Below are 68,940 nucleotides of genomic sequence, written 5' to 3'. Positions count from 1 at the left end.
TTGGGTGATTTGTTAAATTCAAGGAGCGCTTTGGACACACAGAGCCTCTCCCTGCGTTTTAGAGACACAAACCAGTGTCTGACCACAACCAAAACCTCCAGTTCTGCCTCCTCCTCCTCCTCCTCCTCGTCCCCAGGCACACCAGGACCATCCCCTTGGTTCTGCTGTTTATGGATCATGGATCTACTGGATCAGGACTGAGTCCTCAGCTCCTCAGATCTCCTCTTTATCCACATTTGCTCCAGCACAGGCTTGGCCCATAAACCTCCAACCTCAAATTCCACCCAGAAATTCCAGCCACAGACAGCACAAATCCAAGCTCCAGGTGATGTTCCATGCAGGGGGAAAAATAAATCCCCCAAAGTGCTGAATTTATATTCCTGTGAGTGTTCCCGAGTGCGGAACCCAGGCTCCTGCTCGCAAACCTTGTCAGATTGAGCAACTAAAAAAAGCCACGGCTCCGGGAGTGGGAAGTGCTGGGAGCAACAGGAGAGAGGGAAAAGCTGGGGGGTGTTTTGAGGATAAATCCCCCCACCAGGATCAGGAATCCCAACCCCTGAGTGACCAGCACGTTAATGTTGCCCAGATAATTAAATAGAAAAAAAAAACCAACAAAACATTAAAATCAAAATGGAGAAAGAGCAGATATAAATGGAACTCTGGGAATGTTTCCTTGCTTCCCAAAAAAGACACATTTTGATTTCTTCGGAGGTTTCAGTGTTTACTGTCGGCTTCAGCAGCTTCTCCTTTTAAATGGGGCGATTGAAGGCAAAATCACCACAAAAAACTGGTCAAAGCCAGTGCCCTGCCCCACTCCAGCTGGGAAAATTTGGGTTGTTTTCAAGGAAATGGCTGAGGATTTCAGGGATTGGGGAAGAAAGAGAGGGAGAGGGTTCACGGAGAGGGTTCAGTGATAAAAACACTGAAAATGTGCCCAAAAGATGAGTTAAATTCATAAAACCAGAGCACAGCGATACAGGAGCTGTTTGGTTCAGGTCAGCACATCCTGGAGAGAGTTTTGGGCCTCAGGTTTGAGATCCAGAGCTGTCAGTAATTTGGGATTTTCCTAATGCCAGGAATAAATAAATAAAATAAATAAATTCCGTGCCTCAGTTTCCCAGCTGATAAACGAAGACGATGAGGGCGGAGCAAGGCTGGAACGTTTGGGCGTCATCAATAAAATTATTAAAGGGAAAAAAAATTTAAAAAATTAAAAACTAACAAAATAATTAACTGAAAATGCCATGAATTGGAGCATCTTCATTAGCAGTGACCTTCCAGGTGGCCACAGGAGATCTCCCTTCCCGAGCATTCCCACTGCTCCTCCTTCACCTGGAGCATCCTCCTGCTTCCCGAGCCACATTCCCACTGCTCCTTCCTCCACCTGGAGCATCCTCCTGCTTCCCGAGCCACATTCCCACTGCTCCTCCTCCACCTGGAGCATCCTCCTGCTTCCCGAGCCACATTCCCACTGCTCCTCCTTCACCTGGAGCATCCTCCTGCTTCCCGAGCCACATTCCCACTGCTCCTGCCTCCACCTGGAGCATCCTCCTGCTTCCCGAGCCACATTCCCACTGCTCCTCCTCCACCTGGAGCATCCTCCTGCTTCCCGAGCCACATTCCCACTGCTCCTCCTCCACCTGGAGCATCCTCCTGCTTCCTGAGCCACATTCCCACTGCTCCTCCTTCACCTGGAGCATCCTCCTGCTTCCCGAGCCACATTCCCACTGCTCCTGCCTCCACCTGGAGCATCCTCCTGCTTCCCGAGCCACATTCCCACTGCTCCTGCCTCCACCTGGAGCATCCTCCTGCTTCCCGAGCCACATTCCCACTGCTCCTGCCTCCACCTGGAGCATCCTCCCTTCCCGAGCCACATTCCCACTGCTCCTCCTTCACCTGGAGCATCCTCCTGCTTCCCGAGCCACATTCCCACTGCTCCTCCTCCACCTGCTCCGAGCTCCAACAAGAGCCCAGCGGGAAAGAACTCCCGGATTTCCAGCAGGGATTGCCCAGAGGGAAGGAAGAGATGAGGGCGATTCCCGGTGGGGAACGCGGCTGTGAAAATCCAGCTGTGGCTGCTGGGAGCTCATCCCTAAAAACAGCCGGGAGAGCCGGAGGGGAGGGAACGCGGGGCTGGAATGAGCTGGGGCAGGGAGGGAGGCGAAGGATGAGCAGACAGATGAGAGGGGGCGGCAGCACAGATAATATTAATAATATTAATAATAATAATAATGGTAATAATGATAATGATGGTGATGATGATAATAATAATAATAATAGTGATTATGATACTGATAATAATGATAATAATGATAATAATGATAATAATGATAATGATAATGATAATGATAATGATAATGATAATAAAAATAATAAAAATAATAATATTAATAATGGTAATTATGATAATAATGATAATAATTCTATTATAATAATGATAATAATGACAATAATAATATTAAAAATTAAAATAAATTATAATGATGATGATGATGATGATGATGATGATGATGATGATAATAATAATAATAATAATAATAATAATAATAATAATAATAATAATAATAATAATAGTCCCCCAGCAGCCAGAGCAGAGACAGGAGCCAGAGACTGGGAGAGACAGAGCAAACAAGCAGCGGATGAGCAGCCCTGGCTGAGGGCAGAACGCTGCCTCGGAGAGAGCCCTGGGCTGCGGGTCGGGAGAGGGAGGAGAGGGCAAAAGATGCTGGACTGATTACAGAGCTGCTCTGCAAAGTTAATTGTTCACCAGATTGGGATCTGGGCCACATCCATCAACATTCTGCTTCCTGCCGTCAGCTTTCCCTGGATAAACAGAGGAGCCCGTGGCTTTAGGGGAGAGCAGAGGCAGCAGGGCAAAGCTCTGCCTGGCCAGGGTTCACCTCCAGCCCCGGGCCCTGCTCCAACAGAGCCCGCTCATCGCTCTCCTGCCTGCACACAGCAAGCCCGGCCCAGCTGAGCTGAGCTTTGGGCTGTCACACAGCGATTACGCAGAGCAGAACTCGCTCCAGCCTTGGGATGGCCTCTGAGCTGAGCCAAGCCCCCCGCTCCTGCTGCCTGAAGAAGCTGCTTCAATTTCCCTGAGGATGGCAGGAGGATCTGGGAGGCTCCCACTGAACCCTTTTGGAAACTCTTACTCTTCTTGGACATGGCTCCAAACACACAGATCCCGGCTTCTCTGGAGATTCTCGGCCCAAACCTCAGCTCCGTGGAAGCCAGAGGAATGTCCCAGGGTTTACAGGGATTGACCAAACATTCACTTCTCTCCAGCAGGCCGGGCCAAGGGGCCGATGTTCTCAGTAGAAACTGAGATGTGGATATTTTAATGCAGGTGTGAGGGGACACCCAGGGCTCTGCCTGAGCCGGGACAGGGAGAACAGAGGGATCCTCGTGGATCTGGGGGATTAAAGCTCAGCTCTGCTCCCTGTAACACCCTGAGCCGTTTTGCCTCTGCATTTTACCCTGTGCAAAATGCCCTCATCTGCCTGCTCTGGGTCCAGTGCCAGCGAGGGAAGGCAAACCCTGTCCCCTGCAGCAGCCTCTGTGCCCCAGCCTGTCCCCAGGGTACGAGTGACGCTGGCAAGGAATGCACAGAGAGGCGGCAGCTCCAGACTTAAAGCAGCTCGTCTGGAAGGCAATAAAAAGCAGCCAACTGCACTCGAGCCACCTGTGACCAGGAACGTGTGACACCATCACTTCCCTCTGTCCCTGTGTCCCCAGCGCAGCCTCTCTGAAGGGCCCATTCAGGGCTCCACAAAGAGCTGCTTCAGTGACAGGGCCACGGAGATGAGGATTCCAGTGCTTCCCATCCCTGCCAGCATCCCCAGAGCTCTGCAGAGCTCAGGCAGCAAAGCCCTGAGAACAAAGCAAGGTCAGGAGTTAACAGATGGGGGAACTCAGACGTGGGGACACGGCGGTGACGTGGCCAAGGCCAGGCAGAATCCGTGGCAAGGCCATGGACAGGGGGAGATCTCCAGAGCCCTGATTAGTTGTAATTTTTTTCTCTCTTTCTCTCCATCCCAGCAGGATGAGAGAGGAGGAACTCCCAGGATTGCTGGCGAGGTTGTTCCACTACTCATTTATTAACTGCTCCCATTTGGATGTGGTACCAGTATTTTCCAGAGTGAGTAAGCCTGGGAACCTGGGAACAAATCTGCAAGCCCTGCCTGGAGCACGGACACCAAAGCTTGCTCAGAAATCTTCTGGTGAGGCACAGAAGATCAGAAAATCAGCAAACCCTGAGCTGGGTGCCTCACACACGCTGAGGAAATTCCATGGATGGGGTGAGCCAGGTGCTCTCCCATTCCTGCCTATTCCTTCTGGGACTCTTGGGCATCACCTCCCACCTTTTCCTGGGGAGGGAAGGATGCTCCACACCACACTGAGATCTCACCCCACGTCCATTACCTGACGGCCAGATTCCTGCAGGGAATCTCTTCGGGATCATGGGAACTGCTTTTCCCGACCTCTCCCCTGACCCACAGGTGCTGGCAGGGCCTGGAAAGCAGGACTCTGCTTGCATCCACCGCATCTCAGCCCCGTGTGTTGGCACATCCCACATCCCCGCCCCAAACCCGCCCCACACCGCCGGGGAGGGAATTAATTAATCCCGATTCCTTGCAAGGCCCTGTCTGACGGCTCCTGCCCTTTCACAGACCTCACCCAGAGGCTCCAACTTTCTGCCTGATGCTTGTTCAAAGCTTTTCCCCCTTCAGGCACCTTCTCCGGGGCCGGCACACGCATCACACATCACATTGCGCCTCTCGTTTCCTTGATGCGCTGCACAAAACCCAGCGCCGGCAGCCCCAGGCCTGACCCTGATTCTCTCCTCCTCTCACAGCCGATGCCACCATTGTGCCAGCAACGCTCTGCCCGGGCTGTTTTCAGGGAGAAACGAGGCTGTTGAAGCTTTTCGGGCTCTCAAGGGGCTGTCTGGGGACGAGGAGGGGGGCACATTTTGGGGCACACCCCCGGGAACTTGTCACAGCAACAGGCAGCGCTGGAGAGATGCGGCTGATGGTGACAGGCACCAAAAACTGCAGCGCCAGGGGAATGCCGGGCTCCCCCCTCCCCCGAGGCACCGGACACAGCCCGGCTGTCACCTCCGGGCGTTTCCACACTGGAAGGGACCCCTCGGGCCCCTCACGGCAGGACCCACCCGGGGGTGCCCCTTAAAGCCCGGTACTGGGCTTGATCCGGACTCCCTGAAACAGGTTTAGGGCCAAACACGCGCAGGAATCTCCCGCACCGGGGAGCACCAAGGTACAAACGGAGCTGAGCCCTCCCCGTACCTCCAACTTCAGCCCTCCCCTCGCACTTTGTGCCCCGCCGGTCCCAAAGGCGGCGGCCGGGGGGGCTGGGGCGGCGGGCAGGGTCCCCGGGGCCCGGCGGGGTCACCCCGGCACTCACCGGTACCGAGCAGGTCTCCGGTCCTTGTGCCGTGTCCCTTCCTCCTTCCTGCGGGGCACAGCAGGGGCGGCGCTGCGGGAGCCGCTCCGGGAGCGGGGCCGGGACCGGAGCGGGGCTGGAACGGGGCCGGTACCGGAGCGGGGCTGGAACGGGACCGGTACCGGAGCGGGGCTGGAGCACGGGAGAGCTGGAGCGGTGCCGGTGCCGGTGCTGGAGCAGGAAAAGGGTTGGAGTGGTGCCGGTGCCGGGGGAATTGTAGCGGAGCCGGAGCCGGTACCGGAGCAGAGCAGTCGGAGCGGTGCCGGTGCCGGTACCGGGTGAATTGGAGCGCCGGGTGAATTGGAGAGCCGGTACCGGAGCAGAGCAGTCGGAGCGGTGCCGGTGCCGGTACCGGGTGAATTGGAGCGCAGCCGGTGCCGGTACCGGAGCAGAGCGGTCCGAGCGGTGCCGGTACCGGAGCAGAGCGGTCGGAGCGGTGCCGGTACCGGAGCAGTGGCGGTACCGGAGCAGAGCGGTCCGAGCGGTGCCGGTACCGGAGCAGAGCGGTCCGAGCCCAGCCGCGGGCGCTGCGGGAGCGCTGCCGCCGCTCGGTTCCGTGCGGCGCTGGCTCCTCCCCGCCGCAGCCCCGGGATAAGGAGCCCGCTCGGCCCCGCCGGCCCGGGCAGGAGCCGCGCACGGAGAGAGCACAAACACACAAACAACCACGCAGCGATCCCGGCCGCGCACACGAGCCAGGGCAGCTCCCTCCTGCGGCTCCTCCTGCTCCTCCTCGAGGCTCCTGGAGGATGCCTGAGAGCCGGGACCGCCCGGCACCCGCAGCCCTGGGGCTTTCAACCCCTCCGGGTCGTGGATTTAGCAGAGGCTCCACCACCCATTCCGGCTCCTTGTTGTCTTATATTTAGTCAAACATTCTGGGTTGGCCAAAAATAGAGCAGCCGTGGAAATAAATCAGGCTGACTGGAGGTGCCAACGTTGTCTGCCTGAAAGTAATTAATTTCTTATATCCTCGGCTATATTAATCCTTGCCTTCCCTCCACACAGCGCCCTGTCTGCCAGCAGAGTTTTTGTAATTGGTGCCGAAATCTGGGGGATGTGAGGGAGGTTTAAGGTGGTGGGGAAGGGCAGGGGGAAACCTGGTTCTGTGGGGGAAAATCATCCTGCAGGAAACATTTAGGGTCTTCTTTCCAGACGTGGATATTCCACAAAGAATCTACCCAAGAGACCCGAATCTGGGTTTCCTCGGTTCTGCTGCTGCCAGAACTCCTTTTTCCCTTTTTCTTTTCCTTGCTGACTGTCATTTCTTATCTCAGAACCACCAGGCTGGCTGGGAGACGCCTCGAGGAGTGGGGAAACGCTTCCGCAGGAGCGTCAAATCCGAGTCCCCGTGGAAGGAAGGGATGTTCTAGAAGGATCCATCTCCTCTGGTCATTTTAACCCGTCCAAGGACAACCCCCCTGGGGCCCTCAGCGATGTTTGAGTGCCCTGGGAGAGGGGTAAAACCTTTAACAGGGGCTCTTCGGGGAGAGCAGGAGCTGAACCAGCGGGCTCTGAGCTGGGGCTGCCCCTCCAGGAGCGGGTGGGGGGTTCAAGACAGAGGCACAGAGACACAGAGGGGACAGGGTGGCTCTGCAGGACGGTGCCACCCTTGGTGACAAGGGGTGACAAGCTGGTTTGTCACCTCGTTTGTCACCTGCATCTGAGGGGGATTTAAATCCTCGGATCTGCAGGGCTCAGGAGGAGAAGAAAAGGGAGAACAGAGGTGCTGTGATGTGCAGGGGGTGACACCAAGGGCTGTGTGTGACACCCAGGGCTGTGTGTGACATCCAAGGCTGTGTGTGACACTCAGGTGTGTGTGTGATGTGCAGGGGGTGACACCCAGGGCTGTGTGTGACACCCAGGTGTGTGTGTGTAACATCCAGGTGTGTGTGTGACACCCAGGGCTGTGTGTGACACCCAGGGCTGTGTGTGACACCCAGATCTGTGTGTGACACCCAGGGCTGTGTGTGACACCCAGGGCTGTGTGTGACACCCAGATCTGTGTGTGATGTGCAGGGGGTGACACCTGGGCTGTGTGTGACACCCAGGTGTGTGTGTGTGACACCCAGGTGTGTGTGTGACACCCATGTGTGTGTGTGACACCCAGGGCTGTGTGTGATGTGCAGGGGGTGACACCCAGGTGTGTGTGTGACACCCAGATCTGTGTGTGATGTGCAGGGGGTGACACCAGGGCTCTGTGTGACACCCAGGCTGTGTGTGATGTGCAGGGGGTGACACCTGGGCTGTGTGTGACACCCAGGTGTGTGTGTGACACCCAGGTGTGTGTGTGACACCCAGGGCTGTGTGTGACACCCAGGGCTGTGTGTGATGTGCAGGAGGTGACACCCAGGTGTGTGTGACACCCAGGGCTGTGTGTGACACCCAGGTGTGTGTGATGTGTAGGAGGTGACACCCAGGGCTGTGTGTGACACCCAGGTGTGTGTGATGTGTAGGAGGTGACACCCAGGGCTGTGTGTGATGTGCAGGGGGTGACACCCAGGGCTGTGTGTGATGAGCAGGGTGTGACACGAGGTCTGTGTGTGACACCCAGGTCTGTGACACCCCGGCTGGCTCCTGGCTGCTGTGGCCCTGCTCTCCCCTCACCCCTGCTCACCCAGTCCCTGCTCATGTGGGCTCCACCCTCAGCTCCCTGTGAGCGCCCATCGCCCTCCCGCTGCTGCTGCCTGCAGAAATGGGACATTTTGGTGTTCTTTCCCCAAATCCCAGGTTCTGGCGTGGCTCTGACTTCCACAGTCACCCATCTCCAGTGCTGAGAGGGCAGATGTCACCCTCAAGCATTCCTGTGTCATTCCCAGATCAGCGCTGCTGCCACTCCTCCCCTGCCACAGCTCCCAGAGCACGTGGCGCTCTGAATCCAACATGAAACTGAAAGGAAAAGAGATTCCCTCAAAAACTTCCATCAAATGAAGGTGAAAGCCCCAAACTGGAGCTAAAGAGAAGCCGCGAGGAGAAGGCAGCAAGGGCAGGGAGGTTCCAGCAATGGGGGGCCGTGAGCTGGGCGCTTGTGTCACAGCAGCTGCTCGCTGGTGCAGAACATTCCTCACAAACACAAATTACAGCCAGCAGCGTGCCAGGGATTGCTGCGAGAGCCTGACAGCGGCGGAGGAGGATGTGGAGAGGGAAAGCACCCGGCAGGAGCTGTATCCTGAAATGGGATGCACAGGACCCTGCTGGAGCTGTATCCTGAAATGGGATGCACAGGACCCGGCTGGAGCTGTATCCCAGAATGGGATGTACAGGACCCGGCTGGAGCTGTATCCCAGCAGGAATGGGATGCACAGGACCCTGCTGGAGCTGTATCCCAGCAGGAATGGGATGCACAGGACCCTGCTGGAGCTGTATCCCAGCAGGAATGGGATGCAAAGGACCCGGCTGGAGCTGTATCCCGGAATGGGATGCAAAGGACCCGGCTGGAGCTGTGTCCCGGCAGGAATGGGATGCACAGGACCCGGCTGGAGCTGTGTCCCGGCAGGAATGGGATGCACAGGACCCGGCTGGAGCTGTATCCCAAAATAGGATGCACAGGACCCGGCTGGAGCTGTATCCTGAAATGGGATGCACAGGACCCGGCTGGAGCTGTATCCCGGCAGGAATGGGATGTACAGGACCCGGCTGGAGCTGTATCCCAGCAGGAATGGGATACACAGGACCCGGCTGGAGCTGTATCCCTGCAGGAATGGGATGCACAGGACCCGGCTGGAGCTGTGTCCCGGCAGGAATGGGATGCACAGGACCCGGCTGGAGCTGTATCCCAGCAGGAATGGGATGCAAAGGACCCGGCTGGAGCTGTATCCCGGAATGGGATGCAAAGGACCCGGCTGGAGCTGTGTCCCGGCAGGAATGGGATGCACAGGACCCGGCTGGAGCTGTGTCCCGGCAGGAATGGGATGCACAGGACCCGGCTGGAGCTGTATCCCAAAATAGGATGCACAGGACCCGGCTGGAGCTGTATCCTGAAATGGGATGCACAGGACCCGGCTGGAGCTGTATCCCGGCAGGAATGGGATGTACAGGACCTGGCTGGAGCTGTATCCTGAAATGGGATGTACAGGACCCTGCTGGAGCTGTATCCCGGAATGGGATGTACAGGACCCGGCTGGAGCTGTGTCCCAGCAGGAATGGGATGCACAGGACCCGGCAGGAGCTGTGTCCCGGCAGGAATGGGATGCACAGGACCCTGAGTGCCAGCTCCGGGCATTCCCTGCCATTCCCTCCTGGCAGGAGCAATCCCATTTCTTCTCCACAGCCAAAAATCACCCCCGACACCCTGCAGGAGCCGCTCCTTCCCAAGTCCAGGGAAAAGCGGCTCCCGCGCTCCGCAGGCTGCGGGCAGGAGAAGCCGCCAGGAGCACCAGGGAACGCTGCAGCATCCTGAGCAGCATTCCAGTCACAGCCCTGAGCTTTCTCCTCTCCAGAACCTTCCCTGCCAGCACTGCGGGGACACGAGAGGGACGAAGGGAAGGTGAGGACCCAGCCCCGGCCTGGCATCCCTGTGTTCCCCTCATCCCAAGGAACGGGATTTGGGAATTGCGAGCGGGATGGAGCTGGAGCCCGGCGCTCTGCCCGCCCCAGACTCGCTCCAGGCACATCAAATCCTCCCGCGAGAGGCCCCGCTGGGGACACTGCAGCCACCGCCGGGGACACTGCTGCCACCGCCGGGGACACTGCAGCCACCGCCGGGGACACTGCAGCCACCGCCGGGTGCTGGCTTTGGGACAGAGGGGACAGAGCCCGGAGCAGCCCGGGGAGCAGGGACAGCCTTAGGAGCAGAGCGGAGCAGCTCAGGCTGAGCGGAGGTGACAGCGGTGTCCAAATGTGTCACAGCAGCCCTGCCAGGGGTCCTTTGCTGCGAAAACACCCAATTTCTGGTGTAAGAACACCCAATTTTGGCTGTCAGCTGCTGGCCCCCCTGGAAAAGGCACACACAGAGGGGCAGGAGCTCAGCCAGGCTGCGGGGAAGATCAAACCCACCCAGAGCTGACACACCAGGCCCGGTAAGAACCGCTCGAGAAAGATCCGAGCTGTACCCAGCGGGCACCCCGCTGTCCCCGGGGAGAACTCCAGAGCTCCCACAGCCCAGAAAAACCCTGGCAATTTCCAGGAAATGCAGAAAGTCGATTAAACCTGACAGCTCAGAGCGAAGCTGCAGAGAAACAGCAGCAGGAACGTGCTTGACTCCTTCAGGTCAGCTCCGGGGGGGTTCCCATTCACCTGTTTTCCTGTTTCTCTCTCATCTCTGAGGATGCAGAGCCCTCAGCAGCTCCCGTTTCTCCCCAGAGCTCAGCTCACATGGCCTCGCATGTGTGCGGCTCCCGAGGAGAGCCGGCGGCTCTGGGGCTCCGCAGGGAACATTTCACAGTCACTGCGTCCCTTCCCCGCTGCCCTGCCACTCGATAGGAGCGTGGGCAGCGAGTCATGGAAAGGAAAATGTGTTCAATGCCTCCTCCTGCTGCTGCTGCTGGCCTGGCCGCTGCCCCCGACGCGCAGGCAGGCATGTGGAAATCATTGCCTGGAGAGCAGAGCTGCGGTTCAGCAGCGATGCCAGGGCTGGGGTGAAAACTGGCTGCTAAATCCAGGGAAACTGGGAATGTTCCAGTGCCCAGCCTGCCACAGCTCGCTGGAGAAGGGGAATGAGCCGCGTGTGGAACCCCAGCTCGGGGATGGGGCTGTGCACGGTGCTCGGGAGGGGTGGGACACCCTGATTTCACAATAATTCTCCCCCCCACAGTCGCGCCTCTGGTGGGCTCACGCTCAGGAAATGTCAACCATAAAATGGTTTGGGTTGGAAAGAAGCTGAAAGGTGTAAAATTCCACCTGCCACCATCCCAGGGTGCTCCAAGCCCCGTCCAGCTTGGCCTTGGAAGTTTCCAGGGATGGGGCAACCCCTGCCAGGACCTCCCCACCCTCCCAGGAAGGGATTTTTCCACCCATCCAACTGAAATTTCCCCTCTTTCAGCCTGAACCCGTTTCCCCCTTGTGCTGTCACTCCCAGAACGGGCAGGACAGAAGGAATATTGTTATTCCCGCTGTTTTACAAGGGGGTGAAGCGAGGAACAGGAGAAGTGGGGATGAGTTTGGATATCCCTGGGCCAGCTCCAGAGCTCAGGGAGCTCCTCAGGGTCTCCCTGCACATCTCCAAACCCAGATCACTGCAGGCTGTTCTTGTCCCACACTGGAATTTGCTCTCTCGGAACCCCAAATTGCCCTGAAACCACTGGAAATCACTAAATCGAAATCCTCAGTGCCGTGGGACACAAAATCCCCATCCTCAAGGTGCTGACCATGGCAACCACGAGGCCGGCTGCAAACCACAGAATCCAGCAGCATCTCCTCTGAATTTTGCCCATGGAGCATCACCATAACAACAGCTCCACCAATCCACACCAGAGATCCAGGCCCTTAGCAACCAGGAGCTGCCAAATCGCAAAACAAAGTTAAAAAAAAAAATATAAAATAAATAAAAAAATTATCTGTACAATGTCTTTCCTCCATGGTGCTGCTGTGGGCGGGCAGAGCTGCAGTGGGCACAGTCGGGGAGGTGCACAGAGCACCACAGATCCCAAAAAGTTCTGCCCCAGAGGGTTCCAAAGCTTCTCCTGCCCTGCTTGTGGTGCCACTGGAGGGTTTGGCCTCTGGTTTTGGGGTTTCTCTGCGTGGTTCCCCTCCCAAAGAGAGAAATCTCAGAGCTCACAGAAGCTGAGATGTCACCCCTGAGAGTTCTGATTGTCACCCCTGAGCTCTGATTGTCCCCCCAGAGCTCTGATGGTCACCTCTGAGATCTCTGAGCACACAGAAGCTGAGATGTCACCCCTGAGATCTCTGATTGTCACCTCTAAGAGCTCAAATTGTCACCCCTGAGCTCTGATTGTCCCCCCTGAGAGCTCTGATTGTCCCCCCAGAGCTCTGATTGTCCCCCCCAGAGCTCTGATTGTCCCCCCAGAGCTCTGATTGTCACCCCTGAGATCTCAAATTGTCCCCCCAGAGCTCTGATTGTCCCCCCAGAGCTCTGACTGTCACCCAGCCCCGGGACCCGCAGGATCTGCTGTCCCCGGGTGTCCCCAGCTGTTTTCAGGAGCTGTTCCGCAGGGGTTAAACCACCTGAGCAGTTTGAGAAGCAGCAGTTTGCTCCTGCCAGCGAACCTTGTCCCCTGACCCCCGCCTGGAGGAGATAAACTGGTTTTTTTCAGGGAATGATCCACCTCTGCCACTGAGTCACCGCCAGCTTCCCCTCCCCGGGCGGCTCAGGGCTGAGCTGGAGGCTCCTGAAAGCTCCGTGCTCCGGCGGGGCAGGGCTGGGGGAGCACACCCAGAGCTCCCCCGTGGGAGCAGCGAGGCCAAAGTCCTGCAGGGAAAAGCCAGCAGATCCTCCTCCCAAAGCACAGCGGGAACGGGCCCGGCGCTTTCCTGCCGGCACAAACCGGGAGTCCCTGCTCGGACCGGGACCAGCGGCACCCAGGGCTTGGGAACAGGACACAAAGCGAGGATTTGCAGCCCAAAGCAGCTCCCTGTGAGCAGGAGGCCGTGCTGGGCTGGAGAAGGTCTGGCTGGAGGATAATGAGGGCTTTCCCAAGCCTTTGGCTGCAGGGTGGAGCTGTGGCAGGAACAGCTTGGGTGGCACCAGGGACTCCCTCACAGCCTCGGGATGCTCGGCCAGCGTTTGCTGCTTGACTCACAGCCTGCTCTGCTATTTTCAGCCCAAACGAGGAATCCAGCCCGGCTCTGCCTTCCCAAAACATCGGTGCAGGCATAAACTTCATCCCTTCATTAGAGGGATGATGGATGTGAGAGCGTTTCCAAAAAAAAGAGGGCTCGGGATGAGGGCTGGGAACGGTGGAGCAGTGAGGGAAAATCCCTGGCAGGGCAGGAATGGCTGGGATGGAGCCGGGAGAGGAGCTGGGAGCTCTGTCCCACCCTCGCTGCGGTGTCTGCGAGCTCCTGCAGCCCCCAGGGCGCTGTCGAGGCTGCTGGAGCTGCTGTTCCCCTCCCCACGCCTCCCATCCCGTCTGACATCCCCCAGCTCCGCCGGCATCGCTGGGGAATTGGAGCAGAAGGCGGCGGAATTGGCTGGGAAGAGGGGAAAGCTCCTTCCCTCGGGGAGTGGCAGCTCCGGGGACCGGGGGATGCAGCACGAGCGGCCCCAAAACACCCCGGGAACCAAACGGGGTGCCCAAAGCACCGCAGGGACCTCGCGGCTCCTCTTCCTCAGCTCCCGATGGTTTGTGAGCCTCGGGAGCCTCATCCCTGGGACAGGGACAGGGACAGGGACAGGGACACAGGGACAGGGACAGGGACACAGGGACAGGGACAGGGACAGGGACAGGGACACAGGGACAGGGACAGGGACAGGGACAGGGACAGGGACAGGGACACAGGGACACAGGGACACAGGGACACAGGGACAGGGACAGGGACAGGGACAGGGACAGGGACAGGGACAGGGACACAGGGACAGGGACACAAGGACAGGGACACAGGGACAGGGACACAAGGACACAGGGACAGAGACAGGACACAGGGACAGGGACACAAGGACAGGGACACAGGGACAGGGACACAAGGACACAGGGACAGAGACAGGACACAGGGACAGGGACACAGGGACAGGGACAGGGACACAGGGACACAGGGACACAGGGACAGAGACAGGACACAGGGACAGGGACACAGGGACAGGAACACAAGGACACAGGGACAGGACACAGGGACAAGACACAGGGACAGGAACACAAGGACAGAGGGACACAGGACACAGACACATGGACACAAGGACAGAGGGACACAGGACACAGACACATGGACACAAGGACAGAGGGACACAGGGACACAGGGACACAGGGACAGAGACAGGGACACAAGGACAGAGTGACACAGGACACAGACACATGGACACAAGGACAGAGGGACACAGGACACAGACACATGGACACAAGGACAGAGGGACACAGGACACTTTTCCCTGGACAGCGGGCAGTTCACATCACGCCGAGTTGCAGCGTCCTTTCCCTGGGGGAGCTTTTCCCCCGCGTCCCTCCTCCATCCCTCCCCAGCTCTTTTCCCCACCCACGGCCACCCCTCTGCTCCCCGCCCGCCCCGTCCCCGCTCCAGGCGCGCTCCGCTTGTCCCCGCTTTTTGGAAAATGCTTCCACCTCGTGGCTCTCTGGAGAAACGCCCTGGAGAGCCCCAGCCCGGCCGTGCCGCCCTCTGCGCTCGCCCCGGGCTGGCGGATCACAGCCCAGGGCTCTGCCTGCTGCTGCTCCCGATCAACACCGGCTGGCCCAGGAGGAGCTGGAGGAGCCCGTGATCACTCCAAACCCAGTCCAAAACCAGTCCAAACCCAGTCCTCCCAGTCCTCCCAGTCCAAACCCAGTCCTCCCAGTCCTCCCAGTCCAAACCCAGTCCAAAACCAGTCCAAACCCAGTCCAAACCCAGTCCAAAACCAGTCCAAACCCTGTCCTCCCAGTCTTCCCAGTCCAAACCCAGTCCAAAACCAGTCCAAACCCTGTCCTCCCAGTCCTCCCAGTCCAAACCCAGTCCAAACCCAGTCCAAACCCAGTCCTCCCAGTCCTCCCAGTCCAAACCCAGTCCAAACCCAGTCCTCCCAGTCCTCCCAGCCCCTCCAGCCCTCCCATTCCAACCCCAGTCCTCCCAGTCCTCCCAGTCCTCCTCCCAGTCCCGAGTCCTCCCAGCTCTCCCAGCCCTCCCAATCCCAGTCCTCCCAGTCCCCCCAGTCCCAGATCCTCCCAGTCCAAACCCAGCCCTCCCAGTGCTCCCAGTGCTCCCAGCACACGAGGGCTGGCGGAGCTCAGCCGGAGCCGCTCTGCCAGGGTCCTCTCCTGCAGCCCCTCCAAAATCCAACAACAAATCCCAAATCCTCCCGCGTGGGCAGCTGGGGTGGAGACAGAGGGAAAAGCTTCGGGCACACTTCGGGAAGCACCCAGCTGGAATTCGGGGCTTCACCCGTCCCGTGGGAATGCTGCAGGGAGGGGGTCACAGCCCTCTGGGGGTCCCCGTCCCCACCAGCGCCGTGGGAACTGCTGGGAAAGGCCCTCCTGCTCCACTGGGGGAGATTCCCGACCCTCGGAAATCCAGGAAAACACCAGCAGCTCCCACACGGGTCCGGCAGGACGCTGAGGTTTCATGGAATCCCAGAATCCCAGGGCGCTTTGGGATGGTAGGGATCATCCAGTGCCACCCTGGAATCGGGAATTAAGGCAGGAGAATGAGCGGCCCGGAGCTCCTCAGAATCCCGCAGGAGCCGTCAGAGGGGCGCGCTAATTTCTCATGGAATAAAGGATCCCGAATTCCGCAGGAATCCCAAATCCAACAACATTTGGGATGCTGGGGATGCTCAAACTAAATCAAATCTGGCTGCAGTGGAAGCTGTCCCAGTGAAACTCGTGTTCTCAGGGAGCCTGGGGGTGGAATCCCTGCTGAAATCCTGGATTCTGCTGCTTGGAACATTTCACGCGGCAAATCCAGGGTTTGAAACTACAACAGGGTTTGAAAAGAGGGATAACCAAGCTCCTTTTCCCGGGATTTCAGCCAGCACAACGCTGGGAGAGGCGGCGTTAAAGGCGGGCAGGACTCAGCTGCCGCTCTCCTGGCCGGGGCTCAATCCAAGCGCTCCCCGTTAATGAGCAGGAAGCCGGGATTTGGGATGGGATTTGTCCGGCCCATCCGGACGCTCGGCACGCCAGGACCTTGCGGGGGTTAATCAGAGGAACCTGCCGGCCGAGCCGAGCCGAGGAAATGAGAACTCAGGCACCATATGCTGCTCGTCCCCGGGAGGCGGCGGAGCGTCGGGAGCGGCGTCCGCATCTGCCCGGGACAGCTGCGCTCCGAGCTGGGGAGGGGTCACAGCCGGGATAAAGGGAATGGGTTATCCCAGCGGGATAATGGGAATGGGTTATCCCAGCGGGATAATGGGAATGAGTTATCCCAGCGGGATAATGGGAATGGGTTATCCCAGCGGGATAATGGGAATGGGTTATCCCGGGATAAAGGGAATGGGTTATCCCAGCGGGATAATGGGAATGGGTTATCCCAGCGGGATAACGGGAATGGGTTATCCCAGCGGGATAATGGGAATGGGTTATCCCACCGGGATAAAGGGAATGAGTTATCCCAGCGGGATAATGGGAATGGGTTATCCCGGGATAATGGGAATGAGTTATCCCACTGGGATAACGGGAATGGGTTATCCCAGCGGGATAAAGGGAATGAGTTATCCCGGGATAAAGGGAATGAGTTATCCCGGGATAAAGGGAATGAGTTATCCCACTGGGATAATGGGAATGGGTTATCCCACCGGGATAAAGGGAATGGGTTATCCCAGCGGGATAATGGGAATGGGTTATCCCAGCGGGATAAAGGGAATGGGTTATCCCGGGATAATGGGAATGGGTTATCCCAGCGGGATAATGGGAATGAGTTATCCCACCGGGATAAAGGGAATGGGTTATCCCAGCGGGATAAAGGGAATGGGTTATCCCGGGATAATGGGAATGGGTTATCCCGGGATAATGGGAATGGGTTATCCCAGTGGGATAATGGGAATGGGTTATCCCAGGATAAAGGGAATCCTTCCCGTGGGTTATCCCACCGGGATAATGGGAATGGGTTATCCCAGGATAAAGGGAATCCTTTCCATGGGTTATCCCAGCGGGATAACGGGAATGGTTTATAGGATAACCTTCCCCAGGGTTATACACCCTCAATAACGCCACTCCTTCCCAAGGGTTATTCCCACTTTCCCCAGGGCTGTCCCCCTCAACAATGCGAGGATTTAACCCCTTCAACCCCACCCCTCGTTCTCCCGGGGAGCTGGGGGGAGCCGAGGGGAGCCCGGGGGGAGCCAGGGGGAGCCCGGGGGGAGCAGAGGGGAGCCCGGGGGGAGCCAGGGGGAGCCCGGGGGGAGCAGAGGGGAGCCCGGGGGGAGCAGAGGGGAGCCCGGGGGGAACCAAGGGGAGCCCGGGGGAGCCCGAGGGGAGCCGTGGGGAGCCGGGGGTGAGGATGCCACACGTTCAGCCCAGCCCAGCGGCAGAGCAGCCGGCGAGGCAGAGCCAATGGCCGCTTTTCATGCTCAGCGAGCGCGTCCACCTCCACCCCCCGCCCCTGGAGCCCTGAAGTTGCGGCTTGAAGCACCTCGCTGTGCAGAGCAGAGCTGCTGCTCAGCGGGAACAGAAGGCAGAGGCTGCTGCCAGGGAGCCAGCATGGACCCCGAGCCCGCCAGGCCCGGCTGCTGACACAGGTACGTGCCCTCCGAGGCAGGGAGCCCACAGCAATCCCATCCGGGATGCGAGCTCGGAGCACGCTTGAATTTTCCACCAGGGGGAATATGGGAATTTGGCTCCCTCGGAATGATTTATCCAGCGCTTTCCCCAGCGCCGCCACCTCCCCTCCCTCTGCGGGCTCTCCCCGACACTTTGCTGCTGTGTCTCCATCTGGGCGCCTTCGTTTTGGGGGGTTTTGATGCTCCCTGAGCGTGGCAAAATCCGGAGAAGGGAGAGCGGGAGGACACGGTGCTCCCCGCGGGCTGGGTGGGCTTCGGAGCCGGGGCACCCGGATCCAGGGATCCCGGTGGGTAAATCCATCCCTGGAGAGCCCGGCATGGCCAGGCTGGCTCATTCCAGGGATCCCGGTGGGTAAATCCATCCCTGGAGAGCCCGGTACAACCAGGCTGGCTCATTCCAGGGATCCCAGTGAATAAATCCATCCCGGGAGAGCCCGGCATGGCCAGGCTGGCTCATTCCAAGGATCCCGTGGATAAATCCATCCCTGGAGATCCCAGCATGGCCAGGCTGGCTCATTCGAGGGATCCCAGTGAATAAATCCATCCCTGGAGAGCCCGGCATGGCCAGGCTGGCTCATTCCAGGGATCCCAGTGAATAAATCCATCCCGGGAGAGCCCGGCATGGCCAGGCTGGCTCATTCCAAGGATCTCAGTGAATAAATCCATCCCTGGAGAGCCCGGCACGGCCAGGCTGGCTCATTCCAAGGATCTCAGTGAATAAATCCATCCCTGGAGATCCCGGTACAACCAGGCTGGCTCATTCCAAGGATCCCGTGGATAAATCCATCCCTGGAGAGCCCGGTACAACCAGGCTGGCTCATTCCAAGGATCCCGTGGATAAATCCATCCCTGGAGAGCCCTGCTCAGCTCCCGGGAGGATCCAGGGGCTCTCCCAAACAGGAGCCTCCCCCTGACGAGTGTCTGGCGCCCGGCACTCCCCGGGGAGGGGAAGCGGTGAAATGGGGGCACGGCAGAGTTCAGCTCCCCTCTCCACGGCTTTTACACTCAAAGAGGAGCCCGAGGCAGCGCGGGTTGATGTCACCCGTGTCCCCTGCCCTGGGGACCACCCTCTCCTCCGGCTGGAGATATCCAAACTCCTGAGGCTGCTGTGGGAAAGCCTCGTCTGGAGGCACAGGAGAGCGGCTGCTCTGCATTTCCCCGTGTCGGGAGCTTGCTGCTCCCGGGATCTCCGTGTCGTTTGCTCCCCCTGAGTTCTCTCAGGCCTGAAAAGGGGAATTAAAAACAGGGGAGCTGTTTCCTGGATCAGGGAACAACAGGGAACAGGGACCCGGGGGAACTGGGAAGAACTTTTTGTGGTAGACGAGAGGAGCCTTTCCCTGTTCATTCCCTGGAGCTGGGAATTCCCTGGACGCTGCTCTCGGCCTCCCCATTTCCCATTCCCACCCTCGGAGCTGATTCCCGTGTCTGTGTCTGTGGAAATGTTCTCCAACAAATCCTTCCCGGAGCTGATGCCATCAGGTGGCGCTTGGGAACAGGCAGCGTCACCGCGGGACTTTGGAGAGGGAGCACTTGTTGCTGTGGGCTGCAAATGGCACCGGAACGAGGACAGGGGACACCCAGAGCCCCTGTGACACAGGAATGGTGACACCCAGAGCCCCTGTGACACAGGAATGGTGACACCCAGAGACCCTGTGACACAGGAATGGGGACAGGGGACACCCAGAGCCCCTGTGACACAGGAACGGGGACAGGGGACACCCAGAGATCCTGTGACACAGGAATGGGGACAGGGGACACCCAGAGCCCCTGTGACACAGGAACGGGGACAGGGGACACCCAGAGATCCTGTGACACAGGAATGGGGACAGGGGACACCCAGAGCCCCTGTGACACAGGAATGGGGACACCCAGAGATCCTGTGACACAGGAACAGGGACACCCAGAGCCCCTGTGACACAGGGAACACCCAGAGCACCTGGTCACCCCACCTCACACACCCAGAGGTGACACAGAAGGACTTTTGGTGGCTTTGGGAGGGATGTGCAGAGCAGGCAGAGCTGGCAGGATGAGTGTGGAAAGCTTTTCCTCTCCATTTTGGCACCAAAATGATGATTTTAATTACAGCCCCTTTCGGATTTAGCCTTGTCCAGCCGTGTCCAGCCTGGCCGTGTCCGTAGGGAGCTGCTCCCCATTCCCAGAGTTTTGTCACCTCCCAGGACATGGCCCAGGCCCCTCCGTCCCTCAAGGACCACCCAAGAGGGGACAAAGAGCAGCCCTAATGGTGCCGAGGGAAACACAAGCCCTTCCCGGAGATCCCAAATCCAACAACATTTGGGATGCTGGGGATGGAACGAGCTGCTCAAACGAAATCAAAACCACCTCGGGGTGTCTCAGCCGCAGCCACTGGGGACAGAAATCCCGGGCTGCTCCCGGCTCCGGGCAGGACAAGGAGGGGGATTTGTGCCTGGCCTGGCTCGGCTCTCCTGGTGTTCCTGGGGCTCATCCCGGATGAGCCCAGGGATTTGGGCTTGGCCTGGCTCTCCTGGTGTGCCCAGAGCTCATCCTGGAGGAGCCCGGGGATTTGGTCCCGACTTGGCTCGGCTCTCCCCAGTGTGCCTGGAGCTCATCCCGGCGGTGCCAGGGGATTTGTGCCTGGCTCAGCTCTCCCGGTGTTCCCGGAGCTCATCCCAGAGGAGCCCGGGGATTTGGACCTGGCCTGGCTCTCCCTGGTGTTCCTGGAGCTCATCCTGGCGGTGCCCGGGGATTTGTGCCTGGCTCAGCTCTCCCGGTGTTCCCGGAGATCATCCCAGAGGAGCCCGGGGATTTGTGCCTGGCCTGGCTCGGCTCTCCCCTCCCCGGTGTTCCCGGAGCTCATCCCGGCGGTGCCCGGGGATTTGTGCCTGGCTCAGCTCTCCCGGTGTTCCCGGAGCTCATCCCGGAGGAGCCCGGGCTCTCTGTGGAGCCGGGCTTTGCAGCAGCCCCGGCGCAGGGGAGCACGTCCCCTGTTAATCAGCATTTAATTAAAGGACATGCTGACATTTGGAAATCAGAAACAAGTCTCCTGTGTGGGCTGCCTCTCTCTGCCGCTCGCCTCTTCTCTGAATCACTCCCTGACATTTTGCCAGATTAGGATGTGACTCCCTCTCTCTCTCCCCTCTCTCTCCTCTCTCTCTTTCTGCTTCCTTATAAAAATAAATTGAAAAGGAGACTCGAAGCCACCGCTGCTCCTCAGGGAGACGCCGGAGGGGACGGGGGGAGGCTCCTGTGATTCCTGGGGCTACAACGCGTCCTACAAAACGTGGGGCAGCTTTTCTGTGGGGCAGGGGTGCTGTGACAGGGGGTGCTCCCCGTGCTGGCCTGGGGCAACCGCTTCTGCCTCTCTGGAAGCCCCCAGAGAGCCGGGCGGGCACCTCGGGGCTCGCACGGGGATGGGGCTGAACGAGTCCCGGGCTGGCGGTGGGGATCCCGGCCAGGGAAATGGGGAGTCCCGCAGGAGCCATGGAGACCCCCGGGTGGGGCGGGAGGGAAGGACAAGGACGGGGGGGGACCCTGGGAGAGTCGCCCCAAGCTGGGGACAGGAGGGCTGAGCCTCACCAGGGGACGCGACACCCCCGACCCGGCTGCAGGGGCACCCCCAGGCGGGACCCCCCTTTTCCCTTTGCTTTGGACTCACCGGGCGCAAATGTGCAGCCCCCGGAGCAGCCCCCTCGTGTCCCTTCTGTGTCCCCTCTGTGTCCTCCTCGTGCCCCTCCGTGTTCCCCTCGTGTTCCCCTCGTGTCCCTCCGTGTCTCCTCCATGTCCCCTCCGTGTCCCCCTCGTGTCCCTCCGTGTCCCCTCTGTGTCCTCGTGCCCCTCCGTGTCCCCCTCGTGTCCCCCTCGTGTCCCTCCGTGTCTCCTCCATGTCCCCTCCGTGTCCCCCTCGTGTCCCTTCGTGTCCTCCCTGTGAATCCCCCAATGTCCCCTCCCTATACCCCTTGTCCCCTCAGTGTCCCCCCTTGTCCCCGCCGATGTCCCCCCGTGTCCCCTCAGTGTCCCCTCAGTGTCCCCCCTTGTCCCCGCCGATGTCCCCCCGTGTCCCCGCCGCCAATCCCCCCGTGTGTCCCCTTTTCCCCCGGTGTGGCCGAGCGGGGCCGGGCTCCGAGGGCTCGGGGGTCCCTTCTCCATCTGTCCCGGGCCCGGGGGTCCCTTCCCCGCCTGTCCCGGGCCCGGGGGTCCCTTCCCCGCCTGTCCCGGGCCCGGGGGTCCCCTGGCTTGTCCCCCCACCCATCCCCGCAGCCCCCCCCGCCTCCCGCACCTTCTGCCGCGCTGAATCGGGGCCAGCGAGTCTGTTCTGCTGCTCGCCCATCCCCGAGCTGGGAAATGCAAACAGCAGCGAGCGCCGGGGGAGGGGGGGACTGGGGGGAACCCTCACCGCTCGCTTCCCCTCGGCTGCTCATTTCAAACCTCCTTTCAAGCAGAAATTACTCACATTAATCAGGAGCGGGAAGGCGTTCGCAGCCCCGCAGATTTGGCAGCGCGGAATCAGAATTCCAGCAGCAGCAGCGGGAGGACGAGAGCCCGGCAGAGCCAGAGCCGGGGGAAACTGGAGCCCAGAGATCCCCGAAATTCATCTCCCCTTTACAAAAATCCCGGGACAGCTCCATGACCAACGGGGGAAACGTCCAGAGTGTCCCGGCAGGCTGGAGCTGCCCAGGGACAGGGACAGGGACAGGGACAGGATCAGAGACAGGGACAGGGACAGGGACAGGGACAGGGACAGGGACAGGGACAGGAACAGGGACAGGGACAGGGACAGGGACAGGGACAGGGACAGGGACAGGACAGGGACAGGGACAGGGACAGGGACAGGATCAGGGACAGGGACAGGGACAGGGACAGGGACAGGGACAGGATCAGAGACAGGGACAGGGACAGGGACAGGGACAGGGACAGGGACAGGGACAGGAACAGGGACAGGGACAGGGACAGGGACAGGGACAGGGACAGGATCAGAGACAGGGACAGGGACAGGGACAGGGACAGGGACAGGGACAGGGACAGGGACAGGATCAGAGACAGGGACAGGGACAGGGACAGGGACAGGGACAGGGACAGGGACAGGGACAGGGACAGGGACAGGGCCAGGGCCAGGGACAGGGACAGGATCAGAGACAGGGACAGGGACAGGGACAGGGACAGGGCCAGGGCCAGGGACAGGGGCAGGGACAGGGCCAGGGACAGGGACAGGGACAGGATCAGAGACAGGGACAGGGACAGGGCCAGGGACAGGGCCAGGGACAGGGACAGGGACAGGGACAGGGGCAGGGACAGGGGCAGGGACAGGGACAGGGAGAGGGACAGGGAGAGGGACAGGGACAGGGACAGGGACAGGATCAGGGACAGGGACACGGCACCACCATGCTCGGGGTCCCTGAGGTCACATTCATTCTGGGACAGTGGAGAGGAGCAGAACTTGAACAGATCCTTCATTAAAACTGACAGAAAGGAGGGCTGGGGGTATTGTCCCAGACTGGGCTTTTCACCCCACAGAAGTTGATCCTCACACAGGGTTGGGGGCTTCATTTGCTGTTTGATCACCCCAAACCCTGCAATAACCGTGGAACCCAGACTGGTTGGGCTTGGAAGGGACCTTAAAGCCCACCCAGTTCCACCTCCAGCTGTCCCAGGCTGCTCCAAACCCCGTCCAACCTGGCCTTGGACACTTCCAGGGATCCAGGGGTAGCCACAGCTCCTCTGGACACCCTGAACACCCCGCCCACCCTGCCAAGGAACAATTCCTGCCCAAAATCCCACCTAAAACTCCCCTGTGTCCGGGGAGCTGGGGGAAGCTCAGTGGGGCAGAGCTGGGGCTGTGGGGCTGCAGCAGCTGCTGGCACAGAGGGGCAGGGGGTCCCTGCGGGTCCTGCCTTGTCACAGAGCCGGATGCAGCTGCTGCAGCTCTCTCTGCTGTAACTGCACCACTGCAGCTCTCTGTGCTGGAACTGCACTGCTGCTGCAGCTGCTGCAGCTCTGGAGGCCATTGCTCCTTTATTGGTTTATTTTTAGTTGCGTGGCCGCGCTGGGAGCGAGATGGATGGGGCTTGTCTCGCCTGCTGGGAGCCTTCTGCTGCAGCAGGAGCAGGGCACGAGGTGTGGAAAGGGCCATGGAGGAGCTCCCGGGGCAGGGGGCATCAGCAGAGCCCCGTTCCTGCCCCGGGAAGGGTCTGGAGGGTGGGCATGGAGGGGTCACACCAGGCCTGAGGTCACTTTGGGGGCTCCTGGGTGCTTGCCCCGACCAGGATCCTGCTGCTGCTGCTTCCAACAACTCCTGGTAAAGACCCAAAATCCAAATTCCACATCCAAAGGCGTGGTGGATGGGACCTGTGTGCCCTGACCCCATGCCAGGGTCTGGTGTTCCTCTGGAGCAGCGGGAATGCTGCTGAGCCCATCTCCAGCTGCTGATCCCTGGAGGGTGGGAGCTCTGATTCCTTTGCCATCTGAGCACGTTTCTGCGATTGCAACCGGGCAAAGAAAACTTCCCAGGGTGATTTCCCCTCCCTGAACAACCCCTTCCCTTTTGTGGCCGGAGATTTGCTCTGCTCCCTGAGAAGAGAAACCCCGGGGGATCCTCGGGAGGAAAAGCATGAACTCTTTTAAAAACCGGAACGTGAGGGGCAATAATTGGAGTTGTTTGTGTCCCCCCAGGACCTGTGCTGGTGCCTGGCATGTCCTGGTGCCGAGGAGCTCCTGGTGGGAGCAGCCAGGCCCAGGGAATATGGATTGGTTTTCCAGCAGAACCTGACAGAGCCTATTCTGTCATAATGTCTATCTGTCTATAATGAAGACGGATGATCCCATCCTCTCACCCCGGCGCTGTGGGGAAAAGGGAAATTATTCGCTGCATCCTGGAGGGAGACTCCAGAGCCATCCCTGCCTCATTCCCGCTGCTTTTCCCTTCCCATCCTCACGGATCTCTGCTTTCCCAGCTCCCAGAGCTCCATTCCCTCATCCCAGCTCATGGATCTGGTGCTCAGAGGCTGCTCCGGACCGTGGGGGTGAAGATTTCGCTGCTGGGGTGAGCTGGGAGAGGATTTGTTGCAGGTGGGTTTTTTTTCTCGCGGTGGAAAGCTCTCCCACTCCAGAGTCAGCCATAAAAGTGAGGTAAAATGGGTCAGGGTTTAAAAGATAAACAAGCAGCCTCGCCTGTTAGCAGGTTTTTATTTTTTCTTGTAGATTTTACCTTTTAGGATTGGTGTTTTCAGGTTTTTCTCAGCAAACAGTGGGAAATGCTGAAGCGTTCTTAGGTCGGAGCTGAGGATCCTCCAGGATTGCAAGGCTGGGGGAAAAAAAAAAGAGGGAAAAGCCAAGTGCTGGAATGCAGGAGGTGTGAAATCCCCAGGAATTCAAAGGAACCATCCCTTTTACAGCTCCGGGAATCTGAGGTCAGGACCAAATGTCCCTCGCAGACCTGGAATTCCAGGGATCCTCTGGATTCCAGGGATCCTGTGGATTCCAGGGGCTCTCCAGCACTTCCAGACCAGCTCCATCCTGGGAAAGCACCCAGCAAATTCATTCTAGAGTCTGCTGAGGCTGTTGTGGGCTGGGATCTCTGCTGTTCCCATCCCGAGCTCCATCCAGCCCATTTCATGGAAGGGGACAGATAAATTCTCATCCAGCCAAGGGGGAAATCCTCCCGCAGCAAACACACATTGTGCTTTTCGTGATCCCACTCATGGCACAGCGATTTCTCCTTTTCCTCAGCTCAGGGAGCGAATTTCATCAGTAATTCAACACCACGGTGAGAGCAGAGCCGGGCAAGGCTCCGGGGAGGCGAGAAAACCCCAGAGCTCCGAAATTCTGAATTAAACACTCCAAAAACAAAGCGCCTAAGGCACCTGCCTGCCCATCGCGGCAAAAAAAATAACACAGAGAGGAACTTTTTGGGTGGGCTGGGGAATGTTTTTGGGGTGGGGTGATTTGGGGGAAGAGCTTTGGGAGAGATCCCCGGGCTGCCCGAGGCGCATCCCGGTGTTCCACAGCCACTTTTTCCTGCTGCTCGCTGCCGAGTTCAGCTGGAAACATCTGGAAAAGTTGAGCACCAGGGGCTCGGGGAAATCGCTGCTCGTGCTCCTGTGAGATCAAGGCCGGCAGCGTCATCCCTCGGTGAAAGCTCCCTCACAAAGGCAAGGAATGGAAGCAAATCTTACATGACACGTTTATTTTTGTCGTCTGTTTATTAGCTCAGAGCAAAAGTCCTGCTGCACTGCATTATGGGGGATTATGCAAATGAGGGACATCAAGACAATTAAATAAAAATAATAAAAAAAAAAGCCCAAATGAGCACAATGTCGGAGAGGAGAAGATGCTGGGAGATGGTTCAGCCCTTCCTGGACCTCCTGCCCCGGCAATCCCGTGCCCAGATCCAGCACTGTCCCCTCATCCCAGGCTCCTTGGAGCAGCTCATTAGGCCCAGCAGTTAATGAGCTGCCCCAGCATCGCTTGTCCCACCCTCATTCAGGGGAAGGATGCGCGGGATGGACCCTGCTCCATCCTCAGCACATCCCGCGCCTCCCCCACATCCCCGCAGCCGAAATTAGCGGCTAAAATTCGGATTTTTGGAGTCATTCAGAGGGCAGAGAGCGCGGAGGGTCCTTGTCCCCCTCCAGGTGTCCCCAGGGCACAGCAGCCCAGGATTTGGGAGACCTGAGGTGGAGGGACAGCAACGAGCCGCGGAAAGGAACAAAAAACCCAAAAGGTCCCAAATCCGACTTGGCTTTGCCAAACCCCGGAGAACTCGGGATGAGCGTTTGGGATTTAATCCTGTCTGAACCTCGCTGCTTGGAGACCGAGGTGATCCAGGCACCGAGAGCTGCACCCAGGGCCAGCTCCTGCCCCAGCGGCTCCTGGAAGTGGGAAAAAGCCGTTTTTCCCCCCAAAAAAAACCCCAGTGTCAGAGCTCGGGCAGCCAGGGAAAGGCGCAGGGAAAGCCGCTTCCATCCTCACCCCGCTAATCACACTCATTAGGGGAGCAGTGCTGCCTCCCTTTCCGAGCTAGCCCAGCTATTTTTAATCCCCCTGCCTGCTCAGAGCGCGCACCGGAGACCTCGGATGGGCTTTTTCATTCTTTCCCTGGAAAAGGAGATTTCTCCTCCCAGGTCAGAGGCTCTTTTGTGTCTGCTCGGGGCCGGAGACAAAGCAGGAACGGGGGAAGCAGGAGAGAGGCGAGCCGGGAAGAGCAGGGAGAGGCTGGAAAAGCCGGGAAGAGCCGCGGAGAGGCCCTTGAATTTTGGCCAATTCAGGATTATTTTCACCCAAAACAAAGCAAATTTCATTTTTTTTTTTCCCCAAGCTCACCAGCTACCTCCACAAGAAGAGAACCACAGCAAGCCACAGCCACGAGAATTAAATCCATAAATCCCCACATTTTCAGCTCGGGATTTTTGGGATGCTCCGGGCTGGAATTGCCGGGGATGGGGCGGGGCGGGGGGCAGCGGGGACCCTGCCCCGGGTACCGCATCCTCCGTGCGGGGAGCGGGGATGCGCGGGGGATGCGCGGCTCGGGAGGAAGGGATGGAGAAGCAGGAGATAATTTAAGCAGGAGATAATTTATGCAGCAGCTCGGCTCGGGGTTGCGGGCCCAGCCGGGTGGGAGGGAGGGAGGGAGGGATGGATGGATGGAGGCCTCTCCCCATCGCCCCTTCACCCGCCCCCTCCCGCCCCGCAGCCACACACAGCCTCACAATCCTCCTTTACAATTAGGAAAGGCACCTAATTCAGCAGCGCTCGGGCTTTTGTTCCGTCTCTGCTCCGCCGGCCGAGCCCTCCCCGCTGCCTCCGATGGGCTCCGGAGCCTCCTGAAGTTGCTTTGCAGGATTTCCCCCCCCCAGCAACTCCCAGAAGAATCGCTGGAGTCCCGCGGGTGAGACGGAGGAGGGGGAAAGAGGAGCGGGAAAGGAGGAAAAAAAAAAATGAGGAAAAAAAAAATGAGGAAAAAAAAAAAGGAGGAAAAAAAAAAAGGAGGAAAAAAAAAAAAGGAGAAAAAAAAAGAAAAGGAGGAAAAAAAAAAAGAAAAGGAGGAAAAAAAAAAGAAAAGGAGGAAAAAAAAAAGAAAAGGAGGAAAAAAAAAGGAGGAGAAAAAAAAAAAGTAAGACGGCGTTTTTCTCTCGCTTTCTTTGTCTGGAGCTTTGCCTGCAGGAGTTGAGAGCGTGAGGGGGCACCGGGGGAACGCTCAGCCCGCGGTGGGATCGGAGCTGGAGCACCTGAATCCCCCCAGCTCCCGGCTGCCTCACCTGGGCAGCATCCCCGGCAATTCCAGCCCGGAGCATCCCAAAACAATCCCGAGCTGAAAATGTGGGGATTTATGGATTTAATTCTCGTGGCTGTGGCTTGCTGTGGTTCTCTTCTTGTGGAGGTAGCTGGTGAGCTTGGGGGAAAAAAAAAAAATGAAATTTGCTTTGTTTTGGGTGAAAATAATCCTGAATTGGCCGAAATTCATCTCCGTATGAATATTTCTGAGTTGCGCGGGTATATTCGTGTTACATCCCCATTATTTATGTTGACAGAGAATTACATGCAACACATGCTAAGGCAGTTATCAGCTAATTACACGCCAGCTCATTAACTGTCGGATTCCAGGCTTGGAACGGGTGTTCCTGTGGACGAATTGAAGTTTTTTTTTTGTGTCCCCCCCAAAGCGAAGCGGGGGCTCTGTGGGTGTGTGTGTGCAAACACTCGGGCATTGTTTGCAGGGGGAATCAACCCCACCGAGCCTCCGCCTGGTGCGGGAGGAGCGCTTGGGTTTCCGAAGGGCACGGAGAGGATCTGGAGCTGCCTGGATCTCCCTGGATCTCCCTGGATCTCCCTGGATCTCCCTGGATCTCCCTGGATCTCCCTGGAGCCTGGAAGGATGCGGCCGGCAGGGCTGGGGGTGCTGCTGGAGCCTCATCCCAGCCATTCCAACCTCCGGCTGCAAACTTGCGGCTCCAAACCCCGAGAGGAGGAAAGAGGGAGAGGGAGAGGGGGGAAAAGGGAGAGGGAGAGGGGGGAAAAGGGAGAGGGAGGCTCTCCAGGTCCTCTCCGATGAGGTAATCCCAAAGAAAGATAAGGGAAGCGGTGCGTGTACCAACCTGAGCGCTGATGTCAGCCGGGGAAAAGCAGATTAAGGATTCGGGGAGAGGAATTGCAGCGATTTTGGCGTCACCTGCTCGCCGCTGTTAATTCAGGTGTGTTGTGGTACCGGCTCGAGGGTCCCGAGGGGGGTCCGGGCAGCCCGGATGGTCCCGCCGGGGTTTGGGGGATGCTCGGGGGGCTCTGTGTGTGCTGCGGTGTTTTCACGTGTCTGGAGTCAGGAAAATGAGGATTTTTCCCTGCCAGAAGCTTCAGTGCCACTGAGGAGAGGGGAGGAAGAGCCCAGCCCTGGGCCCCGCTCCGCTGAGCGGGCTGGGGGTGCCCAGAGGGGCTCAAACCGTGTCCCCTCCCCATGGTCTGTGTGTCCCCTCCCCATGGTCTGTGTGTCCCCTCCGGTGTCTGTGTGTCCCCTCCCATGGTCTGTGTGTCCCTCCCGGTGTCTGTGTGTCCCCTCCCGGGTCTGTGTGTCCCCTCCCCATGGTTTGTGTGTCCCCTCCCGGGGTCTGTGTGTCCCCTCCGGTGTCTGTGTGTCCCCTCCCATGGTCTGTGTGTCCCCTCCAGGGTTTGTGTGTCCCCTCCCATGGTCTGTGTGTCCCCTCCGGTGTCTCTGTGTCCCCTCCCGGGTCTGTGTGTCCCCTCCCGGGTCTGTGTGTCCCCTCCGGGGGTCTGTGTGTCCCCTCCCATGGTCTGTGTGTCCCCTCCCGGGGTCTGTGTGTCCCCTCCCCATGGTCTGTGTGTCCCCTCCCCGGGTCTGTGTGTCCCCTCTCGGGTCTGTGTGTCCCCTCCCGGGGTCTGTGTGTCCCCAGGGAGTGGTGGCAGAGCGGCAGCAGCGATGTGTGGGAGCAGGGCTGGCTCCAGGCAGGGGGAGCAGGCTCAGGGACAGGTTTGGGACACTCAGAGCACCTCTGGGTGTCCCCGTGGGGCTGGGACCCCTGCGGGGGTGGCTGTCCCTTGGTGGGGGACAGCTCCGGGCTGGCTCCGGGTGATCCCTGCTGCTGCTGGAGGTGCCACCCTGTGTCACCTCTCGGGATGGATCTGGGAGCAGGGAACAACAGGGAATAATGAGGAATTTCAGGGAATTTCAGGGAATTTCAGGGAATTTCAGGGAATTTCAGGGAATTTCAGGGAATTTCAAGGCTGGCAGCGGCCAATATCCCCCATCTGCCTCCCCTTGGACCTGGCTCCGAGGATGCCCCCGGCACTGCAGCTGCTCCGGGCTGCTCCTGCTCCCTCTCCCGGGGCTGATCCCTGCGCTGTCTCTCATTCCAGTCCCACATTTCCTACACACAGCCCCTGCCTGTTGTACCAGGGACGGTCCTGGGGTGAGGACCTGGCTGTCAGGTCCTTCCCTGGGCTCAGCGTGGCCCTGAAACCCCAAACCCAGAGCAAACTTGGTGCCCTGACAGGGATTCCCAAACCCTGGGAGAGGCTGAGTGAGGCTGAGCCCCTTCAGCTGTCCAAGAAATCTTCTGGAGCTTCTTTTTTTCCATGGGAAATGTTCCTGTAAAGCCAGAAAGTCTGGGAATGGTGACTTGGAGAAGGAGGGAAAGGCTGGGGAGTGACATTGTTACAATGACAAATATTCCCTAAATGCCCAGGAACTGCCCCCCAGGCCTGCCCTGGAGGACTCAGCCCTGAAGGCTGATGTGGGAGGAGGGTTGAGATATTTTCTTCCCAAGTTTGAGCCTGGGGTGATGTCCCTGGAGTTCCTGGGCTCACCTGAGATGGGCTGAGCCCACGGAAGGACCCTGAGGGAGCTGAAGTGGCCCCTGGAGCTGAGGGTTTTATTCTCCCTTCTCCTTTCACCCCTGGACAAAGCGTTCCCATAGCCCCAAGGGGCTCTTTCCTCACCTTCCCCATCTGATTCCTCCATCTCTTTGTTCCTCTGGTCACTCCTGGCCACTGAACCGGCCCCTTCAGCCCATCTCCCTCCTGTCCCAGCTGGAGTTCCTGCAGTTCTGAGGGAGCAGGGACTCCTCACCAGGATCCAGCTCCTGCACTGCCCAGGGCGGCTCAGCTGCAGCTTCACGTCCCTGCCAGGACCTGCCCACTGACCCCTGATCCCTGCCAGGACCAGCCCACTAACCCCTGACCCCTGATCCCTGCCAGGACCTGCCCACTGACCCCTGCCAGGACCAATCCACTGACCCCTGATCCCTGCCAGGACCAGCCCACTAACCCCTGATCCCTGATCCCTGCCAGGACCTGCCCACTGACCCCTGATAGGACCAGCCCACTGACCCCTGATCACTGATCCCTGCCAGGACCAAAACACTGACCCCTGATCCCTGCCAGGACCAGCCCACTGACCCCTGACCCCTGCCAGGACCAGCCCACTAACCCCTGATCCCTGACCCCTGCCAGGACCAGCCCACTGACTCCTGACTCCTGCCAGGACCAGCCCACTGACCCCTGCCAGGACCAGCCCACTGACTCCTGACCCCTGCCAGGACCTGCCCACTGACCCCTGATCCCTGACCCCTGCCAGGACCAATCCCCAACCCCTGATCCCTGCCAGGACCAATCCACTGACCACTGACCCCTGCCAGGACCAGCCCACTGACCCCTGCCAGGACTAGACCATCAATCCCCCATCCCTGCCCGATCCAGACCATTGATCCTGATCCAGATCATTGATCCCGATCCAGATCATTGATCCCCATCCCTGCCTGATCCAAACCATCAATTCCCCCATCCCTGCCTGATCCAGACCATTGATCCTGATCCAGATCATTGATCCTGATCCAGATCATTGATCCCCATCCCTGCCCGATCCAAACCATCCCTCACCGGCCCTGCAGCTGCTCTGGCAAATCGAGACCAATCCCCACCCCCGGCTCCTGCGGCGTCTCCTGCCTCGCAGCCCAGACTTAATTACAGCGGGAACTGAGCAATGTGTGACCGGGAATGTGCTAAAAGGCCCGGGAGGATCTTGTTAGTGAGGACCTTCCCTGGATTCCCGAGCTGCTGCCGCCCTCTCCTAATGGGATCCGTGGAAAAATGGATGGAGTGAGCAGGAACAGACCTGGGTCGTTATCTCGTCCCTTCTCTCTCTGCCTCTCCCATCCTTTATTTCCCATGGAAATAAATCGGGGGGAGCTGGGGCTCTGCAAAGGGCAGTGAGGCTGAGCAGAAGGATTTGGGATTTGGGCTGTGACCTGGGGTTCACAAGTCATGATTTTGGGATGCTGGGTCATTTCTCTGCTCAGGGATGGATTTGTTGGTTTGCAGAGCGAACAGAAATGAATTTACCCCGAGTTTTCCCAGCAAGATGAGAAATGAGATGGTTTAGGGCTGGAGGATATTTTTTTTTTCTCTTGGTACAAAGGAAAACCTTTTCACCTAAAATAAGTCCTGTGGGGAAGATGGAAGGAGGGCTGCGAGTGGCGAGTTGCTCCAGATGGAAAAGTGGGAAGGAGAGGTTGCAGCTCCTCCAGGCTGGTTTTGTCCCTGAAGCTGAGTGGGACAAACGAACTGGAGATGTGAAATGTCCCTGCTGGCTCAAACTTGTCCTGGAGGGACATTTCCACAACCTCAGGCTCCGTGGAAAAGCCGCTCCTGTGGGGCTGCCTGGTGTGGGGACAGCGCTGTCCCCCTCAGCACCTCAATTCCTGCTGCAGGGAAAGCCTGGAATTCCCTCTGGAGAAGGAAAACACCTCCTGGGCTGGAGGGAGCAGCATCTGAGCTCCTGGAGGGAGGTGGGCAGGAACATCCCAATGGGAATGAGTTGCTGAAGTAGCCAGGATTGAAAGATTTCTTTTGTCTCCTCCAAACAAACCAGAGCAGCTTCCGTGCTCTGGAAGGAGCCAGGTTTTGTGTGCACACCTGGAAAATCAGGAGAGGTTTGGCCCTTCCCAAAGCGGATTTTCCGTGGCTGCACCCCGGGGAAGGGAGCTGGGCCCTGCCTGCGATGCTGCCATGGCTGAAAACAGGGATTTATGGAGCGCATTTCCCTGGAATTCTCCCATAATGGTGTTGGAGACTCGGCGGTGTCACCCTCAGCTCCGCAGGGAAGCAGGGGGAACTCTGCTCTCCTGAGTTTCGCAGGATCTGAGGGGCTCCTCAGCTTCCCCCTTTTTATTCCTGGAAGATTTATCAGGAATTCTGCAAAGATTCAGGCAGCTCACAGTGGGAAATCAGGTGGTGATGAGAAAGATGATTAAAATCCATAAATAACCCCGGAATCGCCCCATCCACGGGATGTACAAACAACAACCTCTGCACCTCCAGCTGCACCGCAAATGTTCCAGAGCCTCCCTTTTCCCATGGGAGATGTTCAAAAAGTTCAGGCATAAGGACTTGGAGAAGCAGGGAAAGGCTGGGAAATGACATTATTACAATGCCAAATATTCCCTAAATCCCCAATTCGTGATCCAGGGCGCCTCGGAAATGTGATTAGGAGATTTAATCTGCCCGGGCTGGAGCCGCTTGTCAAAGACAGCTCGAAAACGGATTCTTGCCCAAACTCTGGCTCGAGCTGCTCCCCAAAAATCTGAGCTTTAAAGTTTAAAAATCCACCAGGAATTTGGGGGCTGATGGGGCCCGAGCCAGGCGGGGGCTGGGGGAGCTGCAGCCGATTCCCCCAAAGCAGAGGCTGATTCCACCTCCTTGGGATGAGACTGGTGTCTGTGGAAGACAGGGTGTTCCAGGCTCTGCTCTGGAGTGTCCGTCCGTCTGTCCGTCCCGGTTCTCTCCCGGGGGTTTTATTTGTGTCCGTCTCTCATTTCGGGGCCACGTCCCGGGCTCTCCGCACGCCTGGGGAGCGGGCAGGGAGCTGGGAAAAGCGGGAATGAGCCTCGGGAACGGTGCTGGGGAGCCCTCGGCTCCCTGGAGGATCCTCCTGAGCCCTAATTTCGGGTGGCCTCATTTAGAGCCCCCCCTGCTCCCGCTCGAGCCTCTCCGGGTGCTGAGGGATTTCTGCAGGGGGGATCAGGAGCGGCAGGAGGGGCTGAGGTTTCCAAAGGCGCTCGAGTGCTTTTGGGAAGCCGGGATGGCTGTCAGAGCATCCCAAATATCCCCCGGGACTGGAAGAACCAGGATGATCCCCAGGGAGGGAGGCAGGGACCTGCTGAAGGCAGCAAAGCGCTTTTTAAAGCATCGATCCGAGCGCTGAGAGTCTCCAAGGTGCGTTCGCTGCCTCTGCCCGGGATTTCCGGGCGAATCCCACCGGGAATGCTCTTCCAGGGTTTGTGATGTTCAAGCGTTGGCATTTTTGGGGCAGCCTGGCTGCCTTGAGGGCTGCGGGGGTTTCGTGAGAGTCCCCAAACTCCCCCCGCGCCTTCCCCACCTGCCCAAACCTCCCCCAAGGCAGCGCCTGGGACCAGGAGCACGGGGGAGGCTTTGAGCGTATCCAAGATACAGCGGATTTGGGCACCCTGTCAAATGTTCTCATTGTCTGACCCTTGTCCAGACGCCAGTAAAACCCTTTGGGAAATTCCCCCTCCGCCCAGCGCACCGGCTTTAATTACAGGAGAGGAATGCGAGGCGCAGAGCGCGGCTCCTCCCGGCCCAGCGCCTCGTGGCTGCCCGAAAGTTTGCGAGGTTCGGGGGTGCAGGGGAAGGGCAGAGCTGGCTGTGACATCCCCCGAGACCCCCGCGGGGGGTTTGTCCCCCTCCCCGGGCTGCGCTGGCAGCGGTGCCCGAGCAGCAGGACATGAGTAATCCCCATCCCACCGGGGGAGGCAGATCAAAGGCACCCGAGGAGATACAAGAGGTTTCTGCTTCACAGACCAGAGCGGCTGCAGTTCAATAGCGCCTTTGTTACCGGCCCTGCGGAGCCGGGGATGGAGAAATACCTGACCCCGCTCCCTCCCTCCCTCCCTCCCTCCCTCCGCTCCCAGCCCCTCGCAGCACAACCAGCTCAGCCACGAGAGCAGCACCAGAAAGGTTGGGGGGTCCCAAAGACCCCCCCTCTGTCGGGCTGGGAGCAGCGGGATGACCCCCCCCCGAGCAGCGTTGGGCACCCCCTGCCCCGGGGTTTGGGGAGGAGAGGATGAGGATGGTGATGATGAAGGCGCTGCCGCTCCAGCCCTGTCCCCGCTGGCACCGGGCCCTTCCCGCGGAGAGCGTGCCACGCTGCCAAAGGTGAGCTCAGCGCGCTCGGCCGGAGCCTCCGGGCACTCCTGGGGTCCCTGAGGCTTGGACAGGGCACGGTGGCACCGGCAGGGACACGTGTCCTCGTGCTGGGGACAGCAGCCCGTGCCCTGCCAGGTGCCACCGCCGGGGCAAGGCCGGGCGTGCCGCAGGGCCAGGAGAGCCAGGAGGGACAAAGTGATGGGTTTGTGTCTCTCCACCATGGGATCGGGGCTGATCCGTAGGGATTGGGGTTGATCCTTAGGGGTTGGGGTTATTCCCGAGGGATTTGGGGGTGATCCTTAGGAATTGAGGTTGTTCCCGAGGGATTTGGGTAGATCTGTAGGGATTTGGGGGTGATCTTTAGGAGCTGGGGTTGTTCCCGAGGGATTTGGGGGTGATCTTTAGGAGCTGGGGTTGTTCCCGAGGGATTTGGGGGTGATCTTTAGGAGCTGGGGTTGTTCCCAAGGGATTTGGGGGTGATCCGTAGGGATTTGGGGGTGGTGGGTGCGGGACACGCAGGGCAGGGGGAGCCGTGCGGGGGTCCTGGTGTGCCCCCAAAAAGATCCTCCCAGTGCAGCAGCTGCTCCCAGGGATGGAGTTTTGGGACCGAGGGGTGCTCCGTGTTTCGGGACACCCGGAGGGGACCGTGGCTCTTCCCCCTCGCCACTCACGGGAGATAAAAGAGGGAAAACCTCGGGAAAACGCCAGCTCCGAGCTGCCCCGCGCTCCAGGAGCTCGCTGGGGAGGTCAAAGCCGTGCTCTCTGCTACTGCAAACCGCAGCAAAATCCCTCCCTGCCTCCCATCCCCGCGGCTGGAAAAGCTGGATTTCCCAGGGATTCTGGGGAGGGTGAGGAGGGGACTCTCCCACCCTGACCTCATCAGCTCCTGGCAATTAACAGCCGCTAATGAACCAGCGGGGTGAGGCAGCAGAGGCCGGAGCGTTCCCAGGGACAGCCTGGGCACCTCTGGTGCCACCCAAGGAGCTTCTCCAGGCGCAGAGAGGCTTTTCCTGAGGAATCGGGGAGCGCGCCACCTTGTCCCTCTTTTGGTGGCTCCAGAGACGGAAACTCCCCCGAAAAGGCCCGAGGGGGGGGAGGAAGAGAGCGGGAGGAGGGTTGGAAGCCAAACTTTTCTTTGGGCCTTTGTCTGAGCCCACAAAGGCGGCTCTGTGTGGATGAACCTGGCCGAGCACCCACCTGCAGCCAGGTGAGCTGTGGGGGCAGCGGGGCTGCAGCTCCTGCTCAGCCTCCCCGGGCGAGTCCCCTGCTGGCCCTAAAAGTCAGATTTTCAGGGCAGGGTGAGGCTGCACCCCGAGGTGAGTGTTTCTCCCTAGAAATGGGATTTATCCCGCCGCTCCTCCTCGGAGAGGGATGTGCAGGTGGGAATTTGTGCGGCTCCATTTGTGCAGCCTGGGTTATGGCTCCGAGTCTGTCGGGTTTTTTGGGATCCTGGGAAGAGGAAAGGATGCCAGGTGCTGCCAGGGATGAGCTGGGGCCGTGGCCAGGACACCGGGAGAGGGGAAAATCAACCATTCCATGGCTGCTCCAATTAATTCTGGCTGTCCCTGCCATCCCAGCTCCTCATGGGGCACGGGCTCCTCCTGCCCGGGTCAGCTCCCTGCTGGGACACGGAACATTCCAGGCTGGGATCGCTCCCTCTGACCGGTGGAAAACCCAGGAGAAGCCACCCCGTGGTGCTGAGGGGGGGTTGGGATGGGAGCCCACCCTGATTTTGGGGTAGAAACCCTCCCTGGTTTTGGGGTGGGATCCTGCCCTGGTTTTGGGGTGGGAGCCCCCCTGGTTTTGGGGTGAAAACCCACCCTGGTTTTGGGGTGGAAATGCATCCTGATTTTGGGGTGGAAACCAGCCCTGATTTTGGGGTGAGATCCCGCCCTGATTTTGGGATAGGATCCTGCCTTGATTTTGGGGTGGGATCCCGCCCTGATTTTGGGGTGGGATCCCGCCCTGATTTTGGGGTGGGATCCCGCCCTGATTTTGGGGTGGAAACTCACCCTGATTTTGGGGTTGTGCTCCCAACTGGTCACAGGCAGGGAGCACAGCTTACCCCAAAAAAGTCATTTTCCCCAAAAAGTCGTTTTCCCCCCCAATTCTCCTTTCCCTGTTCCCAAAGCCTGCTGCCTTATCCTGGCTAAGCCCTCTGCTGTGGTCTATGGCTTTTTATTCCTATGTGATTGCTTTCCCGAACTCATGTAGGGCGAAAAGCCATGGGCTACACAGGGGAGGGGCTGCACCTTCCAGGCACCTCCGAGCCCCCCTCGAGCCGCCCGCATTTATTTGGGGCTCGAACAAGGAGTGAAAGGGGGCACTGAAGCCTTGCAGGGCCTTCCCGGAGGGGTGGGGACACAAAAGGCGCCCGGGGGTGGCGGGGCCGTCCCCATTCAGCACCGGGAGCGGCTTTTCTTTGGCGTTTTGGAGCTTTTTTTCCCCGCACCTGCATCCCCCCGAACAAAAGCAGCGGGAAGAGGCCGGGGGTGTTTCTGAGGGTGTTTCCGAGGGTGTTTCCGAGGGTCGCAGCCGCTGCCCGGGTGATGGCAGCAGGGGGAGGAGGGGGTGAGGGTTTGTTTGGGGGGGTCCAGCCCCGTCTCCCAGCGCAGGTTTGTGCCGGGCAGGGGTGACACGAGGAGGGTGAGGGGAGGTGGTGGCCCGGAGCAGGAGAGGAGGAAGGGTTGAGTTACAGGGCAGGGCTTGGCAAATGGGGGAGTTTTTAAATGTGCAAAAAGTCGGCGGGGTCCGTGGGGTGGGAGAGGAGAGGGGGGTGCTGGAGACCCCATTGCCACTGACCCCATTGCCACTGACCCCATCCCTGCAGATCCCACTGACCCCATTCCTGCAGATCCCACCCCACAAGTCCCATTCCTGCTGATCCTGCAGATCCCATTCCTGCAGATCCCACCCCACTGACCCCATTTACACAAACCCCATTCCCACTGACCCCATCCCTGCAGATCCCACCCCACAGATCCCATTCCAACAGACCCCATTCCCCCAGATCCCACCCTATAGACCCCATTTACACAAACCCCACCCCACAGACCCTATTCCTGCAGCCCCCACCCCACTGACCCCATTCCCACTGACCCCTTTCCCATAGATCCCATTCCAACAGATCCCATTCCTGCAGATCCCATTCCTGCAGATCCCACCCCACAAACCCCATTTTTACAAACCCCACCCCACAAACCCCATTTTTCACAAACCCCATTTTTCACAAACCCCACCCCACAAACCCCACCCCTGCAGATCCCACTGACCCCATTCCCACTGACCCCTTTCCCATAGATCCCATTCCAACAGATCCCATTCCAACAGATCCCACCCCACAAACCCCATTTTTACAAACCCCACCCCACAAACCCCATTTTTACAAACCCCACCCCACAAACCCCATTTTCACAAGCCCCACCCCACAAACCCCACCCCATGGACCTCATTTACACAAACCCCACCCCACAGATCCCATTCCTGCAGATCCCATCCCACAAACCCCATTTTCACAAACCCCACCCCACAAACCCCATCCCTGCAGATCCCCCAGATCCCACCCCACAAACCCCATTTTCACAAACCCCACCCCACGGACCCCATCCCTGCAGATCCCACAGATCCCATTCCTGCAGATCCCACCCCCACAAACCCCATTTTTACAAACCCCACCCCACAAACCCCATTTTTTACAAACCCCACCCCACAAACCCCATCCCTGCAGATCCCACCCCACAAACCCCATCCCTGCAGATCCCACCCCACAAACCCCACCCCACGGACCCCATCCCTGCAGATCCCACCCCACAAACCCCATTTTCACAAGCCCCACCCCACAGACCCCATCTCTGCATCCCCCACCGCGCCCACACCCACCCCAACAACCTTGCGGGGTTCCACCTCCCCCTCCCCAAGCAGGAAACGAGCAATTTCTCTCTTCTTTGCTTTTTCTTTTCTCACTTCCTGAGCTTTGACTCATTTGGGTGTCAGGCTTTCAAGTTTATTTCACCAGCCTGGAATGCATCTTTAAAAATAATAGTCCCTGGAGAGAGAAAAAAAAAAAAAAGGGGGAAAAAAAGCTGAGGTTCAGCCGTAATCCCATGACTCAAGGAGGTGTGGAAGGAAGAAAATCATGAAATCCCATGAGTTCCAACAATGAAAGCAGGAGAGCTGGCACATAAATCATCAAAACCAAACACCATCCGTCAAAATGAAAGGAATTAAGCCAATCTCGCCGGGCTGTTTTAATTATTTTTTAATGAGGATTTGCTCATTCAGAAAATTCACCCGTGACAAGGCCTGCCCCGAGCCATTCAGGCCGGGCAGGGGGACACGCTTGGTTTGGTCCCTCCACCCCCGCCCTGGGGCTGCTCCAAACCGGGAATGGGAGCCTGGGATGAGGCTGGAATGAGAGCGGGGCCAAGGAACCCAAAACAGCCCCGATTTGGCCATTTCCAACCCAAAAAGTGGCGCTGGGGAAGGAAAATCCTCTCTGGATGGTTCCTGCTGTCACCACGAGGATTCCTGGGATGATTTAAAGCTCATCCAGTCCTTTCCCCTATCCCAGATCGCTCCAAGCCCTCTCCAACCCCGCCCTGGACCCTTCCAGGGATGGGGCAGCCCCAAACACCGGCCCCTGCTGATATTTTGGTGTCTTTTTTTGGGCAAAGCAGCTCCAGGCAGGAATATCGGTGATCCCCAGCCCTGGGAATGGTTTTTATGGGGTTGATTTTTCTTTTAGCAAGGCAGGAATGAGGCAGGGAATGGAGAGAGCGGACTGGGAGCACTGGTGGGGGTGACTGGTGCGGAGCAGCCCGGTCTGGAGACTTTGTGCCAAATCTCCCGGCGGTGTTCGCCAGCCCCATCGCCCCCAGGGCTTCTACAGAGAGATTCAGGGAGATTTGACACGGGGTTTTCAGCTCCCAGGAGCCCCATCCCATGGACACATCCCACTGACCCCATTCTCCCAGATCCCATCCCACAGATCCCATCCCTGCTCATCCCTTCCCACAGATCCCATCCCACAGATCCCATCCCACAGATCCTATTCCTGCTCATCCCTTCCCACAGATCCCATTTACACAAACCCCATTCCTGCTGATCCCATTCCTGCTGATCCCATTCCTGCTGATCCCATTCCTGCTGATCCCATTCCTGCTGATCCCATCCCCCAGATCCCATCCCCCAGATCCCGTTTACACAAACCCCATTCCCACGATCCCATTCCTGCTGATCCCATTCCTGCAGATCCCACCCCACAGACCCCATTCCCCCAGATCCCATCCCACAGATCCCATTTACACAAACCCCATTCCTGCTGATCCCATTCCTGCTGATCCCATTCCTGGAGACCCCATTCCACAGACACCATTCCCACGGACCCCATTCCTGCAGATCCCACCCCACTGACCCCATTTACACAAACCCCATTCCCACAAACCCATACCTGCAGATCCTATTCCTGCAGATCCTATTCCTGCTGATCCCATTCCTGCAGATCCCACCCCACTGACCCCATTCCTACCCCACAGACCCCATCCCACCCCACAAACCCCATTCCTACCCCACAAACCCCATTCCTACCCCACAGACCCCATCCCACCCCACTGACCCCATTCCCACCCCACTGACTCCATTCCCACCCCACAGACCCCATTCCCACAGACCCCATTCCCACCGATGGGTCCCCACAAACGCTCCCACCAAAGCCCCCCGGAGCAGAATTCCTTGGCAGGGCCCCTTGGAAAAGCTCCCAGCCGGCTCTGGCATCACCTCCGGGCACCCTCCTCTGGCTCAGCGGCTGCTCCAGGGATAAAACATTCCTGGCAGGCCCGAAAAAGCGGGATGGAGTGGGAATTTTCAAAGCATTTTGGGGAATTCGGCCGGTTTTGGAAAAGGCTGCCGTGGAAATTCCAGCGCATCCCAGAGCCGGGCTGGAAGGAGCTGGAGAGGTTCCAAGGAATTGCCGGATTGTTCTGTCCCCAAAAACACCCGGAAAAGGCAAATTCTGGAGCCGTCCAGCGCTCCCAGGTCCTTCCTGAGCTCCCAGGAGAGCGTTAATTACAGCTAATGAGCGCCGTGAGCCAGGGATGCTCCCAGCCCGGGATCTGGGCTTGGAGCATCCCAAAAACTGGGAGAGGCTCGGGCTTGTCCTGCCAGGAGTGGGAATTGTCCCGACACGGAGCCACAGCAGCCCCTGGGCATCCCTGGGGGCAGCAGATCCCAAAATTTGGCTCAGGGATGCTCGGGCTCAGGGGCGGCAGCTCCCAAATTCAGCCCAAAATTTGGAATGTGCAGCCACAGGGGAAAAAACTCCCAGATTCAGCCCAAAATTTGGAATGTGCAGCCACAGGGGTGGCAGCTCCTAATTCAGCCCAGATTTTGGCTCAGGAATGTTCGGGCTCAGGGGTGGCAGCTCCTAAATTCAGCCCAAATTTTGGAATTTCCAGGCTCAGGGGTGGCAGCTCCCAAATTTTGGCTCAGGAACGTTCGGGCTCAGGGGCAGCAACTCCCAAATTCAGCCCAAATTTTGGAATTTCCAGGCTCAGGGGTGACAGCTCCTAAATTCAGCCCAAATTTTGGAATTTCCAGGCTCAGGGGTGGCAGCTCCCAAATTCAGCCCAAATTTTGGCTCAGGGATGTGCAGGCACGCTCGGAGAAGGACCAGGAAATGAAAATCCACATTAAATCCCAAATCCTCCACCCAAGGCACGCCTGGGTTTGATCCACGCCTGGATGTGAGATGTTTGGATATTTTACCTCCCAGGGTTCAGTTCCTCGAGCGCTGCTCCCACCCCAAATCCGGGTTTTTGGGAAAAGCTGGGGGAAGGTTTGCACTGAAAATTCAGCGGCGGGACAAAAAAAATAGACAAAAAAAAAAGACACAAATCCTGGAATTATTTATCCAGCTCTGCCCTGGGTGAGGAATTACAGCTTCCTCCTCCTCCTGGCTGCCTGGGAATGGATTATTTAGGAACTGGTGAGGCCACCGGTGCTGAGTCAGCCCCGAGCTAATGAACACCCCGGCTGCCCATTTGAAATTTATTGCACCTATTAATTACAACCATTAGCTGCAGCCAGTGAAATTTTTATAATGAGGACCCTGGCGACTTTGCCTTCCCTAGCAGCAAATTAACTGTGTGGGGGGAAGAATCAATGGGATCAGCAGACTTTACAGAAAGCGATGTTTTAATTAGAGATTCTCTGCAAACACCGCCAGGCAACATCTTCTCCCTTCATTATCTCCCCTTAAAGGGCTGCTGCTGCTTTTCAGGTCGGTTTTTATCCCCTCCTCTGTCTCCTCTGTTGTTGGGATTTTTTTTATTTAATGCTCGGCTGCTCATTAGGGGAAGAGGTTTTTTAAGCGGGGTTTGGCTCGGGGTTGGTTGTAAGCAGCGAAATTTCCGAGTTTTTATTTTGAGGAGGGAAAAAAAAAAATAAATCCAAACCGGTTGGGGAATAATCGATTTGAAAATTTGGCTGGAAAAAATGTTAAATTGGCTGGATTTTGGGAGGAGGAGGGAGTGTGGGGAAAGGGGTTGTGTCCACAAATCCCAGAGCAGAGAGTTCTGGGATGCAGGAGCTAAACTTTGGATGATTCGAAATCAAAGGAACAATAAAAATCTCAGGCAAAACTTTGTTCATGGAACATCCCCAGCACCCCAAAAAGTCCAGGATTGGGGAATGAACCCCTGCAAGGCCCAGCTGTGACTCTTCCCCCGGGGGTTTTCCTCCTTGGATTTTAAAAACCGAGCTGATGATCCCAAAACCATCAGCCCCCCCCCCTAAAAACCTTGGCTGTGGGTGTGGGGATGGATGGAGAGGCTATCGTGAAAAACAAATTAAAGGAATTTTTTTTTCCCTCGGTTTCATCACAAATAATTTAATTCCGTTCGGCTCCCTGCAAAAAAAAAAAAAAAAATCACAGCCCCGATTTCCATTGCAAATTATTTCCTTTCCCAAGGAAAAATCCCGGCAGCAAAAACATCTCCAAAATCCGGGGGTTCAGACGCAAAACTCGTTTTTTTTCTAATAGATTCGCTAAAAAGTTAATTCCAGGGTGCCTCCCAGAAATAGAAAAGGAAGAGGGAGGAAAATCAGCTGGAATGAAAGATCCTGTTTGCCTGAGCATCCCAGGGGCTGGCGGCCACCGGTGTCACCTGGGAGTGTCACCAGAGCTGAGCCCACCCCTGCTGCCAGGAGCTTCCCGGATGTCCAAAAAATCCCAGGGAAGTGGGAATCGCTGGATTAAGGAACAGTCTGGGTCCAGCTGCTCCAGAAAGACATTATTTTCCAGGCAAAATGACATTATTAAAGCGAGCATGCTGATGGCAGACAGCCCCCAATTCATCACTGTGACAGTGACAAACACGGCCCGGGGTGATGCAGTCGACTAAAGAGAGTTCTCCAGCTTTACATCTTTAATGCTCGGCGCATTTTCTCTGCCGCAGCCGAGTTTTTTTTTTTTTTATCCCGAGGATCTTCTGCCTTGAATGGAAAGGGCAGAGCGGGGCTGGGGAGCCTGCCCAGCCCTTGCAAATCAGCCAGGGCTTCTGTCAGCGCTGCCCGAGCCAGTTCATTGCAATTTTTTTTAATTATTCCTTGCTCCTCCAGCATCTCTTTTTGCACCTTTTCAAGGGGAACAGGAGCGTCAGGCTCAGCTGGGGCTGCCTCCATTCTCCGGGGCTCATTCATCATTGTCCCCTGCCTGAATGGGAGGCAGAGGGTCAGCCTGAAAAGCCCGAGCGCTACAAACCCCTCTAAATATCTCAATAGGTCCCTAATGGGGTCCCAGCCAGACCCCCCAGGCTCTGGGGGTGGTTTTGTGTCTGTAAAAGCCGGGAGAGGGGGGATGGAGACGTGGGGTGGCACAGGGCACCGCTGGGGACCTGCCTGGGAGGTCTGGGGGTGGTTTATTATGGCCAGAATTATTTAATCCGGTTATTTATTGAATTCGGTTATTTAATCCGGTTATTAAATACCCCGGAGCGAGCACAGGATGGGCCAAACGCAGTTTGGGGCAGCGCTGGAGCATCCCCCACACTTTTCCCTGCGCCCACCTCCCCTTCCCTTCCCCGCTCCATTCCCGGGAGGCCGCGGGGTTGGGAGGTGAACGAGACCCCCTCCTTGTCCCCCTCTGTCCCCTCCGGTCCCCCCGAGGTCCCCGCGGGCCCCTCGGCACCAGCGGCAGCCTCGCAATTCCCATGGCGGGGCTGGCGAGCACAAAAAGCGGCCGCACAAAGAGGGGAGGCCGGGACCCGCCGCAGCCTTTCAGAGCCGGGCGCTCATTAGAGGCTCTGCCCCGGTAATTCGGGAGCTGCAGAGGTGGCCCGATTGAATTTGTGAGACCCCAGAGGTGGCCCGATTGAATTTGGGAGCTCCAAAGGTGGCCCGATTAAATTTAGAAGCCCCTCAGAGGTGGCCCGATTGAATTTGGGAGCCCCCAGTGGTGGCCCGATTGAATTTGGGAGCTCCAAAGGTGGCCCGATTAAATTTAGAAGCCCCTCAGAGGTGGCCCGATTGAATTTGGGAGCCCCCAGTGGTGGCCCGATTGAATTTGGGAGCTCCAAAGGTGGCCCGATTAAATTTAGAAGCCCCCCAGAGGTGGCCCGATTAAATTTGGGAGCTGCAGAGGTGGCCCGATTAAATTTAGAAGCCCCTCAGAGGTGGCCCGATTGAATTTGGGAGCCCCCAGTGGTGGCCCGATTGAATTTGGGAGCTGCAGAGGTGGCCCGATTGAATTTCGGAGCCCCCGGAGGTGGCCCGATTAAATTTGGGAGCTGCAGAGGTGGCCCGATTGAATTTAGAAGCCCCTCAGAGGTGGCCAGATTGAATTTGTGAGACCCCGGAGGTGGCCCGATTAAATTTGGGAGCCCCCCAGAGGTGGCCCGATTAAATTTGGGAGCTGCAGAGGTGGCCCGATTGAATTCAGAAGCCCCCCAGAGGTGGCCCGATAGAATTTGGGAGCCCTCAGAGGTGGCCCAGTTGAATTTAGAAGCCCCCCAGAGGTGGCCCGATAGAATTTAGAAGCCCCCAGAGGTGGCCCGGTTGAATTTGTGAGCCCCCCAGAGGTGGCCAGATTGAATTTGGGAGCTCCAGAGGTGGCCCAGTTGAATTCAGAAGCCCCCCAGAGGTGGCCCGGTTGAATTTGTGAGACCCCAGACGGGTACCCAGATGGCCGAGGAGGGCAGGAGGGAATTCAAGGCGATGTTTCTGCCTCTGTGCTGCAGCTGCGCCCCTTGGAAAGGGGGAAAAGGGCGGAAAAAAGAGGGAAAAAGGGAAGGCGGGGATGTGGCATCGCCCCCCGGGCTCTGTCACCCATGCGGCTCCACCTGCTCCGCTTCCTGCTGGGAATTTGGGCTGCTCCGAACTCCTCCTGTGGGATTTGGAACTGTGGGATGGGGAAGGGCGGGTTCCCCCGAGCCTGAGGAGGCGACGATGCCCCAAAACCCATTTCGCCACTGGGATCCGATCCAGGCTCGCCCTGAGCACCAGCCCTGCCCCTTCTGGGGTAAAATCATCCGAAATCGGGGCAGGAGGTTTCATCCAGGGGAGCTTCCAGCCCTGGAGGTGCCCAAGGCTGGTCCCTCCCAACCCAAACCACCCCGGGATTCTGGGATTTGATGGAAAGCTCAAAATTGGAGCAGGGAGAGAACGAAGCTCTCCTGTCAAAGCATTTCTGGGAGGATTTGTTATTTATTTAAAACCCCCCCAGCCTTGCATTTGCATAATTACATTTTGAATTACATTTTGCAGCTGTTGGGCCGTGGCGTGGGCTGGGCTTTGGGGCATTATTTGTTAAAAAATGGACACGAGGAGGGAATTGGGGCCCAGCTGAGCCTTTTTGTGCCATGGGCCGGGGAAATCCCGGCGCTCCTCGGCTCCACGGGCACCGGGAGCTGCGATCCCGTTGTTCCCTGAGTGCCAGAGAGGGGAAAAGGGGAATGGGAAAGGAAAAGGGGGAAAGGAAAAGGGGGAAAGGAAAAGGGGGAAAGGAAAAGGGGGGAAGGAAAAGGGGGAAAGGAAAAGGGGGAAAGGAAAAGGGGGAAAGGAAAGGAATGGAAAAGGAAGGAAGGAAGGAAGGAAGGAAGGAAGGAAGGAAGGAAGGAAGGAAGGAAGGAAGGAAGGAAGGAAGGAAGGAAGGAAGGAAGGAAGGAAGGAAGGAAGGAAGGAAGGAAGGAAGGAAGGAAGGAAGGAAGGAAGGAAGGAAGGAAGGAAGGAAGGAAGGAAGGAAGGAAGGAAGGAAGGCTGGCTGAGATGTGTCCTGGTCCATGGTGATGCCCGGATTTTGGGGCTCTGCTCCCCACCCTCCTCCTGCCCTGACTCTTCTCCCTGTCCCCCTCCAGGTCGGAGTCACTCCCGAGCCTCTCCTGCTCCGGGTGATGCCCCAGTTCACCTTCGCCTGCTTCTGTGGCCTCCACGGCTTCTGCAAGATGAAGAGGAAGAAGGAACAGGCCAGCGGGGGGCAGGAGACGGCCGTGTGAGGATCAGCCCCCGCCCGGGACCCCCTCCTGTCCCCTCGGTACGTCGGGACTGCCGGGGGGCTTCGGGTGCCTCCCTCCTCTCTGCTCTGCAGGAGCTGCTGCTGCCTCCGCCCGGGGGCATCGGGGGACCCGGGGGGACCGGGGAGCTGAGCCGAAGTGTCCGGGGTGGTGCTTGGCAGGGAAGGGGAGCGATTGGGGCTGGGAGAGCACGGGGGGAGCTGCTCCATCTGCTCATTTAGCCCGCAAATTCTCCATTTATCCCGCAAATTCTCCATTTATCCCGCAGATTCTCCATTTATCCCAAAGATTTCTCCATTTATCCCGCAGATTCTCCATTTATCCCGCAGATTCTCCATTTATCCCGCAGATTCTCCATTTATCCCAAAGATTCTCCATTTATCCCAAAGATTTCTCCATTTATCCCGCAGATTCTCCATTTATCCCGCAGATTCTCCATTTATCCCGCAGATTCTCCATTTATCCCCCAGATTCTCCATTTATCCCAAAGATTTCTCCATTTATCCCAAAGATTTCTCCATTTATCCCAAAGATTCTCCATTTATCCCAAAGATTCTCCATTTATCCCAAAGATTTCTCCATTTATCCCAAAGATTCTCCATTTATCCCAAAGATTCTCCATTTATCCCAAAGATTCTTCATTTATCCCAAAGATTCTCCATCTATCCCGCAGATTCTCTCCCGCATCCCGTGGATTCTCTCCTCATTTCCCGTCCCTCCCTGTCCCCAGGAAGCCGGGGAAGAGCCGAAGTGTCCCTGCCCACGATGTCCCTGCCCGTCCCGCTGCGAGTGAGAATTCCCCCCCTGCTCCAGCAATTCCCAGCAGAGAAACCGGGAAAAGCTCCAAAATCCGGGCCAAGCCTCATCCTTGCCGGAATCCAGAGCTGGGCAGCGCCTCTGGCACGGCCAGGTCCGTCCCTGCCTCCTTCCCTCTCCCTGGAACAATCCTGGACCTTTCCAGAAACTCGGGATGCGCTCCGGCAATTCCTCCCGACTTCGGATCTTCCTCTTCTCCCCTCCAGAAGCAGCCGGACCTGAGCGCTGCTGGAGCAGATGAATCCCGCTGATGGCAGTGGGAATGAGGCGTCTATCCAAGGAAAATTCCAAGGGTTTTCCGTCCTCTGGAGCGGGAGGCGAGCGGTGAAGCCGAAGCCGGAGCCGTGTCCTGGCTGCTCCCGGATTTCCTTTGGGAAGGGATGCAGGAATGCGCAGGGCTCGTCCTCCCCATCCCGGATCCGGCTGGAATTCCTACAAATCCCTGCGGATTCCCAGAGTTCACGGGAAGAGCCTTCACCTCCTCAGGAAAGCAGAGCCGCGCTCCCTAAAGAGGAATTTATTCCCACCAGCAATAATCCCATCCACCAAGGGAAGGATCCAGCTGCCCTGCTCACATTCCCACCGGGAATTTGGGCTGGGAATTCTCCAGGCAGGGCAATTCCTGCATCCAAGACTCAAAAAATTAAACTGAAAAAACCCCATTTTAAATGTTTTTCTCCCCTCAGAAATCACCTGCTCGAAAATGTCCCTTCTCCCAGCCGAGGGGAGGATTCTCTTCCAGGTATTCCCAGTCTTCCCACAGGACAAAATTAATTCGTGGCTGTCCCAAAACTCGGCGTTTTCCAAATGTTTTCCCGAGGATGAAGCAATTCCAGATCAGTTGATTTGGGAAAATGCTGAATTTCCATTTCATTTCACATTTTTGCACCTCAGCCTCCTCGGTTCCACCTTTGGGGAGGAACTTCGGGATCAGCTCTGGACCAAAAAATCCAAGGAAATTGGTGGAACTCCAAGGGAATTTCCTGAATTTCCCCACTTCCACCTTTGGCGAGGACCTTTGGGATCATCTCCAGACCAAAACCAAAAAATCCAAGGAAGTCGGGAATTTTCTGGGAATTCCAAGGGAATTTCCTGACTGTAACTTTAATTTTTGCGCAAGGATTCGTGGTGGCCGCGAGAGGGATTTCGACAAGTTGGGATTAATCCCTGCACGGGTGTGAAGATAAAGGTGGAATTCCAACCTTGTTTTATTCCAGGAAAAATCCAGAGGGACACTCTGACACCGAGATATGTAAAAAAATATTAATTATAGCGAGAGGAGCTTGGATCGACTTCCATCCCTCCGATTTCTCCTGTTTCTCCAGGTTTTTCCTATGCAAAAACACACAAAAAACCAGCAAAAACAAAGCCAGGCTCAGCAGCAGGTCCTGACTCAACAAAGCCCCGCTTAAAGCTAAAGCTTGGCTTTGGGATTTTGCTGATTCCAGCCTGGATCGATCCCTGGGAAAGAGGGGAAGGGGCAGAACCCTCCTTGCAGCCTCTCCTGACACGGATCAAAGCATGAAATCTCTTTTTATCGTCCTTTATTTTTATCCCTGCTGCCCGGATTTCTTTGGGAAAAGATTCCCAAGATGTTCCTCAGGAATCTCCCGGCCCCAGGAGCCATAGGAATTCCTACTGTACATTTATTTTTTTGGGGGGGGTTTTGTTTTTGGGGAGGGGGAAATAAAAGTGGCATTTGTAAATAAGCACAGGAACAGAGCAGAACAAATCCTATAGGAATTCTTATTCCAGAGGAATAAATTAATGGAAAAAAAATTAATGGAAAAAAAATTAATGGATAAATAAATTAATGGATAAATAAATTAATTGATAAATAAATTAATGGATAAATGAATAAATAAATTAATATATAAATGAATATATAAATGAATATATAAATGAATATATAAATGAATATATAAATGAATATATAAATGAATAAATAGATTAATAAATAGATTAATAAAGAATAAGTCAAGCAAATAAATCAAATATTTATGATAATTTTTGGAGTGGGGGTTTTTATGGTTTTGCTCCCTCTTTTTCTCGGCTGGTTCTTCAAAACATCCCCAAAAAGGCACCTTTCAAAAAGGGCCCTGAAATGGAAATTCCCGGAGTTTGGGAATGGGATTGGCTCCGGAGAAGGGCACGGGGGTTGTTAAAGCACAAAGCGACCCCACAGCAATTCCTGGGATGTCAGGAAAACTCCCAGGGAAGGCTTTGGAAGTCAGATGGGGGAAAAAACCCAACAGGGTTCATTAGAGTCATTATTGGGCTCCCCGCTAACGAGCATCGCTGGCCCGGGTTTATCGCTCTCCTGGGGGGTTTCTGCTGAGATCCATCGACTCCTGGCACGTTCCCACTTCCCAGAAGGATCTGGGGAATCTCTCAGCTCTCCCTGCCCTCCTTGGGGAGGATCCAGGAGAAACCAGGAGGGATCCAGGAATAACAGGGAGGGATCCAGAAGAAACCGGGAGGGATCCAGGAATAAAAGGGAGGGGTCCAGGAACCCCAAGGAGGGATCCAGGAATAACAGGGAGAGATCCAGGAACATCAGGGAGGCATCCAGGAGCATCAGGGAGGGATCCAGGAACAGCAGGGAGGGATCCAGGAGAATCAGGGAGGGATCCAGGAGCATCAGGGAGGGATCCAGAACTGGGGAGGGATCCAGGAGAATCCAGGAGGGATCCAGGAGCATCAGGGAGGGATCCAGGAACACCAAGGAGGGATCCAGGAACATCAGGGAGGGATCCAGGAGCATCAGGGAGGGATCCAGGAACACCAAGGAGGGATCCAGGAACATCAGGGAGGGATCCAGGAGCATCAGGGAGGGATCCAGGAACACCAAGGAGGGATCCAGGAATAACAGGGAGGGATCCAGGAGCATCAGGGAGGGATCCAGGAGCATCAGGGAGGGATCCAGAAACACCAAGGAGGGATCCAGGAATAACAGGGAGGGATCCAGGAGCATCAGGGAGGGATCCAGAACTGGGGAGGGATGCTCCTGGGAGTGCCATGGGAAGGGATCAGGAACTCTCAGCTGATGGATCGGAAAAGGTGTGAAAAGGCGGGAAAAGTTGGGAAATGTTGGGAAAAGGCGGGAAAGGCGATTTTCCCGCCCCCCACGCCATGGGCTGGACTCGGCTGGGAGCGCCCCCAACCCTCGCACGCCCCTCCCCGTGCGCGGCCCCTTTAAATCCGCCGGGACGGCACAGCCCACCGCGGGACGGGGGGGGGAATCCCTCCTCCTCTCCCCTACAGCGCGCAGCCGTCACGGCCGCGCCACCCCCCCGCGGGCGGTGGTACAGCCCGGCGTGTAGCTGTGGGGAGGGGGCGTGGCCAGCACGGCGGGGCGGGCTCGGAACCCCCTGAGGGCGGCGCGGGAAAGGTGCGGCCGCTGCTCCGGGACGATCCCGGGAAAAACTGGAATTTCTTCCCGGTGTGGCGGAACTTCCCGGTGTGCGGGAACTCCCCGGTGTACGGGGCGCTCCCGGCGGGGCGGGGCTGAGCGGCGGAAGTTGGCGCTAAGGGTTTTGCAGCAGGGGCGGAGGTGGCGCTGCCGAGACCTCGTGGCGCAACGGTAGCGCGTCTGACTCCAGATCAGAAGGCTGCGTGTTCGAATCACGTCGGGGTCACGGCGCCCTTCGGGGCTCCCTTTTTCAGCGCCCCCCGGGATTTTTTGGGGTGATCCCGGCTGCGAATCCCGCAGATTTTGGGGTGAGCGGAGCTCCCCTCGTGCTGTGGCTTCTCCTCGCGTCTCGTTTTTTTGCCCCTCTGAAAGAGCGTTGGAGGAAATTCTTCCGGAGCGTTGAATATTTAACATTAAAAAGTATTGGGGATCAATAGGGATCTCCTGGATCCCCAAATTCCTCCCGGATTTTGGGGGGGTCAATGGAGAAAGCTGCTCCTGCCCCGTTCCCGTGGCTGCTCCTGGGAATTCCATGAGGAAACGCTGAGAAATTCCATGGGAATATTTATGGGATCACCCGCCAGCCCTCCCTGGGCTGCTCCTGAGGCTGCCTTGGGAATATTTATAAACATACACATACTAAAAATATTATTAATATTATGTCATATATCTATATATCTATATATAAAAATATATAAAAATATAAAAATATAAAAATATAAAAATATAAAAATATGTGTTTTCCTTCTTTTCTCCCTCACTTTTTCCCATTTTCCCCTTTCCTCTTTTCAAGGGCTGCTCCCATTCTGTGGTTTTCCCTCTTTTCCCCCTGGGATTTCTGCAGGATCCACATCCCGTTCTCACCCTCCTCCTCCAGCCTCGCACCAAAAACATCCGAGTCTGCTCCAAATCTTGGGAGAACTGGGACATCCCGGCGTGGGGAAATTTGGGAATCTGCCTCCTCCGCATCCCTAATTTTAGGCAGTGAAATTCCAGAGCTGTCAGCCAAGAGCAGAGCTTGGCACAGGCAGGGACAGCAGTGATGAGGAAGTGGGAGCTGAGGAGCAGCTGGGACACGGCCCTGTTCCCAAAAACCATCCCAAAATGGGGCTGGAGAGTGGGAAAAACGAGGATTGGTGGGATTGGGAAAGTCCTGAGGGATCTGGGAAGGGTTTGGAGAATCCTGAGGGATCTGGGAAGGGTTTGGAGAATCCTGAGGGAGCTGGGAAGGGTTTGGAGAATCCTGAGGGAGCTGGGAAGGATTTGGAGAATCCTGAGGGAGCTCAGAAGGGTTTGGAGAATCCTGAGGGAGCTCAGAAGGGTTTGGAGAATCCTGAGGGAGCTGGGAAGAGTTTGGAGAATCCTGAGGGAGCTCAGAAGGGTTTGGAGAATCCTGAGGGAGCTCAGAAGGGTTTGGAGAATCCTGAGGGAGCTGGGAAGGCTCAGCCTGGAGAAAAGGAGGCTCAGGGGGAATTCCTGGCTCTGCACAAGTCCCTGCCAGGAGGGGACAGCCGGGGGGGATTTGGGATGTTATCCCAGGGAACAGGGACAGGAGGAGAGGGAACGGCCTCAGGCTGGGCCAGGGGAGGCTCAGCTTGGACAGCAGCAGGAATTTCCTCATGGAAAGGGCGGCCAGGCCTTGGAAGTGGCCAGGGAGGTTTGGAGTCCCCGTCCCTGGAGGTGGCAGCTGGAGGTGGCACTCAGGGCTCAGGGTGGGCATCGGGCACAGCTCGGACTCGCTGATCCCAGAGGGATTTTCCAGCCTCAATTCTGGGATTTTGGGATCTCAGCTGCTTCGTGCTCCTCCTGGGAGCCTCTGTGTTCCTCCAAGCATGAGCCAACCCCACACGACCCTTCCCAAGTGCCAGCTCTTCCCAGCGCTTCCAGGGATTTCCAGGAAATGCTCCAACATTTCCCCGAGCATCTATGGATTTCAATTCCAATAAATTCCTCTTTTCACTCTTTATTCACCGAAAAAAATTTCCCTATTTTCCCTCTTTATCCATAAAAAAAAAAATCCCTCTTTTCCCTCTTTATCCACAAAAAATTATCCCTGTTTTCCTTCTTTATCCACCAAAAAAATTCCATATTTTCCTTCTTTATCCATAAAAAAAAAAAAATCCCTCTTTTCCCTCTTTATCCACAACCTCCTCATTATTAAATAAAACCCCTTTTCCCGCATTTCCTGAGCTGATTATTCCCATTTTATTCCCATTTTTTTTCCTTCCTCCTGCAGCTCTTTCCCCTTCCCATTCCCCATCCCAGGAATTCCGAGCAGGAATTTGAATCTCCTCAGGAATTCCCGCTCCTCCCCTGCTGTTCCCATGGAAACAGATGTGGAATTACAGGGATTTTATGGATTTTTGGGAATATTTTGAATTCTTTTTCCCTTTTAACAGCGACATCTTCCTTCATTCCCGAGGTTGGGGTAAATAAAAAATCCGCTTTTTTCAGGCACCAAAAAAATTGGGAATTCATCATTCCCGGACACCTGGAAATTGTGGATGAGCCGTTCCTGTCTTGTTAAAATTCCCCGTTTTTTCCCTGTTTTATCCCATTTTTCCTCCTTTTTCTCAGATGCATGAATTTTAGTGGGCAGGAAAATGGTTTTGTTGGGATTTATTTTTGTTGTTGTTGTTTTAATCTTAATGAAATACTTAATATAAATTTACTTAATTAAATACTTAAATATTATTGAATTTATATTTTTAATTATTTTATGTAATAATATATGTTTATATATTTATATGCTTATAAATTTAGATATTTATATGCTTATAAATTTATATATTTATATATTTATATATATATATATTTATATATAGATATATTTCTATATTTATACTTCTATATTATATATTTATATATGATATTTATATATTATTATTTTATAATTCTATATTAAATATTAAATATACTTAATATAAATACACTTAATGAAATAAATAATATTTAGTTTCTATTTTAAATTGCTATATACAATAATATATTTTTATATAATTTCATATTGTAATTTTTATATTAAGTTCTAAATATAGTTCATAGAAATTTAAATTAAATACTTAAATTTAATTTATATTGTAATTATTATATATAATAATGTATTTTTTATTTATATTATATATTTTTATATAATTTTTTTATATTTTATATATTTTTAAATATATTTATTCTAATCCAGTTTGGGAAGGGGATTTTTCCATCTTGGGAATGGGATTTTTCCAGCTTTGGAATGGGATTTTTCCAGTTTGGGAATGGGATTTTTCCAGCTTGGGAATGGGATTTTTCCAGCTTGGGAATGGGATTTTTCCAGTTTGGGAATGGGATTTTTCCAGCTTGGGAATGGGATTTTTCCAGCTTGGGAATGGGATTTTTCCATTTTGGGAATGGGATTTTTCCAGCTTGGGAATGGGATTTTTCCAGTTTTGGAATGGGATTTTTCCAGCCCAGGAAGCTGCAGGATCCAAGGATGCTCCTGTGGGCCCAGCCCCGAGCTCGGTGCTGATGAGGGAAAAGCTGCAGGAGCAGAATTCCCTGGGAATGCCGAGGATTTCCAGAGCTCCAGAACCTCTCCAGGGTATTCCCGAAGGCCTGGGAGCATCCAATGGATCCCTGAGGATCCCTGGGTGGGAAGTTCTCCTCGGAGGAATTTTCCATGAAGTTCTTCCACAACGTTTTGAGGAGAAAAAAAGAAACTTTTAACACCTTTTGAAAGAACCAGGTCAAGGCAGCAAAATCCTGGGATGAGCAGAATTTTGGGAATTTGCTCCAAAGGATCCAACATCCCGCTGCTCCGAGCTCTGTGTGTGATGGAGGAGTGGGATTTTGGGAATCAGGTCCAAAATCCCACTGCTCCGAGCTCTGTGTGGGATGGAGGAGACAAATTTTGGGAATTGGATCCAAGATCCCGCTGCTCTGAGCTCTGTGTGGGATACAGGAGCAGAATTTTGGGAATTTTTTCCAAATGGTCCAAGATCCTGCTGCTCCAAGCTCCCTGTGGGATACAGGAGAGGAATTTTGGGAATTGGATCCAAGATCCCACTGCTCTGAGCTCCCTGTGGGATGGAGGAGTGGAATTTTGGGAATTTGCTCCAAGATCCCGGTGCTCTGAGCTCCCTGTGGGACACAGGAGCGGAATTTTGGGAGTTTGCTCCAAAGGATCCAACATCCCGCTGCTCCAAGATCTGTGTGGGATACAGAAGTGGAATTTTGGGAATTTGCTCCGAGATTCTGCTGCTCCAAGCTCCCTGTGGGACACAGGAGCGGAATTTTGGGAATTTGCTCCAAGATTCTGCTGCTCCAAGCTCCCTGTGGGACACAGGAGCGGAATTTTGGGATTCTGCCGCCCTTGCCATTCCCGTTTTCCCCATTTCGGGGTGACCTCCATGGGATGAGCTCTCCCCTCTCTGATCCCTGGGATCCCCCATCCCCATCCCTTCTTCCCACAGAGTCTCTCCCTCCTCTCATCTCCCCCTTTCCCGGTTTTTTCCTCCCTTTCCCTGGGAATTTTCCCCTCTTTAGGGCGGGCAGCAGCGCCGCCGCTCCCGAGCATCCAGAGCGAGCTCGGGGATCCATAAAAGGCTCCGGGATGGATCGGGAACGCCGGGAATTCGCACGCACAGCCCCGAGGAGGAGCCCAGCTGGGGGAAACCCTCCCCGCCCTGAGTGTCCTACATCTTCCAGAGGGAAAACGCCAGCTCCTCTGCATTTACACGGATTTTTTTTTTCCCCCCTCTCCTTTCCCTCTTCCCACGCAGCGAATTCCCAACCCCGGCTGCTCCCGGCGCCGCTCGCAGCCCGGCGGGGAGTGGGAGGAGGAAGAGGATGCTCGGAGGATTTGGGAAAATCCGGAGCATTTCCAGCCATGCTCCAGCTGGCGCGGCGGCTCCGGAGCTGTGAGTATTCCCGAGAAATCCTGGGAAAAAGGAAGGAGGGAATTCCTCGCTGGTGGTCGTTTGGAGGGGGGATGCTTTGGGATGCCGAGGTTTTTTGGGACCAGCCACAAAGAAAGCTTGGAGTTTGCGTTTCCCTTCCAAAACTGGGTGGAGAAAGATGATTTTTTTTTCCCTTTTTTGTGAAAAAGGAAGGGAATTTCCCGTACTTCCACATCCCCCTCTCCCAAATCCCAGATTTTCAGCTTTTCCCCCTCCCAGCATCCCCAATCCCGTTTTTCCAGCGGTTTTCCCGGAGCAGGCCGGGCAGGGATGGGGTTGCTGTGACCTCCCCCAGGCGCGATCTGCCCCGAGCTCCTCCCGTTCCCTCGGAGGCCGAAAAAAAGAGGGAAAGGAGCTCTGGAAACCCAACCCGAGGGTTTGGAAAAGCTCCTGGATGAGGGGAGGGATTCGGGATCCGGCTGGGAGCTGGGGAAGGGTGACCCTTTGCAGGTGGGTCCTTGTTATTAACTTAAATTTAATAAATTAAATTGAATTAAATTGAATTAAATGATATTAAATTAAATTAAAAATCCTGAGGTAAGCTGTGACGTGAGCGAACCTCACCTTGCTGTGCTGATTTTTTATTCAGGGTTTAAAAAATAAAAAGAAAAAAAGAAAATAAAAGTAAAAATAAAAATGATAAAAATATATATATAAAAAAATTAAAATAAAAAATAAAAATAAAAATATAATAGAAATTAAAATAAAAAAATAAAATAAAAAATATAATAAATATATAATAAAAATAAAAATAAAAAATATAATGAAAGTAAAAATAAAAATAAAAATAAAAATAAAAATAAAAATAAAAATAAAAAATAAAAATCATAAAAATTAAAATATAATGAAATAAAAATAAAAAATAAAAATAAAAATAAAATATAGTAAAAATATAATAAGAATAAAATAAAAATAATAAATATATAAAAATAATAAAAATTTAAATAAAAAAATAAGAATAAAAATAAAATAAAAATAAAAGGCTGATTTGGGCTCTTTCCTCTCTTTCAAAATAAATAACGAAGCAGCTTTTGTCCCTGTCCCGGCGCTGTGAGACCCCTGCCATCTCCTGCTGGGGAATATTTCCTTCCACAACCCCTCTCCCTCCCATCAGCAGCTGCAGGAAGTCGCAGCTGGCAGGAGGAGGCTGGAAAGGATCCCGAGGGAGCGGGATGGGGGAAGGGATGAGGCGGGGGGAGGCTCCCAGCAGCTCCCGTTATCCCAAAGGATGCTCGGGATCGCGGGGGGCACAAAACGAGCTGCGATCGCCGCTGCTTTTCCTCGGCTCGGCGCGATGAAATCTCCTCCAATTCCCACGGTTTTCCCTCTTTTTGCCGGTTTTTTTCCAGGCGGAGGCAGGGAAGCGGCGGGGTTTTGTTGTTGTTGTTCTTTTCCGGGTGGTTGTTACTATGGCGAGGTCAGGAATGCCCGGCTGACAATTCCAAGCCTGTTCCTTTCACTCCCAGCTGCCGGGCTTGGAGAGAAGGCACCGGGAGCGGGCTGATCCCAGCCCCTTTTCCCTCGGGATATGGGGGAGAGGATGGATCCTCTCCCCGAAATCTGCTGGGCGGGTTCCTGCGTCCCACGGAGGGTCTGCTCCTGCTGGGGATGGGATCTTTGGGATGCTCCTGCTGGCAGATGGAATCTTTGGGATGTTCCTGGTGGGGATGGGATTTTTGGGATGTTCCTGGTGGGGATAGGATTTTTGGGATGTTCCTGCTGGCAGATGGAATGAATCTTTGGGATGCTCCTGCTGGCAGATGGAATCTTTGGGATGCTCCTGGTGGGGATGGGATTTTTGGGATGTTCCTGGTAGGGATAGGATCTTTGGGATGCTCCTGCTGGTGGATGGAATCTTTGGGATGCTCCTGGTGGTAGATAGGATCTTTGGGATGCTCCTGCTGGCAGATGGGATCTTTGGGATGTTCCTGCTGGCAGATGGGATCTTTGGGATGTTCCTGGTGGGGATGGGATCTTTGGGATGCTCCTGCTGGCTGATGGAATCTTTGGGATGCTCCTGGTGGTAGATAGGATTTTTGGGATGCTCCTGCTGGCTGATGGAATCTTTGGGATGCTCCTGCTGGCTGATGGAATCTTTGGGGCTGTGAGGATCATCCTGGGTCTGTCCCATTCCCAAATGGGAGGAGATCTGGATTCCAGCTCGCTCGCGTGCTGGCCTTTGGAATTTCAAGCCTGGAGCAGCAAAACTTCCAAATCCTGGAAGAGAAGAGAGATGGGAAAGGAGCTGCTGAGCTCTGACATCTCCCCAAGTTCATCCCATGAATCCCTTGGAATTTCACCCGCCTGGCTCTGGCAAATCCCAAATTATTGGAGGTCCATGAATTCCATGAATCCTCCAAATCGAGGGATGGGTTTTCCTTGGAGTGAATATCCAGGAGAGATCCCGCTGTACCCCTGGAGCCCTGAGCCCCCTCCCCTGCCCATCCGTGCTCCAAATCCACTTGGAAAAGACCCTGGATCAAAATCAAAGAATTTTATCCTGCAGGGATAAGGACTGGAGTGGGCTCGGACCCAGAAAAGCAATTTCCCTTCCTTCGGATTTCAAATGTTAATTAGTGCGGGCTGATGAAGCGCTAATTCCCTGAGCCCGGGAGCTGCTGTCGCTTCCCGGTGAAATCCAGGTGATTTTTGGAATCCAGGAATTCAGCGTGTGAGCCTGACCTTGATTCCCTCCACGGGAGGGAAGAGGAGGAGATTCTTCGTGTGCCACGGCAGCGGAATTCAGGCAGAGCTTTACATTCCAGCCGAATTCCCAGCTTTTTTTGCTCCGTTGTTCCCACGGAGAATCCATCCTCATCCCTCTCCAATCGCTCCCTGCCTGCTGGGATGTTGAAAATGAATTTTTAGGCAATTATTCCTGAGCTCTGGGCGGAGGAATTGCCTGGCCCAGCCCAGGTTCTGCTGCTCGTGTCTCATCCCAGCACTTTGGATTTGAAGGAATAGAGGTCAGGAATTCCTGGATGCGAATCCATCGAGCTCCTGGAAACAGGAGCTGGCTCTGCTTTGCGAATCAGCCAGCCCAGGCTGGATTTGTCCGTGAAAATCCACCTGGAAAGGGAATAAATGGTTCGTGGGAGCAGAATCCCGGGATCCTGCAAATCCTGGAGCTGCTCCGGGGATGCTGCTCAGCTCTGGGCGAGTGTTCGCCCCTTTTTCCTTGGATTCTGGGAGGGTGGGAAGCGTGGCTGGATGTGCTGCTGCTGCTTTTCACCGTGGCTTTGTGTTCCTTTGTCCTGAGGCCCCCGTGGAGCCGGGAATTTCTGGGAATTGCACCGGGAATGGACCCAGGGCAGGTCCAGGCAGGATTTATCAGTTTATTGATTAACCCCAGTTTATTTATTAAAATAAATTTATTTTCTTTATTAAATGATATTAAATAATATTTATTATTCATTTATTTATTATTCCTCACGACATAAATGTTGTTTAGTGCCCTCCTGGAAATGAATTTGTGAAGATAAATCTGAACAAACAGCCTTGCTCAGATTAATCAGATTTTATGTCTGCTCGGAGTTGGATGGGAAGGGATTTCCTACTTTTGTCCCTCTCCCCCCCTCCCGCGCTAATTAAGCTCATCTACATGGCACCTAATGACATGTGGGGAGATGGAGCAAAGGAATGGGGAGCTGGGGGCTCACATTCCTGAGGAATGAGCAGGATCAGGAGGAGGAACCCAGTGGATCCGAGCAGGAGAAGCTCCCCAGCAGGCAGGAGAGCAGACTCCAGCTCTGGATGTCACCTGGAGCAGCTCCGACCTTCTCGCTTGGATTTATTTTATTTTCCCTTTTTTGTTTTATTTATTTTCCCACCTCTTTTTGTTTTGTTTTATTTTTAGGCTCGGTCTCTGCCTGAGCTGCTGAGGCGGCTCTGGAGCCGCAGGATTGATGGAGAGGCACTGAGAGGTACCAGGGGTGATGCTCGGGGGGGTGGCAGAGGGGACACAGGGGACAGGTGGCATTGCCAGGACAGCTCTGCTCCTGACAGGGCAAGATTTGCACTCGGGGATTATCCTTAAATCCAGGGAGGACATTTTGGGGCTGGAACGTGTCTGGGAAGGGTTTGGAGAATGCTGAGGGAGCTGGGAAGGGTTTGGAGAATCCTGAGGGAGCTCAGAAGGGTTTGGAGAATCCTGAGGGAGCTCAGAAGGGTTTGGAGAATCCTGAGGGAGCTCAGAAGGGTTTGGAGAATCCTGAGGGATCTGGGAAGGCTCAGCCTGGAGAAAAGGAGGCTCAGGGGGAATTCCTGGCTCTGCACAAGTCCCTGCCAGGAGGGGACAGCCGGGGGGGATTTGGGATGTTATCCCATGGAACAGGGACAGGAAGAGAGGGAAAGGCCTCAGGCTGGGCCAGGGGAGGCTCAGCTCGGACAGCAGCAGGAATTTCCTCATGGAAAAGGTTGGAAGGGGCCACCCAGGGAGGTTTGGAGGCACCCAAGGAATTCCTGGATGTGTCATTCCCCGCTGAGGGCACCGATCAGGCACAGCTCAGCCCATCCTTGCCAGGATCCACCCTTAACCACTCCATAATCCCATTTTCCAGCATTTCCCCTTCCCACCATCCACCATGGAGCTGCCCAGCACCAAAGACTTCCACTGGAAACGCCTGGCTCCGCTGCCGAGCCGCCGGGTGTACTCCACGCTGGTGGAGGCGGGCGGGCAGGTCTTCGCCGTGGGCGGCTGCGACGACAACGGCGTCCCCGTGGATTCCTTCGAGGTTTATTCCCCCGAGGCCGACCGGTGGGCGCCGCTGCCCGCCATGCCCACGGCCAGGGCCGGCGTGGCCGTCACCGTGCTGGGCAAGAGGATCATGGTGATCGGCGGCGTGGGCGCCGACCAGCTGCCGCTGAAGGTGGTGGAGATGTACAACACGGATGAAGGGCGCTGGAGGAAGCGCAGCTCGCTGCGGGAGGCGGCCATGGGCATCTCGGTGACGGCCAAAGGCAAGGAGAGACCTCCAGAGGGTTCTGGGATTTGGGGAATCTTCTTGGAGAGCTTGGAGGTTTTTTTCCCAGCTTTGGGTAGAAAAACGTCTCCGGGCGACGATCCAGGGTTGAGCTGCTGGTCTCCAAAACATCTCCTCTTCCAAACATCTTCCAAAACTTCTTCCAGAAGTTGGGCCTCGTGCGTTTGGCACCTCCCACCCCGCTGAGAGGCTCCACAGGAGGTTGGGAGCACAGCCAGAGCCACCCCGGGGTTGTCACCAGCCCTGGAGCCGCGGGGGCGGCAGCTCCGCTGCTGCCGGCGGCTGTTTTGGACGGCTCTGAGCTCCAGGGGATCGGATCCAAACTTCTCATGGGTTTTACAGCAAATTCTGGTCCTTGAACGGATCTTTTTGCAAGGAGGGGATGGATTTTTTACAGGGGAAGGAGATTTCTGGTGCTCTCCCATAGCAGTTTTGTGGGATGTTTTTGTGGAGTTGGGATGGATTTCTGGTACTTTCTATAATAATTAAGCAGGATATAATAATATATAATAATATATATAATAATATAATATAATATAATATAATATAATATAATATAATATAATATAATATAATATAATATAATATAATACAATACAATACAATACAATACAATACAATACAATACAATATAATATAATATAATATAATATAATATAATATAATATAATATAATATAATATAATATAATATAATATAATATAATATATATTTATATTTATATTTATATTTATATTTATATTTATATAATAATTTTGCAGGATGGGGATGAATTTTTTGTGATTTCCTATAATAATTTTGTGGGATATTTTTGCAGGAGTAGGATGGATTTTCTGATACTTTCCTACAATAATATAGTGGGATAATTTTGCAGGTTGGGGATGGAATTTTTGTGCTTTTCTATAATAATTTAGTGGAATATTTTTGCAGGGGAGGGAGGTTTCTGGTACTTTCTATAATAATTTAGTGGGATATTTTTGCAGAGTCGGGATGGATTTCCGGCACTTTCCTACAATAATTTAGTGGGATAATTTTGCAGGATGGGGATGGATTTTTTGTGATTTCCTATAATAATTGTGTGGGATAATTTTGCAGGATGGGGATGGATTTTTTGCGCTTTCCTATAACAATTTAGCGGGATATTTTTGCAGGGGAAAGACGGGTTTCTGGTAGTTCCCAATGATAATTTAGCAGGATTTGGGGGGTTCTTTGCCCCGTGCAGATTACAGGGTGTACGCCGCGGGCGGGATGGGCTCGGACCTGCGGCCCCACAACTTCCTGCAGCACTATGACGTGCTCAAGGACATCTGGGTGTCCCTGGCTGCCATGCCCACGCCCCGCTACGCGGCCACGTCCGTCCTGAGGGGCACCAAGATCTACGTGCTGGGTGAGGACCAGCCCTGCCTCCTCCTCCTCCTCCTCCTCCACCTCCTCCGCCTTTCCTTCTCTCCCCTCTTCTCTTCTTTCTCCTTCTTTCTTCTCCTTCTTTCCTCTTCAATCTCTTCCTTTTTCTTCCTTTGCTGTCATTTTTCTTCATTTTTCTTCATTTTTTCTTAATTTTTCTTCCTTCTTCGTTTTCGTTCCTTTCCTCTTCCTTCTCCTTCTTTTTTCTTCCTTCTCCTTTTCCTCTTCCTCTGTGCCTGGAATAATTTAGATCCCTGGCACTGGAATAATTTGGATCCCTGGCACTGGGACTGGCACTGGGATAACTGGGATAACTGGGATAACTGGGATAACTGGGATCCCTGGCACTGGGATAATTGGGATAACTGGGATCCCTGGCACTGGAATAATTGGGATAACTGGGATAACTGGGATCACTGGGGTCACTGGGATCACTGGAGTCACTGGGATCACTGGGATCACTGGGATCACTGGGATCACTGGGGTCACTGGGATCACTGGGATAACTGGGATCACTGGGATCACTGGGATCCCTGGCACTGGAGCAGCTGCTCCAGCTCTCCTGCCCTCAGGGGTTCAGCAGCCAGGCCAGGGCTCGCTGGATCCAAGCTCATGGGAATTCCTCTCATCTTCCCGAGCCTGATCCCGGCTCTGCTCTGAGTTTGTCTGGATCAATCCAGTGCATTTTAAACCCTTCCCCATGCCAGCACCACCAGGAGTGGGGAGAGGTTGGAAAATTCAGCTTTTTCCTGAGAAAATGAGTGCAGAGAGGTGAAAAATCCCATTTCACTCAGGGAGCTGGAGAGCCGAGGTTGCTCCGGTCCCTGAGCCGGGAATTCCCGCTCCTTTCCCAGGGGGAAGGCAATCCAAGTACGCCGTCAACGCCTTCGAGGTCTTCGACACAGACACCCGGTCATGGACCAAATTCCCCAGCATTCCCAACAAAAGGGCCTTCTCCAGCTTCGTGGCCACCGAGGAAAAGCTCTTCAGCCTCGGGGGGCTGCGCCAGGGCCGGCTCTACCGGCAGCCCAAGTTCATGAGGACGGTGGATGTATTCGATCTCGAGCAAGGTGGGAGCTGGCCCGGGCCCTGCTGAGGGGCTGGGGGACACCAGGATCACTTTGGGGACACAGGAATCACTTTGGGGACACCGGGATCGGTTTGGGGACACAGGGATCGGTTTGGAGACACAGGAATCACTTTGGGGACACCAGGATCAGTCTGGGAACACAGGGATCTGTTTGGGGACACAGGAATCACTTTGGGGACACAGGGATCAGTTTGGGGACACAGTGATGAGTTTGGGGACACAGGGATTGGTTTGGGGACACAGGGATCAGTCTGGGGACACAGGGCTGGGTTTGGGGACACAGGAATCACTTTGGGGACACAGAGATCAGTTTGAGGTTTGGGGACACAGGAATCACTTTGGGGACACAGAGATCAGTTTGAGGTTTGGGGACACAGGAATCACTTTGGGGACACAGGGGTCAGTTTGGGGTTTGGGGCTCTGCCATCCTTGCAGAGCACAGATCTCCCGTCTGCTGCTGCCTTGAGCTCAGCTTAGAGGACGATTTCCAGTCAGGATTAACAACTGGAATGGGAAAACCTCGGACAAACGCAACCCATTCCATGGGGTTTTATCACCCCAAGGTGCAGCAGCCAAACTGCCCTTCCACGAGCCAGGGCCTGGGAGAGGTGGATGCTTCTCCAGGAGTGGGTGATCCCAAAAATCCCAGCCTGTCCCGTCCTTCCCAGGTGGGTGGATGAAGATGGAGCGCTCCTGCTACCTGAAGAAAAGGCGAGCAGACTTCGTGGCCGGCTACCTGCGAGGCAGAGTTGTCGTGGCTGGGGGCTTGGGTGAGCCTCTGGGACTGCGGGAACCCTTCAAAAACGTGTGGGAATTGCATTCCTGGGAAAGGGAGACATCCTGGGAAAGGGAGACATCGCGGTCCTGGCCGGTGGGAGGGAGCAGGGAACACAAACCCCATAAGGGGATGGGGTACAGAGCAGCCAGGAGATGCTCGATGGTGCTTCCCACATCATCCAGCGCCTCCTTTTGTGCTTCCAGGGAATCAGCCGACGGTGCTGGAGTCGGCAGAGGCTTTCCACCCGGAGAAGAACAAGTGGGAGAGCCTCCCCCCCATGCCCACCCCGCGCTGCGCCTGCTCCAGCATCGCGCTGCGGGACTGCCTGCTGGCCGTGGGCGGCGTCAGCCAGGGGCTCAGCACGGCCGTGGAGGCCCTGTGCCTGTCTGATTCCTGATCCCAACTGGAACAGCTCCCTGTCCCATTCCTGATGCCACCTGGAACAGCTCCTGTGCCTGTCCCATTCCTGATCCCACCTGGAACAGCTCCTGTGCCTGTCTGATTCCTGATCCCACCTGGAACAGCTCCTGTGCCTGTCCCATTCCTGATCCCACCTGGAACAGCTCCCTGTCCCATTCCTGATCCCACCTGGAGCAGATCCCTGTGCCTGTCCCATTCCAATCTCCACATTTCCATGGGGACATCTGGAACTGGCCTGGCTCCCACAGCTCCATGGGGACATCTGGAGCTGGCATGGATCTCAGCTCCGTGGGGACATCTGGAGCTGGCCTGGCTCTCCACATTTCCATGGGGACATCTGGAGCTGGCCTGGCTCTCCACAGCTCCCATGGGAAGGACTCCGGAGATCCCTGCGTGGCAATCGTGTCCCTGCAGCCATCCCAGCCGAGGTGACAGCGTGGGAGGCGTTGGGACTCTCCAGAGGGGTCAGTGCTGCCCCAGGGGGGACAGTGGTGGTGTCCTCCTCCATCCTGGGACCTGCCAGTGCTTCCCTACAGATTTTCCCCCAAAGGAAATTCCAAACCTGCAGCTGGATTCGGGGATCGTTCTCTGCCTTCACAGCTTTTCCTGCAATCCCGTGGCGCTTCCCTGGGATTCCGGCAGGAGCTGGAGCCCCTGGCTGCTCCCAGAGGATGGATTCCCAAGGAATCGCTCTGGCTCCTCACGAGTGGCACAGGACTGGCACAGCCGCTGCCTTTGCCGGGTGTCAGGTGGCCGCAGCCTCGAGTTTTCCAACGTTTTTTAGCTGCTTTGGTGATTTGGGATTTTCACTGGGAAAAAGGAGCAATCCAGGGACGGCTGGTGGCTTTGGTGGTGCACAAGTGACCGCAACCGCTGCCTCCTCTCGGTTCTGTTCACCTCAGGCACTTTTTGGGAGTGCTGTCCGAACTGTGGGGATGCAATTCCAGCTTGGAGCAGTTTTCCCATTTAAAGTTGTCCATGGGAAAGCCCTCGGAGGGAGCTGGGCTGTGCTGGAGGGGTGATGGTGTGCAAATGTGGGAGAGATGGATCTGGGCAGTCTGGGATCATGGAATCAATCATGGAATCACGGAATCATGGAATCATGGAATCATGGAATCATGGAATCATGGAATGGTTTGGGTTGGAAGGGACCAGCAAGATCCAAACCCCTGCCAGGCTTTGGGCAGGGACACCTTCCCCTATCCCAGGCTGCTCCAAGCGCTGTCCAGCCCCACCTTGGACACTTCCAGGGATGTGACCCCATGGCTGCTTCACTCCCACGGTGTCACATCCCTCCTTTAACGCGCTCCCCGGGCTGCGGGGAGGGGGGTCCCGCTGTCCCCACGGTGTCCCCATGGTGTCCCCGTGCTGTCTGGGGCCACTGCCATCGCCACGGAGCTCCGAGATCGCCGTTTGGAGCTCCGAGGACCCCTTTCATAGCTCTGAGGTCACTGTTTGGAGCTCCAAGGACACCCTTTGGAGCTCCAAGGTCGCTGTTCAGAGCTCCAAGGACACCGTTTGGAGCTCCAAGGTCGCTGTTCAGAGCTCCAAGGACACCGTTTGGAGCTCCAAGAACCCCGTTCGGAGCTCCGAGGACGCCGTTCAGAGCTCTGAGGTCACCTTTTGGAGCTCCAAGGACACCATTCGGAGCCCAGAGAACACCATTTGGAGCTCCGAGGTCTCCGTTCGGAGCTCCGAGGTCTCCGTTCGGAGCTCCGAGGTCGCCGTTCGGAGCTCCGAGGTCGCCGTTCGGAGCTCCAAGGTCGCCGTTCGGAGCTCCGAGGTCGCCGTTCGGAGCTCCAAGGTCTCCGTTCGGAGCTCCAAGGTCGCCGTTCGGAGCTCCGAGGTCGCCGTTCGGAGCTCCGAGGTCTCCGTTCGGAGCTCCGAGGTCGCCGTTCGGAGCTCCGAGGTCGCCGTTCGGAGCTCCGAGGACCCCGTGCGGCCGCCGCAGACACGGCGGGGACAGAGGGAGCCGCGGCCGGGATCCGGCTCCTTCTCCCTGTCGTTCCAGGTGGGATCCCGATATCCCAACGCTGGAATATCAGGGAGAAGGCAGGAGGGGAACAGGAAACGGGAAATGAATGGAAAGAGGAGATTTCCCCTCCATCCCAATCCCCAGCACAGCAAATCTCCCCTCGAGCCGCCTCTGCGCCGAGCCTGGCTGGGAACGAGGAATTTTCCTTTGTCCTTAAGGAACCTTTCCCAGCTTTTTTCCCCTCCTGATTCCCAGGCCCTGCTCAGCGCCGTGGCCGAGGCTCCGGGCTCGCTGCTTTGTTCGGCTGGAGCAGGGGGAGGAGGGATCCTTTGTTCAGCCGGAGCCTGAACCTTCCCTTTCTGCCTCCAGAAATCCTGGGCAGCCGGGCCGAGCTCTCATTCCTGGGAATGAACCCGCTGCAGGATTGATCGGAGAGGTGACAGCGACTAGGGTGGGGGGACGGAATCAGAGCCGGGAGTGTCCCGAGCAGCTCTGAGCCCCCGTGGGGGGAAAAGCAGCTCCAGGTCTCTGCCTCTGGATGAATCCCAAACTCCCAACACCCAACAGGATCCCTAGGACATCCCTGGAGCTGCCGAGTGCCGGCCCCCCCTGGCTCGGGGGGATTTTCCATCCTTGCAGAGGGTGAGGGCGGCATTCACCTCCCTCCCCTGACCCTTCCCAGGGCTGCGCCTCATCCCTGCCCTTCCCTGGGATGCTCCTGCTGGGAACTGGGCTCCTGCGGGACACAGCCGGGCTGTGCAGGTGACAGAGAAGTGACCTGAGCCGAGGTTCGGCTGTGCCAGGCGCTCCCGGCCGTGCCCGCAGGGCGCTTTTGGGGTGTTTCAGCGGTTTGGGGTGTTTGTTTTGGGCTGAGCGGCGCTGGGCGAGCCCCACGTCTCTTCCCTGAGCTGTGAACAGCAGATGGCAACCCTGGGCTGAGCTGCGGCTGGAGCTGCGCAGCCCCTCCCGCTGTCCTGGGCTGCCCTGGCCGGGGCAGCTCCAAAATCCCATTCCAGGTGGTGCAAGGTCCAACAAAGAATGCTGCGCGTCTCCTCAGGGATTTTTTTCCCATGGAAAGACATCCCCGTGGAGCCCAGACACCTCCCAGGGGCTGGGACCGAGCTGGATTTGGGTCCAAAGAGTCCCTGATGCTGCTGCCCAGCTCCAGTCCGGGAAAAATCTCCGGGGCTGGGTCCGTTGCAGCTCCCCGAGCTCTGCAGTCGATCCCGTGGGATGAGAGACCCACAGAACTCATTTCCTTGGATAAATGTTGGGTTTGTCACAAACCTCCCCCCGTCCCTGGGGGCTGCAGAAAGCCCTGGGCCGGTCCCTCTGTCCCAGGCAGCCCCCGGGACCCTCCGTGCCTGCGCTCCTTTATCCCAACCCAGCCGAGCCCTCGGAGTTTTCCAGGCACAAAAAGATCCCGGAGCGGCCCCGGCTGTGTCCTCGCCTGAACTCTCCACGCTCGGGGTTTACTGAGAGGCTTTTCAGCCTCAGTGGCTGCTCCGACACAGAGGGCTGGGCTGGCCCTGCTGCCAAAAATCATCGGTTATCGGCCCCGAGCAGGCTTTGTCTGCACAAACAGGAAACTTCCTAAGGAACAACCTCCAAAAGATCCGGTGGTGGAGCAGAAATGATTCCTGCACCTCGCTGTGGGCCCAGGACACGCGGCTGGGCTGGTTCTGGCTGTTTGGGACAATGTTTTGGGGTTTTTTATTATTTTTAAAAATTTTTTTTGAGGGGAATTTTGTTTGTTTTGCCTCTCAACGCCTCGGGGTTTCTGCAGCCTCACGTGCCCGGGAGGGTGACAGGAACACCTGGATGGATGGATGGATGGATGATGGATGGATGATGGATGGATGATGGATGGATGGATGGATGATGGATGGATGGATGATGGATGATGGATGATGGATGGATGATGGATGGATGATGGATGGATGGATGGATGGATGATGGATGGATGATGGATGGATGATGGATGGATGATGGATGGATGATGGATGGATGGATGGATGATGGATGGATGGATGATGGATGATGGATGGATGGATGGATGGATGGATGATGGATGATGGATGATGGATGGATGATGGATGATGGATGGATGGATGATGGATGATGGATGGATGGATGATGGATGATGGATGGATGGATGATGGATGATGGATGGATGATGGATGATGGATGATGGATGATGGATGGATGATGGATGGATGGATGCATGATGGATGGATGATGGATGGATGATGGATGGATGATGGATGGATGGATGATGGATGGATGGATGATGGATGGATGGATGGATGATGGATGGATGGATGGATGGATGATGGATGGATGGATGGATGATGGATGGATGGATGGATGATGGATGGATGATGGATGGATGGATGGATGGATGGATGATGGATGGATGAATCCATGGATGATGGATCGATGGATAGATAGATGGATGGATGATGGATGATGGATGGATGATGGATGATGGATGGATGATGGATGGATGGATGGATGGATGGATGGATGGATGATGGATGGATGGATGGATGGATGGATGATGGATGGATGATGGATGGATGATGGATGATGGATGGATGATGGATGGATGATGGATGGATGGATGGATGGATGATGGATGATGGATGTATGGATGGATGATGGATGGATGATGGATGGATGATGGATGGATGGATGATGGATGGAT

The 68,940-nt window shown here is 56.0% G+C and overlaps 3 protein-coding genes and 1 non-coding gene across 13 annotated transcripts in view; 3 read left to right on the top strand and 1 right to left on the bottom strand.

Annotated features, from left to right (window-relative positions):
- The window catches only part of CDK18 (cyclin dependent kinase 18), a 36,271-nt gene extending 30,142 nt beyond the window's left edge, over positions 1 to 6,129 (bottom strand). The window contains exon 1 of one of the 2 annotated variants that reach the window (XM_086861633.1): positions 5,428 to 6,129. The gene's annotated coding sequence lies outside the window, so the exon portion shown is untranslated. Of the gene's footprint in view, positions 1 to 4,425; positions 4,470 to 5,427 lie in introns of those variants that run through there. The other variant, XM_086861634.1, reaches the window with a different exon arrangement.
- Positions 6,130 to 26,658: 20,529 nt separating this feature from the next.
- BLACAT1 (BLACAT1 overlapping LEMD1 locus) lies at positions 26,659 to 49,104 on the top strand. 8 transcript variants are annotated; one of them, XM_086861862.1, is made up of 3 exons: positions 26,659 to 26,871; positions 46,267 to 46,442; positions 47,096 to 49,104. In XM_086861862.1, the coding sequence occupies exon 2, from the start codon at positions 46,303 to 46,305 to the stop codon at positions 46,402 to 46,404; it is 102 nt and encodes a 33-aa protein (XP_086717988.1). In that variant the 5' UTR covers positions 26,659 to 26,871; positions 46,267 to 46,302; the 3' UTR covers positions 46,405 to 46,442; positions 47,096 to 49,104. The 8 variants fall into 8 exon arrangements, with proteins under 8 accessions (XP_086717988.1, XP_086717984.1, XP_086717985.1 ...); XM_086861858.1 differs by lacking the exon at positions 26,659 to 26,871 and adding an exon at positions 27,433 to 27,635; XM_086861859.1 differs by lacking the exon at positions 26,659 to 26,871 and adding an exon at positions 28,773 to 28,938.
- A 1,700-nt stretch (positions 49,105 to 50,804) lies between these two features.
- TRNAW-CCA (transfer RNA tryptophan (anticodon CCA)) lies at positions 50,805 to 50,876 on the top strand. Its single transcript has one exon. It is a non-coding gene; the product is annotated as a tRNA-Trp (tRNA).
- Positions 50,877 to 55,035: 4,159 nt separating this feature from the next.
- Positions 55,036 to 67,978, top strand: KLHDC8A (kelch domain containing 8A). Of its 2 annotated transcripts, XM_086861885.1 has the most exons (8): positions 55,292 to 55,545; positions 59,441 to 59,507; positions 60,144 to 60,543; positions 61,789 to 61,953; positions 62,825 to 63,040; positions 63,729 to 63,830; positions 64,042 to 65,655; positions 65,769 to 67,978. In XM_086861885.1, exons 3-7 carry the CDS (start codon positions 60,168 to 60,170, stop codon positions 64,233 to 64,235), a joined length of 1,053 nt encoding a protein of 350 aa, XP_086718011.1. In that variant the 5' UTR covers positions 55,292 to 55,545; positions 59,441 to 59,507; positions 60,144 to 60,167; the 3' UTR covers positions 64,236 to 65,655; positions 65,769 to 67,978. The 2 variants fall into 2 exon arrangements, with proteins under 2 accessions (XP_086718009.1, XP_086718011.1); XM_086861883.1 differs by lacking the exons at positions 59,441 to 59,507; positions 60,144 to 60,543; positions 65,769 to 67,978 and having other exon boundaries at positions 55,036 to 55,545; positions 64,042 to 64,407.
- Positions 67,979 to 68,940: the final 962 nt, after the last annotated feature.

This window comes from Cyanistes caeruleus, chromosome 24, assembly GCF_971803275.1.
Source record: "Cyanistes caeruleus chromosome 24, bCyaCae1.hap1.1, whole genome shotgun sequence".
NCBI classification, from domain to species: domain Eukaryota; kingdom Metazoa; phylum Chordata; class Aves; order Passeriformes; family Paridae; genus Cyanistes; species Cyanistes caeruleus.
The sequence above is the reverse complement of the archived record's forward strand: the minus strand, read 5'-3'. Positions and strand labels throughout refer to the sequence as shown.

Excerpts from the sequence above, each read along its gene's own strand:
- KLHDC8A (XM_086861883.1), top strand. The coding sequence starts at position 55,041 with ATGAGCTCTCCCCTCTCTGATCCCTGGGATCCCCCATCCCCATCCCTT. Across the intron at positions 61,954-62,824 it reads CACCAAGATCTACGTGCTGG|GGGGAAGGCAATCCAAGTAC; the intron begins GTGAGGACCAGC and ends CTCCTTTCCCAG. Across the intron at positions 63,041-63,728 it reads TGTATTCGATCTCGAGCAAG|GTGGGTGGATGAAGATGGAG; the intron begins GTGGGAGCTGGC and ends CGTCCTTCCCAG.
- BLACAT1 (XM_086861857.1), top strand. The coding sequence starts at position 34,778 with ATGACCCCCCCCCGAGCAGCGTTGGGCACCCCCTGCCCCGGGGTTTGG. Across the intron at positions 34,928-46,266 it reads AGCGTGCCACGCTGCCAAAG|GTCGGAGTCACTCCCGAGCC; the intron begins GTGAGCTCAGCG and ends GTCCCCCTCCAG.